General features: G+C 44.8%; 1 protein-coding gene across 1 annotated transcript; it reads left to right on the plus strand.

Annotated features, from left to right (window-relative positions):
• Window positions 1-21,774: 21,774 nt before the first annotated feature.
• On the plus strand, window positions 21,775-39,373 carry INSIG1 (insulin induced gene 1). Its single transcript, XM_066585596.1, has 6 exons — window positions 21,775-21,926; window positions 23,418-23,769; window positions 33,653-33,777; window positions 34,637-34,803; window positions 35,649-35,748; window positions 37,337-39,373. The coding sequence occupies exons 2-6, from the start codon at window positions 23,436-23,438 to the stop codon at window positions 37,364-37,366; spliced, it is 756 nt and encodes a 251-aa protein (XP_066441693.1). The 5' UTR covers window positions 21,775-21,926; window positions 23,418-23,435; the 3' UTR covers window positions 37,367-39,373.
• Window positions 39,374-71,801: the final 32,428 nt, after the last annotated feature.

Below are 71,801 nucleotides of genomic sequence, written 5' to 3' on the forward strand. Positions count from 1 at the left end.
AATGGCTGATTGCAGCTGTTGCCTGCGGGTGTCAGCTGTACTAAACAGCGGATACCCGTGCTGTATGCAGAGAGGTCGCCCCGCGACTTCTCTGCATACATACCCCGAAGCTCCAGGACGCAAATGTACGTCCTGGAGTGGGAAGGGGTTAACGATAACTATACTGTAGAGTCTATGCAGCGTTACAGATGATAGGGCAGGTCCCACAAGTTTCCATCACTGGACTTAGAAATGTTCCCATTACGAGTGGAAGTGAACTGCTAACAGAATTGCAGGGCTGAGGGTAATTTAATCAGCCCATCATAGCCTGATGAATCCATTAACAAAATACAGGTTGCCTGCAGTCTGTCTATGGAGCAGCTGGCTCAGGCTGCCACAAAACAATCAAAATAGCTCCAATGTGAACAAATCCTTCAGCTCCCTCATTGTAACCTCTTACCAGCTGGCTTTACCTTTATTCCATTGTCAATAAAGGCTTTATTGTTAGTTCACTTTGTATATCTGCTGTTTACCTCCACTGTACAGGTTTACAGGCTATGGAGATGCTACAGAATTAACGATTATTAACATAATTATGAAAATGAAAACCGCACAGAAGACAATTTACAACTTCTTTTGGGGAAAACTAAATGACTAGAGGAAAAAATAATGTTGTAATAAAAGTTCATATCTCAGTTTGCAAACGGTCATTAACAAGAGTAATGTTATGTACAGTTGCAAGATAAAGTGAACCCAGAGAAGTTACCTGGATTTCTGCACTGATTACTAACACAATGTGGTCTTGCTATTTCAGCCACTATTATAGACAAACACAATGTAACTATGGACAGTTGTGCCGCTCTTGCCTTTTATTGAGCACATTGAGTAATCACCCACAGTGCAGGGAGTAAAAGTAAGTGAGTCTCTGTGTTAGAGATGTCTCCAAGAACAAATTGGCAAAAGCTGTGAGATTGGAAGTGCAGGTTTCACAGGCGCTTTACACATTAAATAAAGGCACACAAAGTCTGGTTACTGACAAATCAGTTCTTCTCAAGAAGGACTGGTTAGTGTGAATCGTGCCTCAATGTAAGAAACTGTTGTAGGACCTCAGAAGACATAATAAAGAGACACATAAAGCTGAAAAATGCAATAATAGAGAAAGACCTAGGTGTACATCAACCCACAGTTATCTACAGTTGGAGAACATTCAGGACTGTTCTACACTCCTAGGAGTGGGCATCTGTTAGGAAAATACTAAATGTATGATTATTTAGATTTCATTCAGCCATTTTAATAAAAATTTTGAGCCTTTGACCAGAATATACTGAGTAGGTAGCTACTAGCTAACCCAGTTCTATGTGCAAATCAGAAGAGATGTCCCCTCTTTTGATGTGCAAATTCGATTGACTTGGACACAAGGGTGAACTCAACATGATGGACATTTAAGATTACATTCTGGTCTAAGAAGAGGTGTAATTAAGTTTGTATTCAGACAATGTGGAGTCAGTATTTATGACCATATGCAACGGTTTGATGTCCACTTCACAAAGGAATGTGCTGGTACCTTTTTGTTTAGAAGGCTTTGGTATGCAGCCATATGGTAACCTGTTGGAATGAGGACTTGGTCAGCTGTATAAGAATATAAAAAGATCCTATCTTCTCAAGTTAAGGGTGAAGTCACACGAACGTATATCGGCTCGGTTTTCACGCCGAGCCGATATACGTTGTCCTCGTGTGCAGGGGGGGGGGGGGGGGAGGATGGAAGAGCCAAATGCAGGAACTGAGCTCCCACCCCCCTCTCTGCCTCCTCTCCACCCCTCTGCGCTATTTGCAATGGAGAGAGGTTGGACGGGGCGGGGCTAATTCTCAGAACTTAGCCCCGCCTTTTCCCATTACAAGCAGTGTGGAGGGGCAGAGAGGGGGCCGGGAGCTCAGTTCCAGCTCCTGGCTCTTCCATCCTCCCCCCCCCCCGCCCACGAGGACAACGTATATCGGCTCGGCGTAAAAACCGAGCCGATATACGTTCGTGTGACTTCACCCTAAGGGGAGTAGTAGCTTTTGGAAGCTATGAGGAGAAGTCTTGGAATCTCTGATGGAAGGATGAGAAGCTCTGAGTAGTACGGACGCTTCAGAGACAGAATGAGGATGTCATCTGTTGAACCCCTAGAAGTGAGGGAACCTTTGGTGATGGTAATATGTAATCTGTAATGTGACTTTTGCTAATAAATTTAATCTGAAATTAAGATCCTTTGAAAGTGAAACACCTGATTAATAGGATCTCTATAAATAAATGGTTATTTAATAAATGGGAGGAATATAGATGGCCGTGAACTAATGTCGGTTTTCATAGCAAGTTGAAATTAGAAATGAAAATTCATCGTATTATAAATATCCAATGAGTATATAGTCATAAATTAATGTTTGCTGTAATAGTGATGTCAAACAAAATATAATTGATATTTTTGTGTATGGTTAATTAATGATATAATTATTGAAACTTTGGACTATAACATATGTAGTATGCCTTGAACATTGGGGCCTGCAGGAAGCAACGAAAGGAAGGGCATTTAATGTTGTATACTAATTAAGGCTGCATTCCCACAAACGTATATCGGCTCGGTTTTCACGCCGAGCCGATATACGTCGTCCTCATGTGCAGGGGGGGGGGAGGATGGAAGAGCCAGGAGCAGGAAGCAGGAACAAGGAGCAGGAACTGAGCTCCCGATGGCTGATTAAGTCTTGCAGAAAACGCCTGTTGAGAGGAACAGGGAGCAGAGAAGCAGCCAAGGTGGGACAAAACTATTTTTCTTGAACTTTACAGAATATAAAGACAGCGATCTATGACCTCAAGCTGAAGACATTCAATGATGCAATAAGACAATGACCCAACGCACACAAGTAAATCAATTAAAAGAATGATTGAAAAGAAAGATTCGTGTTTTGCAATGGCCAACCTAAAGTCCTCACTGTAACCTTATAGAGATGCTGTGGCATGATCTCACACAAGGCATCCCTGTGCACATAAGGCATGCCAGAAATATTGTTGACCTGAAAAATTTGTAAGGTAGAATGGTCCAAAATCCCTCCCCATTGTTATGTAGCTGTGTGAAGCATTTTATGGAGGCGATTGCTGCTAGTGGGATCTATATGTTATTGCATTCAAACGTTCACTTACTTTTTCCCCTGTGTAAGGATGTTACTCAATGTGCTCAATACAAGACATGAACTGTGTGTTAGTGTGTTAGTATGTTTTGTCTATAATTGTAACGGTACTGGTGTATCTTGTCTCCACCACTAGTATGGGTGGGGACCTAGTGATGGGCTGTATCCGCCCACTGTACGCCCACAAGCTGCTGATTGGCTGCCTGCAACAAGGTCCTAGCAGCATGGGGACTGAGGTTTGGCTTGGATGGAGGGTTAGTTTAAGTGTTAGTCGTACATTATTAGTGGTAAATGCTTCGATGTGACAGCGGGGCGGCATTCACATTGAATCATTATCAGCTAATAATGTAAGCCTAACAGTTAAACTAACCATAACCCTCCATCTAAGGCAATGCTCAGTCCTTGTTCCAGGCAGCCAAGTGGGGTCGTGTGCGGTGGAGCAGGCAGAAAAGTGAGAGCAGCAACATGGGAGTCATGCCCCGAAAGCTGCATCCGTGGATCCTTTGGTCTCAGTAAGCCTGGGGGGAGAAGTTGGTGTGAGTGGCGACATGCAGAGTCAGAGCGGTGTATTCGCATCTAAGTGAGTGGGCGGGGAGAAGGTGGTATGAGCGGCGAGATGCACAGTTCCAGCGATGTTAGCGCGTCTCACTGAGCCTGCGGCCAGAAGATGGTGTGAGCGGCCAGATGCAGGGTGAGAGCAGATTTTGCGCATGTCATTAAGCTGGTGCCCAGAAGGTGTGAGTGGCGACATGCAAGGTGAAAGCGGTGTTTAGCCCGGAGCCAGTACAGCAAGTGCGGTGAGTGTCGCGATGCAAGGTAAGACAGCTGTTTGCGCGGGCAGCACAGCAAGTAAAGTGACAGCGTCGGTGGGGGGAAATGAACAGACACTTGGGGGGGGCACAGGGAGTCCACTATGAACAGGTTTCAGCTGCCAGGGCCATTTCACAAGGATGCGGGAGGTGAGGGGGGACGTGCCCTGGAAGATCCCTATCAGTGACACCGGCCAACCCGCAAGGCTTGGGAGTTCCCTGTCACTGACAGCACCCAACCCTTATATCTGGTGGAGACAAGATACATCAGTACCAATTGTAATAGATAACAATTAGACCACATTTTACCAATAGTCAATGCAGAAATCCAGGGAATTCCAAAGAGTTGATTTACTTTTTCTTGCAACTGTATAACATACATTCAATTTTGAAATGCCTTTGCAAAAAATCAATTGCAATTCCTTGGCACTTCACCACGATCAATTATGAAAGAGCACTGAAATGTGCTGAGTGCTGCTTTCGTTTAGATTGTGCAACTGTTTGAGCTGATAAATACAGCAAAAGATAGCATTAAGTATTACAGGATACGGTCAAATAATTCAACAGAGGCCAATTCTCCCCCACCCCTCTTTTAGCTGGAGTTGGATGCTTATCATGGGTTTTGCTTTGAATCCTGGGAAATTGATTGTGAACTATAAGTACTGAATGAGTGACTTCCTAGTCCCTGAATGATCTTGCTTTAGCTCCAATTGCCTCCATTAAACACCTCCTGTAGCTGCAAAAGAGATTTCCACAACACTGAGAAAAAATTTTGGAACTGTCTCTGCAAATTTGTTTCTGTACATCAATATTTCTGGGATGCACAGCATGTTGTTAAAATTAAAGGGATTCTGTCATCAGATTCATGCTCCCTGATCCATGGGCAGCATAAACCTGAGAGAAAGAAGCCTATTGCCCCCATCAGTGTTTTATTCTGAAACGCTGTTGTGTTTCAGAATAGATGCACTTTAAAGTTTGACCAAAGCTGAGTTCCGAGTCACATAGTTGGCAGATCCGGTCTGTCCCCACCAGCTGCATGAAGACTAATAGCTCATCTTTGTGAATAGAGAGATGAGCGGTCAGTCTTTAAGCAGTGGGCGGGAGAGCCCGAGGCGGCCCACCCCCATGACTCAGAGCTCACTTCGGTCAAACTTCAAAAATTTTTTCACTTGGAAGTTCCTTAAAACATAACTTTTATTTCACAAACATATAAAATAATGGGCTAATACTGCCAAGTCAAAAGCACTGAAAAAGTCGTTTATCAAAAACTAGTATAGTATAGTTCAGTATCTTTAGGGCCATAGACCCAAAAATAATACAACTACCTCAGCAGGAGAATCGACATAGAAGCTCAAGTTAAGAAAGTGGTCAACAGATTTTTTTGACCTGGTAGATATATGAACTCTAGTTGATTTTTTCCAAAATGAGATTAGGCGTTTTAGGCGAGTCAAACTTCAAAGTGCATTTATTCTGAAACACAACAGCATTTCAGAATAAAGCACTCATGGGGGCAATAGGCTTCTCTGCCTCTGCTTCATACTGTCCGTGGTTCCGGCAGCATGAATCTGATGACAGTGTCCTTTCATTGTTCGGATTCTGACTTGGCCATTCCAAAGCATTGGTCTTCACCTTTTAAAACTACTCTTTAGTTGATTCACTCGTGTGCTTTGGGTTATTGTTAGAGATGAGCGAGCACCACAATGCTCGGGTGCTCGTTACTCGGGACGAAATTTTCGCGATGCTCGAGGGTTCGTTTCGAATAACGAACCCTATTGAAGTCAATGGGCAACCCGAGCATTTTTGTATATCACCGATGCTCGCTAAGGTTTCCATTTGTGAACATCTGGGCAATTCAAGAAAGTGATGGGAACAACACAGAAACGGATAGGGCAGGCGAGGGGCTACATGTTGGGCTGCATCTCAAGTTCACAGGTCCCACTATTAAGCCACAATAGCGGCAAGAGTGGGCCCCCCCTCCCAACAATTTTTACTTCTGAAAAGCCCTCATTAGCAATGCATACCTTAGCTAAGCACCACACTACCTCCAACAAAGCACAATCACTGCCTGCATGACACTCCGCTGCCACTTCTCCTGGGTTACATGCTGCCCAACCCCCCCCCCCCCCCTCACGACCCAGTGTCCACAGCGCACATCAAATTGTCCCTGTGCAGCCTTCAGCTGCCCTCATGCCACACCACCCTCATGTCTATTTATAAGTGCGTCTGCCATGAGGAGGAACTGCAGGCACACACTGCAGAGGGTTGGCACGGCTAGGCAGCGACCCTCTTTAAAAGGGGCGGGGCGATAGCCCACAATGCTGTACAGAAGCAATGAGAAATCCAATCCTGTGCCACCTCCATCTGGAGCTGCACACGTGGGCATAGCAATGGGGAACCTATGTGCCACACACTATTCATTCTGTCAAGGTGTCTGCATGCCCCAGTCAGACCGCGTTTTTTTATAAATAGTCACAGGCATGTACAACTCCGCAATGGGAATGCCGTGTGCACCCACAGCATGGGTGGCGCCCTGGAACCCACCGGCTATACATAAATGTATCCCATTGCAGTGCCCTGGACAGCAGAGCTAACGTCAGATTGAATGCAGGTGGGCTTCGGCCCACACTGCATGCCCCAACCTGACCGGGGTTTTAAATTCATAGACACAGGCAGGTACAACTCCCTATTGTGAAGACCCTGTGGACCCACAGCATGGGTGGCTCCCTGGAACCCACCGGCGGTACATAAATATATTCCATTGCAGTGCCCAGCACAGCTGAGGTAATGTCATGTTTAATGCAGGTGGGCTTCGGCCCACACTGCATGCCCCAGTCAGACTGGGGTTCTTTAGAAGTGGACACATGCAGTTACAACTCCGTGTGGACCGACAGCATGGGTGGGTGCCAGGAAGCCACCGGCGGTACATAAATATATTCCATTGCAGTGCCCAGCACAGCTGAGGTAATGTCATGTTTAATGCAGGTGGGCTTCGGCCCACACTGCATGCCCCAGTCAGACTGGGGTTCTTTAGAAGTGGACACATGCAGTTACAACTCCGTGTGGACCGACAGCATGGGTGGCTCCCTGGAACCCACCGGCGGTACATAAATATATCCCATTGCAGTGCCCAGCACAGCTGAAGTAACGTCAGCTTTAATGCAGGTGGGCAAAAAATTAATTGGATTAGACTGTAGGCGAGGGCCCCAAAAAATTGGTGTACCAACAGTACTAATGTACCTCAGAAAAATTGCCCATGCCCAACCAAGAGGGCAGGTGAAACCCATTAATCGCTTTGGTTAATGTGGCTTAATTCGTAACTAGGCCTGGAGGCAGCCCAGGTAAAATAAAAATTGGTTCAGGCGCAAGTTTCAACGCTTTAATGAGCATTGAAACATATAAAAAAAATTTACAAAAATTATATGACTGAGCCTTGTGGGCCTAAGAAAAATTGCCCGTTCAGCGTGATTACGTGAGGTTTCAGGAGGAGGAGGAGGATGAATATAATACACAGATTGATGAAGCTAAAAGGTCCCCGTTTTTCATGGTGATAGAGAACGATGCTTCCATCCGCGGGTGCAGCCTACATGTTGTTTAGGTATCGCTGCTGTCCGCTGGTGGAGAAGAAAAGTCTGGGAAAATCCAGGCTTTGTTCATCTTTATGAGTGTAAGCCTGTCGGCACTGTCGGTTGACAGGCGGGTACGCTTATCCATGATGATTCCCCCAGCCGCACTAAACACCCTCTCTGACAAGACGCTAGCTGCAGGACAAGCAAGCACCTCCAGGGCATACAGCGCAAGTTCAGGCCACGTGTCCAGCTTCGACACCCAGTAGTTGTAGGGGGCAGAGGCGTCACGGAGGACGGTCGAGCGATCGGCTACGTACTCCCTCACCATCCTTTTACAGTGCTCCCGCCGACTCAGCCTTGACTGGGGAGCGGTGACACAGTCTTGCTGGGGAGCCAGAAAGCTGTCAAAGGCCTTAGAGAGTGTTCCCCTGCCTGTGCTGTACATGCTGCCTGATCTCCGCGCCTCCCCTGCTACCTGGCCCTCGGAACTGCGCCTTCTGCCACTAGCGCTGTCGGATGGGAATTTTACCATCAGCTTGTCCGCCAGGGCCCTGTGGTATAGCATCACTCTCGAACCCCTTTCCTCTTCGGGTATGAGAGTGGAAAGGTTCTCCTTATACCATGGGTCGAGCAGTGTGTACACCCAGTAATCCATAGTGGCCAGAATGCGTGTAACGCGAGGGTCACGAGAAAGGCATCCTAACAGGAAGTCAGCCATGTGTGCCAGGGTACCTGTACGCAACACATGGCTGTCCTCACTAGGAAGATCACTTTCAGGATCCTCCTCCTCCTCAGGCCATACACGCTGAAAGGATGACAGGCAAGCAGCATGGGTACCCTCAGCAGTGGGCTAAGCTCTCTCTTCCCCCTCCTCCTCATGCTCCTCCCCCTCCTCAACGCGCTGAGATATAGACAGGAGGGTGCTCTGACTATCCAGCGACATACTGTCTTCCTCCGCTCCGTTTCCGAGCGCAAAGCGTCTGCCTTTATGCTTTGCAGGGAACTTCTCAAGAGGCATAGCAGAGGAATGGTGACGCTAATGATTGCAGCATCGCCGGTCACCATCTGGGTAGACTCCTCAAAGTTTCCAAGGACCTGGCAGATGTCTGCCAACCAGGCCCACTCTTCTGTAAAGAATTGAGGAGGCTGACTCCCACTGAGCTGCCCATGTTAGAGTTGGTATTCCACTATAGCTCTACGCTGCTCATAGAGCCTGGCCAACATGTGGAGCGTAGAGTTCCACCGTGTGGGCACGTCGCACAGCAGTCGGTGCACTGGCAGATTAAACCGATGTTGCAGGGTGCGCAGGGTGGCAGCGTCCGTGTGGGACTTGTGGAAATGTGCGCAGAGACGGCGCTCCTTTCCGATCAGGTCTGACAAGCGTGGGTAGCTTTTCAGAAAGGGCTGAACCACCAAATTAAAGACGTGGGCCAGGCATGGCACGTGCGTGAGGCTGCCGAGCTGCAGATCCGCCACCAGGTTACGGCCGTTGTCACACACGACCATGCCCGGTTGGAGGCTCAGCGGCGCAAGCCAGCGGTCGGTCTGCTCTGTCAGACCCTGCAGCAGTTCGTGGGCCGTGTGCCTCTTCTCTCCTAAGCTGAGTAGTTTCAGCACGGCCTGCTGACGCTTGCCCACCGCTGTGCTGCCACGCCGCGTGACACCGACTGCTGGCGACGTGCTGCTGCTGACACATCTTGATTACGAGACAGAGGTTGCGTAGGAGGAGGAGGAGGGTGGTTTAGTGGAGGAAGCATACACCGCCGCAGATATCACCACCGAGCTGGGGCCCGCAATTCTGGGGGTGGGTAGAATGTGAGCGGTCCCAGGCTCTGACTCTGTCCCAGCCTCCACTAAATTCACCCAATGTGCCGTCAGGGAGATATAGTGGCCCTGCCCGCCTGTGCTTGTCCACGTGTCCGTTGTTAAGTGGACCTTGGCAGTAACCGCGTTGGTGAGGGTGCGTACAATGTTGCGGGAGACGTGGTCGTGCAGGGCTGGGACGGCACATCGGGAAAAGTAGTGGCGACTGAGAACCGAGTAGCGCGGGCCCGCCGCCGCCATCATGCTTTTGAAAGCCTCCGTTTCCACAAGCTTATACGGCAGCATCTCCAGGTTGATCAATTTGGCTATGTGCACGTTTAACGCTTGAGCGTGCTGGTGCATGGCGGCGTACTTGCGCTTGTGCTCAAACACTTGCGCTAGCGGCGGCTGGACGGTGCGCTGAGAGACATTGGTGGATGGGGCCGAGGACAGCGGAGGTGAGGGTGTGAGTGCAGGCTAGGAGATGGTAGTGCCTGTGTCCTGAGAGGGGGGTTGTATGCACTTTCTGCCATCCACGACAGGACCTGCTCACACTGCTCGTTTTCTAATAAAGGTCTACCGTGTGGACCCATTAATTGCGAGATGAATGTGGGGACGCCAGAAACGTGCCTTTCTCCTAATCCCGTAGCAGTCGGCTGTGATACACCTGGATCAGGAGCTCGGCCTCTGCCCACACCCTGACTTGGGCCTCCGCGTCCACGTCCTCTAGGCCTACCCCTACCCCTCAGCATGGTGTATTACCAGTAGTGCAGAAACAAACGCTGTAATTAAATGTGCCGCTTATTGGCCTGTGGTTGGTGGCTGACTTCGCTTACGGAACGCACAGCAGAGCCAGAAAAGAATTTTGCGCAAGCCTGCTGTAACATTTAGCTGGCTGCGTATTAATTAGGACTACTACCCCTGAGACGCAGTACACTCAGGACGGTCACAGGCAGCCCAAATAGATTTTTTTTCCCAAATTTATTTGGAAAAGCCCACTGCCTATATAGACAGTATATGTCTCACCTTTTTCACTGTCCCTGCCTCAGCACTACTGGCCCTATACTATGTAAAATTACTGCAGACTGTTTCCCTCTGGACAGGATGACAGCGGTGATGTAACGGGCAACGCAGAGCCAGGAAAGAATTTTGCGCAAGCCTGCTGTAACACTTAGCTGGCTGCGTATTAATTAGGACTACTACCCCCAGCAGAGACGCAGTACACTCAGGACGGTCACAAGCAGCCCAAATAAATTTTTTTGTCCCAATTTTTTTGGAAAAACCCACTGCCTATATAGACAGTATATGTCTTTCACCTTTTTCACTGTCCATGCCTCAGCACTACTGGCCAAAAGCACTACTGGCAAAAAGCAGCCTCAACAGTACTGCACACGGTCAGATGTGCCCCTAAGAAGGACCGTTGGGGTTCTTGAAGCCTAAAATCACTCCTAACACTCTCCCTATAGCAGCTCCAGCATCAGCAGCACTTTCCCTGAGCTATGTCAGAATGCATCTGTGGCGAGCCGGCCACTCATCACAGGAGGAAGTTGTAATGCCTTCCCTGTCTTTCTATTGGCCAGAAAAGCGCGCTAACGTCTCAGAGATGAAAGTGAAAGTAACTCGAACATTGCGTGGTGCTCGCCTCTAGTAACGAGCATCTCGAACACGCTAATACTCGAACGAGTATCAAGCTCGGACGAGTACGTTTGCTCATCTCTAGTTATTGTTTTATTGCATTTCCCACACTCTTCCACTTGAGGTCATAGACAGCTGTCCAGAATGACTCTAGTCCCATGCTATGTGAGAGTCCGAGCGTGAAACTCAAATTTCTCCATTTCGTTCTACACTCTTTTTGCTAAATATATTGAAGCAGTTGAACTATCAAAGTCACAGTCAGCTGCTAATAGGGGTCAAACAGCTGAAGCCCTGGCGATAAGCTGTGAACATCAAGAAAAGCTAGGGAGCTTTGCACATACTACAGTGGCCACTGTCTAGGAAACCTTGTATTAAATGGAGTCCTGTCAAATAAATCAGCGACAGGATAACACATGGTCATAAATATGAGACTAAGTATAATTTGGACTTCATATCTCTCCTAGGACACGGAGAAGGGCTTTACCTTTCCATTAGTTGGCAGCAAAGCTATGAGGTCAGATTTGAGCGAGGATGCCAGGAGAATGGCACCTGACCGCTATGGACTCGGTTTGTCTACAGCAGTCAGCTGGTTTCCATTGCACAACAAAAACTGGGATGAATTACTGCAGTTCTGAAGGCCAAAGTAGGTCCCATCCTAGCCCAGTGGAGCACAATCAATACCTTGATCAGCTGTTCAAATTCCAGTAGTGGTGCTTTGCAGTCCAAACAGTCTTCATCAATATAATCTTCGGAGGAGACCACAGCATTTACCAACAGACATCATAGTTCTTTACTGTGAAGGACTATCAAAATAGTGACATAGTGGCCCTATTGCTATGCACTTTGCTAGTTTAGCCCTTAGTGACAGCCCAATTGCCTTTTTACGTTCTAGCTAAGTGGGCTTTAATCCTCGGGGACCTAAAAACATGCTTCCTCTGAGGATTAAAACCATGTGGGCTGCGGCCGTGACAGCTCCATGGATAGCGCCGATCTCATTAAAGTAAATAAAAATGAAAAAAGTTAGTTTCAGCTCCCCTGATGGATCGGATCCATGAGGGCAGCTGAAACTACTCACCCCCGTGCTACATGATGTCCCGAGACAATCTGGTCCAAAAAGGACCCTCGGGCGTCTGCTGCGCATACGCGCTAAAGGACAAATGGCAACGCATGCTCAGACGTCTGTATGCCCGCGGGACATTTAAAATCTCCCGGCTAGCATGTGTAGCAGGGAGTAGAGAGATATCACGGGAACTGCTGTATGCGGTTCCCAGTCACATAATCACTGTTATCCAATAAATAACAGTGATCATTTAAAGTTAAAAAAAAAAGTTTAAAAAGTTTAAGTTTCATCTTAAACTGGCTACTAATGGTAGCTGAGAGCCTGGAGCAGTGACCGAGGGCTGCAGTGAGTGGTCTCCGGTTATGTGATCGCTGGTATCCAATGGATAATGGCAACCACGTTAAAAACAGTTGAAGTGTAATGTTATGTTTGGTTTGGGCCCCGTTGTGATAGAGACAGAAGATTAGGGCCACAATGGGTATGTTCCTGAACACAGGACAAACAAGGGTATCTATTTTGGGGTGAGTCTTCATTCATATGTATGCTGCACAAAAAAAATGTTTTAAAAATGAGATAATTGCCAAAAAAATGAAAATCATAATTTTTTCCTTCTGCTTTGCTTAGATTCGTTCAAAAACTGGGTTCAAAATACACAGTAGACCTTTAGATGAATTCGTCAAGGGGTCTAGTTTTCAAAATGGGGTCATTTGTAGGGGTTCTCCATTGCTTTGGCCGGTCAAGGGCTCTACAAGTGGGCAATGGGGCCTAAGTCACCTTCAAGCAAAATGTCTGTTCTGAAAGCCACTTACTGCTCCTTTCGATTTGGCCTCAGTTGTGCATACGGACATAAGATTAGGGCCGCAATGGGTACGCTGCTGAACACAGGACAAAAAGGGGCTCCATTTTGGAGAGTAAATCTTCATTTTCTTGTGTACTATAGAAAAAAAAATATGTCTTTAAAATGACATATTTGCAAAATTATGAAATTTTATTTTTTCTTCTCTAAATTGCATTAACTCCTGAAAAACAAAATGTGGGGTCAAAATACTCCTGACTCCCTCCCTCAGTGAATATATTAAAGGGGTTGTCTCGCGAAAGCAAGTGAGGGTATACACTTCTGTATGGCCATATTAATGCACTTTGTAATATACATCGTGCATTAAATATGAGCCATACAGAAGTTATTCACTTACCTGCTCCGTTGCTAGCGTCCCCGTCTCCATGGTGCCGTCTAAATTCGCTGGCAGCTTGCTTTTTTAGACGCGCTTGCGCAGTCCGGTCTTCTCCTTTCAGCACGAGCCGCTTCAGTGTGCTCCCTGCTACAGGTCTTCTGCGCATGCGCAGACGAGCTGTCACTGCTCGGGAGCGCGCTGGAGCGGCCATTCTGTACCATCCTCTGTTAGGATGCGCCGGTTACCTGCTGCCTGGCGGTGGGTGACTGGTCGGCCGTGTTCACTCCAGGGGTCCGGTCGGCGGCTGCAGGGCGTCTGGTTGTCATGGAGACACAGCTGGTAGCGTCTCGGGAGCGCGCACGTCGGGCTGCAGCAAGCGAAGGGAAAAGAGCCGGCGGCCATCTTGGGAAAATTTTTATAAGTTGCTGAAACGCTGGAACGGTAAGTACAGACCAGCTAGAAACGTCATTTACAGGGTAATTAGTAATGTATGCTTAATTAGGGGGACTGGGCAAAAAAAAAATCCACTCCTGCCTCGAGACATCTCCTTTAATCTATTTTTTTTATGGGGTCATTTGTGTGGGGGGGGGGGGGGGGGGGATCTATCATTCTGATACCTATGAGCCTTTGCAATCTTGGCTTTGTGCAGGAAAACAAAGTGTTCCTCAAAATGTTCATAAGTAATGTTAAATTTGTACGTCTCCTAAATGGTTAAAAAAAACTAAAGTTTGGTAAATGTGCGCCCAGAATAAAGTAAACAGATGGAACTATATATCTCATCAAAAGTATGTTTGCACACATTAGAAATATATATATATATATATATATATATATATATATATATATATATAAAACATTTTTTTCAAAATGTTCCCAAATTTGGCACATTTAATAAATATACACAAATTCTATTGGTCTATTTTTACCACCAAAATGAAGTACAACTTGTGTTGAAAAAACACTGTCAGAATCACTTGGAGATGCAAAACCTTTACGGAGTTATTCTATGTTATCAAGTGACGCATGTCAGATTTCAAAAATGTGGCTCAGTCGCTAAGGTGCAAATGGGCTTGGTCACTAAGGGGTTAAAGGGGTTGTCCCGCGCCAAAACAGGTTTTTTTTTTTATTCAATAGGCCCCCCGTTCGGCACAAGACAAACCCAATGCATGTGTTAAAAAAAAAAAAACGTTTAGTACTTACCCGAATCCCCGCGCTGCGGCGACTTCTTCCTTACCTTAGCAAGATGGCCGCCGGGATCTTCACCCACGATGCACCGCGGGTCTTCTCCCATGGTGCACCGTGGGCTCTGTGCGGTCCATTGCCGATTCCAGCCTCCTGATTGGCTGGAATCGTAACACGTGACGAGGCGGAGCTACGCGATGACGCGTAGAAGGGGCGGAGCCAGAACTCCGCTCGTGCCGAGACCCAAGAGAAGGGAGAAGACCCTTCTGCGCAAGCGCGTCTAATCGGGAGATTAGACGCTGAAATTAGACGGCACCATGGAGACGGGGACGCCAGCAATGGAGCAGGTAAGTGAATAACTTCTGTATGGCTCATATTTAATGCACGATGTATATTACAAAGTGCATTAATATGGCCATACAGAAGTGCTTACCCCCACTTGCTTTCTCGGGACAACCCCTTTAAGATACACTGAATAGACACTTCATTAGAGACCCCCCACCTAGTAATGTGTTGGATCTTCTTTGGCCTTCAGAACCGCAGTAATTTGTCGGGGTATAGATTCCACTCGGTGTTTAATTCGTTCAAGAAGAATACTGGCCCCTGCGGACAGGAAGCTTCTTTCATTGCCGCAAATTCACTGAGGGTGCTGACAAGTTCTGACCAGCTGACAAGAAGGGGTTATTGAGTCATACTGCTTGCGCCAAATTTCGACCTGTTATCTACAGAAGTGTAATAAAAGTAATCAGCAATTAGCAAAACTGCATCGTTTGTTTTCTTGAAGCATTCCTGTACTTGGTGTGATTAAACCGTAGGACGAAAACGGCAAGAAGTATCTAGACTTTGTCCCTATGAGCACCTGATCTTGTAACTGTATGTTTAAACAGTAGCATTCCTCAGCCAATGCCACATCACCTGAGCAGACACACCCTCACGTCATAGCTTTCTACCTCGCTGTTGACTTAGTGTAACCTCATTGCTATTTGCTAAACGCGCGCTGCAGAACAGGATCTAGCAGATAGTCCATACATTAAAATACTCACGTGTGCTCAACTTTTTTGTGCACGTGAAAGGCTAAAACAGTATCAGCATGTTTGTGTACAGGTGAGCTGCATGCAGAACTCCCACGGACAACCAAAAATAGAAAAGATTATACTTCTGTAACACTAATTTGCAATTTATCGAGTAATAGATGAATAGTAACATGTTCAGGGCTTAAAGGGGTTGTGCCATGATTGAAAGTTATCCCCTGTTCACAGGATAGTAGGGTGGGGGTCCAACCACTGGGACACAACATGGATCCCGAGAACAAGCTTCCGCATGTCCTGAAGTGTGGGTTGCAGCAGTTGTACATGCACACCTCCAGTCCATTCATTTTAATGGGGGGTTTCGGGCAAAAACCTTTGAAAACTACTCCTCAGGTCATCAATAATCGCCTGGGACACGCAGCTCACGATCCTCAGAGATGCGCCGATCAGCTGTCAGTGCAGCTGGCTGGCTTCACTCCCATTGAAATCAATCACACTTCCGGCACCTCCAACAGCGGGGTAGGCTGCAGAAGTCTAATGGCTGGCTTTAAGCTCCCATTGATTTCAATGGCAGTGAAGCCAACTAGGCCACTTCCCCTCCCGACCTCTATGAGGCACTTCCGACCTGCTGCACTGTTTTGCCAATTGGAAAACAACAGGTTTGGAATTGGCTTTAAAGAAGGACAAGTGGGTTGATACAACATAATTAATACAAATGAATACATGATAAAGATAAAACAAAGTTACATAAGAATAGGTGATATTACATAAACATTTTGGTAAACAATACTTAAACAATGGTTAATACTCACATCACCAAGAGCCTTAGGTATACTTATCTGCATTGTACATCAACCGGAGAAGCAATGGTGAAAAGTCAGAAAACAGGAAGGCGTCTTGGGAACACTGTGAGAGGACGTGCCCCATCACAGGTCCAAAATGCTTCTTACTCCCCAAAACCCTCTCCTGACTTTTATGCTTTTTATGATTTATTGCTTGAATTTTTGTATTGCACATATCAATGTATGGAGTTGTGTGTTGGAACCAATAACCAGATCAGACAAAAACTGATTCTTAAAACAATGGCAGCTCATTCATTACCAATAGAACATGTATGGCACTATCTGGGACACCAACTTAGCGACAGCTTATGGCCACCTGCAGACGGCTGGGTCGGATCCGGCAGCGAGAATTCTTGCCGCGGAACCCAACCCGAGTGCCTGCAGAGAGCAGCGTGTACTCACCCGCGCCCCGCAGCTCCGGATCTTTCATGTGCCGGCTGCCGGGCAGCCGACGCATGCGCAGACCGGAGCCGGCGGCCGGTGAGTGACGTTTCTGTGCAGGGCTCTGCGAGCCCCGCACAGGAATAGAACATGCCGCGGTTTGTTTGCCGCGCGAGATTTCGCGCGGCCGGACCGCAGCCATCTGCCTAGGATTACATTTGGTAATGCAATCCTACGGCAGCTTCCAAGGGCGGAAATTCCGCGGAATTTCCGCCCGTCTGCAGGCGGCCTACGTCTTTGCACGATCTAGAGGATCAGTTAAAGCAAATGAGGACTGATATGCCGCAGGATACCATACAGAACCTGCATGCCTCTAAGCCCACCCGTATCATATCTTGTATCCAAGCTAGAGGCGGTACAATAGGGTACTAGAGCCTCCATGCCCACCCGTATCAGATCTTGTATCCAAGCTAGAGGCAGTACAACAGGGTACTAGAGCCTCCATGCTTACCCGGATCAAATCTTGTATCTAAGCTAGAGGCGGTACAACAGTGTACTAGAGCCTCCATGCCCACCCGTATCATATCTTGTATCCAAGATAGAGGAGGCCCAACAGGGTACTGGAGCCTCCATGCCCACCCGTATCACATCTTGTATCCAAGCTAGAGGCAGTACAACAGGGTACTAGAGCCTCCATGCCCACCTGTATCACACCTTGTATCCAAGCTAGGGGCAGTGCAATAGGGTATTAAAGCCTTCCTTCAAGGGGTCAGTTTTCCGCAATAAATTACCATTTTGCCCTGATATTTTAATCACTTATATCAACGTTACAATCCCAAAAAAGTTTTATTCCATTCCGACAACTTCTTCTAAGCTTCATATTTTTTGACAATGAGTGTAGATTATGACGAATATAGAATGTGAAGCGCTGAGTCAGAAGCCCACGATTCGGCGGTGAGCTCGGCCTATTCAAAAACTCTGCATGTGTGCTATATCTCCCTTAGCGGTGACGTCAGCACTCCTTCTGTCGATACGTTTATATGGGATCTGCCTAAGTAAGCGTGCTTTTACAGGGAACCATGATCGTTCAAAAAATTTTGGGATCGTTCGAATTTTTATGTAGACACAACAATCATCGTTGGCTCGTTCGCTAATTGCTTGGTTTAAATGACAATCGGTCAGTCATTCTCATTCACTAGTACAGAGAACTGGACGACTAAACGATACTGTTAGAAATAAAGTGACGATTTAACTCTGTATTTTAAATGAACGCCCGAGCGAACAAGCAAACTGGGTCATCATTTGCTCGGGCCAACGTGTTGAAAAGCACCCAAAGAAAAAAAAACTAGACTAATTGCGGAACAAAACTGCACCAACAAGAAACAAGGATGAACTAAGGAACAAGATTCTAGAAGCAAACAAGGTGACTGGATATAAATTCACATAACGGCACATTTAATATTGCTGTTGTACCAGGATTTTGGTGTAAATTTTGCCTCTTTTGGCACAAGTCAATTGAGACAAATTCCCAATTGATTTGCACACAAAAGCACAGATGTTACAACTCTCAGTCAACTTTCCAAAGCGGTTTTAAAAAGGGGGCGGGGTTAGAGAGGACTAAGAGTTTTAGACAGATTTAAGAATGGTGCCTTTAAAAAAAGTCTCTAAATTTGTTGCAATCTCACTCCAGTAGTCAGGCGGCCAACAAAGTGACTCCACACCTTTAGACATTTTTAACCCCTTCCCGCTCCAGGACGTACATTTACGTCCTGGAGCGTCGGGGTATGTATGCAGAGAGATTGCGGGGTGACCTCTCTGCATACAGCGCGGGCGTCAGCTGTTTACTACAGCTGACACCCGCAGGCAATAGCCGCGATCATCCATTCAGCTGATCGCGGCTATTAACCCTTCAAATGCCACTGTCAATTCTGACAGCGGCATTTAAAGCCCCCAAACGCTGTTCGGGGGTCAAGTACGGCCCCCCAGCAGTGAGATCGGGGGAGCCGTGCAGGTGTCATGGCTGCCCGGGGCCTTCTGAAAGGCCCCAGGGCTGCCTTGAGATACTGCCTATAGCATTACGTCATACTGCGGGAGCGATCAAAGTATCGCATATTGTATTCCCCCAGGAGGACTTAAAGGGGTTGTCCCGCGGCAGCAAGTGGGGTTATACACTTCTGTATGGCCATATTAATGCACTTTGTAATGTACATTGTGCATTAATTATGAGCCATACAGAAGTTATAAGAAGTTTTTCACTTACCTGCTCCGTTACTAGCGTCCTCGTTTCCATGGAGCCGCCTAATTTTCGGCGTCTAATAGCCAAATTAGACGCGCTTGCGCAGTCCGGGTCTTCTTCTTTTCTGAATGGGGCCGCTCGTGCAGGATGCCGGCTCCGTGTAGCTCCGCCCCGTCACGTGCCGATTCCAGCCAATCATGAGGCTGGAATCGGCAATGGACCGCACAGAAGCCCTGCGGTCCACCGAGGGAGAAGATCCCGGCGGCCATCTTCAACCGGTAAGTAAGAAGTCACCGGAGCGCGGGGATTCAGGTAAGCGCTGTGCGTTTTTTTTTTTTTTAAGTCCCTGCATCGGGGTTGTCTCGCGCCGAACGGGGGGGGTTGAAAAAAAAAAAACCCGTTTCGGCGCGGGACAACCCCTTTAAAAGTAAAGTTAAAAAAAGAGCAATAAAGTTTTTTTAATTTAAAAAAAAGTAATAAAAGTTTAAATCACCCCCCTTTTGCCATATCTATAATTAAAACATCTAAATAATAAAATAAAAATACATATTTGGTATCGCCTCGTCCGTAAAGGTCCGATCTAGCAAAGTAGCACATTATTTACCCCGCACGGTGAACGTTGTCCACAAAAAAAATTAAGGAACGCCAGAAATGCACTTTTTCAGTCACCCTGTCTCCCAGAAAAAACGCAATAAAAAGCGATCAAAAAGTCGTACATATTCCGAATTAGTACTAACGGAAACTACAGGACATCCCGCAAAAAATGAGCCCTCATTCAACTACGTCGACGGAAAAATAAAAAGTTATTGCGCGCACAAGATAACCGCAGAAAATAATTGAAAAAAATTAAATGTCTTCGAAAAAAAATATATAATATAGTAAAAAAAAAAAAAACACTATACAAGTTTGGTATCGTAGCAATCATACTGACCCATAGAATAAAGTTATCATGTCGTTTATGTTGCAGTTTGTGCGCCGTAGAAACAAGACGCACTGAAAGATGGCGGAATATCGTTTTTTTTTCCTTTTACTCCACTTAGAATTTTTTTAAAGTTTTTCAGTACATTAAATAGCACCATAGAATACTACAACTCGTCCCACAAAAAACAAGCCCTCATACAGTGACATCGATGGATAAATAAAAGGAGTTATGATTCTTTTAAGGGGGCAAGAGAAAACGAAAATGGGGAAAAAAGGGGCCGCGTCATGAAGGGGTTAAAGATGTAACAAACTAATCAACATTGTGCAACATTTGATACATTTGTCACATTTTAAACTGGAGAGTGAAAGCGGCCATTAAAGTGGGCTTAAAAATTCTCTCAAGATAAATTCTCTATGTAGCTTACGCTATAACCAGCAACAAACTGCAGAGGCAAGAAATGTTTAAGGAGAGGCTAACCAATCAGGCTGGGCTACAGTGTGGTCAGCTGACTCACTCTAATGGATCAGCAGTGGGACAGCTGAGCAGTTAACTATCCCAGCAGGCAGCTACAGTAGAACGATGGTAGAAGATGACAATAGAACAGAATTCGTGCTGATCGTAACATCTGCTCCGTGGAGGTTCTGCTCCCACAGTCAGAAAAAAACTTTTTCGTTTTAGTCACATGACATTAAGCTTCAGAAGTCGTACAATCAAAGCATTCGTGGCTACAATTTTGCCGTTAAAAACTACAAAATCAAAAGGGGTTCGCATACGACTTGCATTGCACTCTACGGCGGCAAATTTGCGCGACTCGTGACGTGCAACCAAATATCCAAGAGTTTAGGCTTTTTTTGCAACTTTCATGTTGCATTAGGTATCAGGTCGCAATGCAACCCCCACTGCGGTGTCACCGTACAACACTATCACATGACCCAAGTCACCATACAGCCCTAGCATTCATACGGGCGTATTTGCGTGTGCAAAACCACTTATTTAAATGGGGTCATCGCCTAGCGACGGCACGGGGAAAAAAAATTTAAGAAAAGACTGTATTGCGCGTGTCTGAAGGTGAATTGCCGGGTCCATCCACAATACAGGGTTGGATAGCGCTGCGGCCTCGCGTTGGTTGTGTGCAGGCTATCTTTACACGGGTGTGATCTCGGGCGGTGAAAGTCAATGCATGATGTTGTGGCGGATCGTGGCGTTTTTGTATCAAGACCGCCTCACATCTACTCATGGAGGTAGGGATCAGCCGCGGCAGAGCGTTTCCGCTTGTTTTAAATGGGAAACCTTGCATTGCACACGCCGGCACTCGGGACGCGACGCTGCGCCGGCAATGTGATGCGAGGGCAAGCACAAAGATGGGGCATGCTGCGATTCAAAGGAATCGGGTTCATAGTCGTAGAGATTTCTGCGTCTCGCAAACACAAATCTCGCCCGTGTATCTGCTGCATGGATTAAGCCGCCGTAGCCTATACTAGTGCGTAGTACGCGCCAAAGCGCGGGCGAGTGGGGGAATGGATGTGGGAGAGCGCCATCTTGGTCTCATTGGGTCAGACATTGCACAAATAGCTGCAGCCTCTCCACAACACCTACAGGGAGAAATACATGCAGAAATGCAGAGGACTGAGGTAAACCGTGTCTCCCACAGCACAAGGCTGAAGGGAGGGTCATCTCTACCGCCGCCTGAGGCTATGCTCGGTGTGGCGGCCGGCGGGTCAGCGCCCTGACTGGACATGGCGGGAACAGTCACGTCCGCCCAGGATGCACCGCGCGCTCCCGCCGCCTGGCGCGTCCTCGCGGCAGCTTGTTTAGCTTTCTGCCTCGCGCCGGGAAGGTGTGTAAATGTGGTGTGTGCTGACGTCATATGGGCCGCCCGACGCTGATTGGCTGCCGGCGCCTCACCAGACACGCATGTTGTTTTGGGTGAGGATGGCTGCAGCCTCTTCCCGCCTCCCCTGACTGCCTGTGGGAGGAGGGAGCGGAGGACGGCGGCGCTACCTGCAGGGGCGGGGACAGCTGCACCGACACTCGGCCTCCAGTATAAAGCACAGGCGGAGGGAGAAGACCCAGGAAAGGGTGAAAGTTTATCCCAGCGTCTGGTGGAGACCGGCTGCTGCCTGACAACCGGAGTGTAGCCTGCTATCAGGTGAGGCTGCAGGGCAGTAATGGTGGGCACTGACCCTGGTGACAGCAGTGGTGCTGGTGAGTTGGGGTACTAGCTGTGGTGGGCACCGACCTGTGTAGGTATGATGGTGCCAGCTGTGGAGGTCACTGATCTGTATAATGATGATGGTGCCAGCTATGGAGGGCACTGACTTGTTTAATAGTGATGCCAGTTCAGGCACTGACCATAGTAAAGGTGATTGGGAAAGTCTGGTACCACTAGTGGTGGGCACTGACCCTGGTAATAGCAGGGATGCTGGCACATCAGGATACCAGCTGTGGTGGGCACTGACCTATTTAGTGGTGATGATGCCAGTAGTGTAGGGTACAAGTCCAAGTAGTTGTGGCAAGTAATGATGCCAATTTAGACTGGCACTGGTAGTGTTGGTCATTGGCCCTAGTAGTAGTGGTGGGCACTGGCCATAACAATGGTGCTGGCAAGTTGTGGTACCAGCTGTGGCAGGCACTGACCCCTGTGGTGGTGGTACCAGCTGTGGCAGGCACTGACCCCTGTGGTGGTGGTACCAGCTGTGGCAGGCACTGACCCCTGTGGTGGTGGTACCAGCTGTGGCAGGCACTGACCCCTGTGGTGGTGGTACCAGCTGTGGCAGGCACTGACCCCAACAAAGATGATGGCAAGTTTTAATACCATTAGTGGTGGTATCAAGTAATGATGCCAATATGTGGAGGGCACTGGCCTTCCTAGTAGTAGTGCCAGGTAATGATGCCAGTAGTTGTTGACTGTCACTAATAGTGATTTCTGGCAAGCTGTAATGGGCACTGACCCTTGTGGTGATGTTGGCAATTGATGATACTAGCTGTAATGGGAAGAGACCCTAGTTTTATACCAGTAGTGGTGGGCACTGACTCGTAGTGGTGGTGGCAAACAATGCTGCTGGTGGAAGTTAGCACACTTAAGAACCATATTAGCCAGTGATTGTGGGCACCAGTGCGGTGGCACAGGACACGTACGCACTTTTAGTGGCTTAGCCGTTAAATAGAACTTTGCTGGCTTTAACTGGGCAAAGTGTCTGCCAAATTCTGATGGGCACCATATGGTAGCGACACAATGGGTCTGTCCTACGTGGCATAAAGTGTTAGGCCATTTTTGCCTGTTCTAATGACTGTCACAATATGGGAAAACTGTTATTGATGCTGGATGTGAGTGAAAGGGCGTCAGATGGCATTGCTGGTGGCATCCTGTGATGGCCTCATGGAGTGGCGGGTACGGATCCGGATGTGTCTTTTTGTTAATGGTCCTCAGGCTTTTATTGACTTCTGTCGAAGTGAATGGCCTGATAGTAATGGGCATCATTGACGAGGCCATTAAGCCTCCTCCTCCTCTGTCGTGTCTAGCTCCAGCTGATGAGCTATGACGTCCTTTATGGGGCTGACGTGGTATAAGTAATGCATTGCTCATACAATAATAATCTATTTACTAATCTGTGATTATTTGTATTGCTCTTCTCTGCAGATAACTATTAGCAAACAAATGCCCAGACTCGAGGAGCCCTGCTGGAGTTGCTCTTGCGCCAGAAGTATAGACCAGGAAAGTAAAAAGTTGAGCACTTGCTTAACTCGAAGAGCCGGAGAAGCCATGTCCTCCCTCAACTCCCTCCTCAGTCTCGCCTACAGCACCTTAGCCAGCAGCCAGGGCCGCAGCCTGATCCGGAGGAGCCTTGTCCTCTTTGCTGTCGGCGCGTTTCTTGCCTTGGTGCTCAATCTTCTCCAGATACAAAGGAATGTGACGTTGTTTCCTGAAGAAGTCATCGCTACCATCTTCTCTTCAGCATGGTGGGTCCCGCCGTGTTGTGGTACGGCAGCTGGTAAGTGGCACGGCCGGTCAGTGACTAGATTGTGCTGGTTATTTGTCTGAATATAGTGGTTGGGGGACTACAAGCCCCGGTGCGACCAGTCCTGCCTTAGTGTCATTTTTGGACCATATTGTTTAGTTTGATGGTATTATGTAATGTTTTGGGGCCACGATGCCAGTTCATGGGTTCCCTACATCTAGATTCCTTCCTTCTGCTCATATAGACTGTTTGATGTATGTATACTTCATTTCCTATGTTGCTTACCACCCAGATATTGGATATAACCCGGTCCTCTGTAAGCTCAGAAGACTATGTAAGATTGTACGAGACGGTATATGGGGCTTCCAAGCTGATAGTCGATGCCACCATAAAGCTATCCTTGCACTTTGGTAGGGTGGGTGACCAACAGGCACAGTCCTTTAGTTTCTTGGTTGACCAGCTCCTACTGGAGTCCAGCAGCGTCTCTTCTCTCTACACGCTCAACCAGTTCTTTTATCTGTATGGTTGTGCAAAGTTATCCCCTATTCTGTCTCTATGATCGGTGCTGATGGCTGGGACCCCCACCGATCCCGAGCATGGGGGGTTCAGTTGGTCTGTGAGTGACTGGATTGGAAGGCACACTGTTACACCGTTCACTTCAATGAAAGTGCTGGAGAATAGACTTCAAGCACTTCAGCAAACTCTGGAGCTGTCATTGACAGGAATGGCGCAACAGCTTCTCTGCACAGCCTCTACGGTATTGCCTTGGGGGCTGACCGGATCCCTGTCCTTGGGACCATTGTGGGGGTCCCAGCAGTCAAACCTCTACCAATCAGTTAAACCCTATCTTGTGGATAACTTTATATCTTGATACAACCCCTTTAGAGGGGTTACCCAGATGGAAAAAAAGCAGTGCAGCATAATTGACTCTCCCAATTGCCTGCTGCTCACATTTTGGCAGTATCCAGTTCCCCACTGGGCACATGTGACCAATGTTGCTAGTCACCTGCTGAAGCGAGCTGCTGATTGGCTGCATCGGTCACATGTTGCTGTTGTCAGTGACGCCATTGCTGAAGCTAAAAGTAGAGCTGAATGGAGGCCTGGGAACCATTGGAACAGGAGTTGTGGGGGAACAAGTGAGTGTGCTCCCTTTTTGTCTTTCCACCATGCTGAGCAGCTTTCAAAAACATTTTTTTCCCCATGACATCATGACAGCATACGCTGGAGGTTGCTCACCTGCTGACCTGAAGGGACAGGAAGAGGCAGAATATAAAAAGCACCTCCCCTCCACCAACACCAGTGTTTTTCCTGTCCCTTCAGGACAGCAGCGGCAGAACTCCAGCAACGCTGTCCCATGCCGGAGGAGGACTTACCGGCGAAGCGGCGGCGTGGATCTTTCGGGCAGCCCCGGCAAACCCAGTGGGAAGGACCCCATCTGGGAGCTTTCCGGGGACTGCGTGGGCCGGGGCCCAAGTACGGGTTGCCGGCACCACTGCGGCCGTCATTTCGGGCGGCGGCCGCCATCTCCGGTGGGCCGGGGTCCAAGTACGGGCTGCCGGCACCACTGCGGCCGTCATTGCGGCGGCGGCCGCCATCTCCGGGTCCAGGGCCGACAGGAGCGCTCCAGGGGCGTGGCTTCGGATACAGCGCGGTGACGTCGGACGCTCCGCAAAGGGGGCGTGGCCTGGCGCGGCCGGCGCCAAATTCAAAAATCCGCTGCCCCTGCATCAGCTGGTGGTGTTTCTCCACGCTAAGGAACGATCCTAAGCACAGGAAGCGTTCCTGCAAGGCGCAAGATGTCGACCAGAGAGGACCCAGAGACCCTCCTAACTGTAAGTGGTCCAGTGGACCAACCTACACCTGCACTACATACACTTCCCCACTAACAGAGTTTCCCTTGTCTTACAGGACAGGGATACTCAAAAACCAAGGGAGGCTAGACGCAGGAGTAAAAAATGTCCAGTATGTCTAACCAAACTTGACGACTCCTGCACCAAAACGCTATGCGCTACCTGCTCCGCGAAAATTATGCAGGAGGAAAAAACTTCCCTTATGGCCGAAATTCGGTCAGTCGTCCGAGAAGAAGTGCAGTCCTCCCTCTCGGACCTCCAACCTGGGCCTTCCGGGGTTACACGCAGGTCGGTTCCGGCGGTGTCTGAGTCTGACTCCGACATAGCGGAAAATGTGGATTTTGACGGGGAAGTGACGCAGGAGGACAAGAAATATCTTTTCTCTACCGCGGACATGGATCAACTGCTGAAAGCAGTACGCAGGACCATGCAGGTGGAGGAAGACGTGCAGCAACCCCGCACAGTCCAGGAGGATATGTTCGCGGGGTTACTCCCGCAACAAAAATCTTCATTCCCCGTAAACGCCACACTCAAGCAGCTGATCCTAAATGAGTGGGAGAGCGTGGATCAGGCTCCGCTAATCCCCAGGGAATTTAAAGAACGCCTGTTATTTCCGGGAGATGAAGTGTCCTTTTTGGACGAGATACCTAAAGTCGATACTGCAATTGCCATGGTATCCAGAAAGTCCGGGTTGCCCTTTGAGGATACATCCCACTTAAAGGACCCGTTGGACCATAAGGTGGACACATCCATGCGTAAAGCCTGGTCCACCTCCGGTCTCATCATGAAAGCGAACATCGCGGCCACTTCCGTGGCTCGTTCCATGGCAATCTGGTTGGACCAATTCGCAGCCCTAGTCGACCAAAAAGCCCCTAGGGAGGAGTTCGCAAGCGGCATCCCTCTGCTGCGAATGGCAACAGGGTTCCTGGCAGATGCTTCGATGGAAACAGTCCGCCTCGGAGCCCGCATGGCAGCCCTATCGAACACCGCCAGAAGGGCAGTGTGGGTGAAAGAGTGGTCAGGGGACGCTGCGTCCAAAAATAGGCTATGTACCCTACCGTTCCGGGGCGGGCGTATATTCGGACCAGACCTGGATCGTCTGCTGGAGAAAGCAGCTGACAAGAGTCACGGACTGCCTGCCACCAGACCACCCAAGAGACCCTTCACCCCTCATCCCTCGTCTACGTACGCCGGGAAGGGAAAGACCGGAAGATGGTCTTATCCAAAGGGCGGAAGGGGTAAGACTTTAACTTTTGTCCCTCAGCCCATACTTTCGGGCCCGGTAGGGGGTAGACTGGCTCGCTATTCCAATAGCTGGCGTAGTATTACAACTAATGAGTGGGTACTGCACCTAGTGGCGGAGGGGTACAGGATCGAGCTACTATCCCGCCCCCCGGACAGGTTTATGATAACCCCAACCCAGTCTCCAGGCCTAGAACAGGCTCTGTTGGAGGGCATACGGAACCTACAGGGTCTCGGCGCAATTATCCCAGTCCCTAAGAAGGAACAGGGAAAAGGCTTCTATTCCCCCCTCTTTCTGGTTCCCAAACCAGACGGCTCCCACCGCACCATTATCAATTTAAAACAACTGAATAAATTCATTGAATATAGGAGATTCAAAATGGAAACCATTAGAACTGCAACTCCTTTAATTGCCAGGGATAACGTAATGGCTACAATAGACCTTAAGGATGCCTATTTTCATATCCCTATTTACGCCAACTCACAAAAATTCCTGAGGTTTGCGCTGAGGGTGGAGGGGGAAATCCGCCACTTCCAGTTCGTCTGCCTACCATTTGGAATCTCCTCGGCTCCGCGAATTTTTTCCAAGGTCGTGATGGAAATGGTGGCCTTCTTACGAAACCAGGGTGTCATGATCATCCCCTACTTAGACGACTTCCTGTTGGTGGCAGATTCCCCATCTACTCTGAGATCACACTTGGAGTCCACATTGCAGTTATTTAAGGAGCTTGGCTGGATTGTTAACGAGTCAAAATCCAACATGGAGCCAGAAACCAGGAAGAAATTCCTGGGTGTCATTCTGGATTCCAGTCTACAAAATTCGTCCCTTCCTCCCCTAAGAAAACATCTTATCATAGAAGAATGTTCCAACCTATATAAAAAACATAGGGTAACGATAAGAGACGCAATGCGGATCCTGGGACTAATGACTTCGTGCATCGGCGTGGTCCCCTGGGCCCAATTCCACAGTCGCGGACTCCAGTCACTAATTCTCCGGAATTGGGACAAGTTGCAGGCTTCGCTTGATCAGACAATCCCTATTTCTGCGGAAGCCAGAGCTTCTCTCCGGTGGTGGGTGTCGTCGGACAACCTGTCTCAGGCATCCGATTGGAATTTGGACCCGGCCGTAATAATCACGACCGATGCCAGCGCCAAAGGGTGGGGGGCCCACTTTGAAGGCGGTTATGTACAGGGGGCCTGGGACGTTCACGAGAAAGCTAGCTCATCGAACTTTAGGGAGCTTAAAGCTGTATGGAAATCCCTGCGTAGCCTGCAAACACGATTAGTGGCGAAACATGTGAGGATCTTCTCAGACAATATGACAACAGTATCACTCATTCGCCACCAGGGTACCACCAGGAATCCTCCACTACAACGACTGGCGGGGCGGATCCTTCAATGGGCGGAAGGCACAACAAAGTCCCTATCGGCCTTTCATATAAGAGGAGCCGAGAACTCAGCCGCGGACTTTTTAAGCAGAAGGAAAGTGGACCCAGGAGAGTGGGAACTCCATCCAGAGGTGTTCAGCCTTCTTGTGGAGAAGTGGGGGGTACCAGAAGTAGACCTCTTTGCGTCAAGCGCAAACACCAAATGCCGGCTTTTCTTTTCCAGAGGCGCAGAGAAACAGGCCCTGGGCACGGACGCTCTCTCTCACCCCTGGGATTGGGACCTAGCGTATGCCTTTCCCCCTCTACCACTAATCCCGCTTCTGCTAAGGAAATTACTGCAGTCAACCCTAACAGTAATTTTTGTAGCACCATATTGGCCCAAAAGACCGTGGTTCCCCCTCCTGAGATCCCTGTCAGTGGGAGAGCCCTTCCACCTTCCAACAAGACCGGACCTACTGTCGCAGGGCCCTCTTCTTTACCCGGAAGTTCACAAGTTCAGGCTTACGGCCTGGAGCTTGAGCGGGTAAAGTTCCTAGGAAAGGGTCTTTCCCCTAAGGTTATTTCCACCATTAGCGAGAGCCTTAAACCCTCGACACACAAAATCTACTCCAAAGTCTGGAAAAAATTTTCGGAGTGGTTAGGCCAGGACATCCAGCAGCTGGATCAGCCAGACGTCCGGAAAATCTTAGATTTTCTCCAGGCGGGCCTGGATAAAGGTTTGAGTCCGAATACACTCAAAGTCCAAATTGCGGCCTTGGGGGCATTCTTCGATCTCGCGCTGGCGGAGCACAGGTGGATTAGGAGATTTCTTAGAGGGGCGAGCAGATTACATCCATTCACACGGCCCACGGCACCACCCTGGGATCTAACCATAGTCCTTCAGGCCTTATGCGACCCCCCATTTGAACCGATTACGGATCTATCCATCGCCTGGCTGACATACAAGGTAGCCCTGCTTGTGGCAGTTACGTCAGCCAGACGCGTGGGGGAAATCCAGGCCCTCTCACGAAGGGCCCCATATATGACTATCCACCCGGATAAAATAGTTTTTTCTTTAGACCCATCCTTCCAGCCTAAAGTATTGTCAGATTTCCACAGGGGCCAACCAATAGTTATTCCAGCCTTTTGCCAAAATTTCAAAAATGCAAAAGAACAAAAGCTCCATAATATAGACGTCAAAAGAGCGGTACTAGCGTACCTCGAGGCAACAGAAAGTTTCAGGAAGTCTGACAAACTTTTCGTTCAATTTCAGGGGCAGGCCAAAGGAAAGGCCGCTTCTAAAGATGCGATCGCCAGGTGGCTCAGGAGAGCCATCCAGGAGGCTTACAAGGCCAAGGGCATCCCCCCTCCAGAAGGATTGAAGGCCCACTCAACGAGAGCGGTGGCATCCTCTTGGGCGGAGAGAGCGCACGCATCGATTGAGCAAATCTGTAACGCAGCCACATGGACTTCAGGCCATACTTTCATTAAACATTATAGGCTGGACTTTAAGTATAGCCAGGACGCATCCTTCGGTAGGAAGGTGCTCCAAGCCGTAATCCCTCCCTAAAAAGCCCATGCCACTTATTTGGTATTCCTCCAGCGTATGCTGTCATGATGTCATGGGGAAAAGGGGAATTTTTTCTTACCGATAATTCCCTTTCTGGAAGACATCATGACAGCATACGGGCTTTTTTCCCCCCCTTACCAACATGGTTACCCTAGTTTGTTCAACACATGAGGTAATGTGTATGCTTTAACTTTGTTTTCTGAGGTGTGTGATGTCAATAAAAACACACCTTCTGGTTAAGTAACTGGTCACTGTGGTCATTTGGAACGCACTGGTGTTGGTGGAGGGGAGGTGCTTTTTATATTCTGCCTCTTCCTGTCCCTTCAGGTCAGCAGGTGAGCAACCTCCAGCGTATGCTGTCATGATGTCTTCCAGAAAGGGAATTATCGGTAAGAAAAAATTCCCCTTTTTTTTTTTGCCTGGATAACTTCTTTTAAGGGGAGCCTGTCACACCAGCACAAGAGCCTCTGACGTGGATCCGGCATAATATCCAGCAAACCGGCGCAGTAGGCTGTTCTATTTCATCCTGGATAATGCAGCGTAGCGCGCTGGAGGCCGGACGGACCACATTATAGTTTGCAGGGGCAAGTAACACTTCTGACACCTCTGGTATTTTCACTGTTTAGGATGGAGCAGAAAAGGGGTTAATGAAAGTAGCAATATGAAGGGTGCCTCTGCCTGCGGCCAGGGAACGCACTTGGGTCCCTCTCTGATACATCCATAGGCAAATCTCCACTCTATTACCTATGAAGGGGGAGACCAATCTGTCTTCAGTTACCCCCTTTCTGCATGTTTGTAGCATTAAAGGGGTTTCGCCTGTTTATACGATCGCCCCGTCTGAGGATAGGCCATCAGTCCTATGTAGTGTCATCGGCTATGTACCTTTATAGTTCTGTCGCTGGTGATCTGGCGCGTTGCTACCTTCTCCATGCATCGCCCTGGCTGCTCGTTACATTGTGTCCCTCTAGAGTCTTTCTGTTACAATTATGTAACATGCCAGAAAATGAACGTCTTGTTCTTTTTGTGCAAATAGTGTCAGAAATCCTATCTGCGGGTTAGAGCAGCGTCTTCCTCCACTGCCCAGGAAATGTTGTAAGCTGCTCGGCCTGCTATTGGCTGCCTCCTAAACTGGTGAGCTGCCGGCCTCGGCCCTCATTGGCGCCGACAGCTAACATGCCACTGTGAAAATAAGGAAGTGATCACCAGCCCGTCATAAATCATCCCAGATGGCCGAGGCAATAAACGGAGAGTTTTATGCTGCTGCAGCCAAATGTGCAACTTCTATCCCTTTACTGAACATTTCAGTGCAGTCCTCTATAGGAAAACGAATAGCATGAGGGCTCTGGATTATGTACACTGCAAGGGCAACGTCACATGCAGTGACAAGACAAATCTAGAATTTGCTGCAGCTAGATACAATGACTGGGCACAAGAGCTTACAATCTAGATTTTAAAAAGTGAGAAATCTATAATCAAACTACTCAAATTTATTTTTTTCTTTAAAGAAATGCTTTGTTCAGACGGCGGTCATGCTGGATGATGCTACCGCCAACGTAGCGTTCACCATGGCGCCTCCAGACTCTTTCGCGTTTGTCATATGCTTGGTGCGAACATGCTCTCATCTGAGCACAATGACTGACCTGAGAATTCTGGTTTTCTCTAGTGAATGCCAATCGTGCTGACTGAGCACAGGTCTCGCTACAGGACATCAGGCCTTCATGCCACCCTCATGGAATCTTGCAGTTTGGTCAAAAACCTGCAGACCAGTAGTCACTGGAAATCCTTTTGTAGACCTCTACAGTGCTGATGCCCTTCTACGGCCCTGTCCAGCTTTCCCCATATAATGGCCCATGTCCTGGCATCTGCACCATGCTCTTGAAACTTGACACAGCAAACCTTGTGGCGGCAAGTATGGCTGTGCCATCACGGAGGAGCAGGACTATCTGTACAAGCTGATTGGGCTGCAGTTAGTGCCTCATGTACCAGTAGGTGGCAAGGATGCCAGCAAAACCCAGAACTGGAGAGGAATCTGTTAGAAAGGAATTGTCTCCAGTCCTTTCTGGGGTGTAGTGGTGGTCTTCTTCGACGTTCCTGATGTCACTTTCATTTGCACAGCAGCCGGTGACTTGGATTCCCGATCACTTCTGCTTCCTAACTGGACAGATTGATATTCCTGCAGTGTTTGGCTGCTATTACACGAGCGCATACAGCAGCCACTAACGCTTGTGATTTCTTAACAATTGCCAGGCTGAACCTGCAAGTGTAGGTGCAGCTCAGCAATTGGCGCTATTACATAAGCATTACCGGCGCTCGTGTAAAAGGGACTTGGGGTAATACTGCGTTACTTGAGTATTCCCATCTCTGGAATCCTGTTTCAATGTGTTCAAAATTGCAAAACGATGCACTCGCCCATAAGATGTGCGTTTCCAAAATGCTCCGTTCACCAGATATTGCATATATTGATTCCTCTGCCCTCTGGTTGTTTACTGCTTGCTGCCGGGGAAACTGACCACCTACTCCATGAAAAAGAAACGGCAGTAGCTGCTGGTAGTTGGGCCAAAAGCTTGTGCCCATGCCCTCCTGAGATCCTGACTATCAGATTAGATGAAAATGGTAACCAGCATTAAACAACAAGAGGACGGGGGAATCAACAGCTGCGATACCTGGAGAACGGAGCATTTTGGAAATAAACATCTTATGGGTGAATGCATTGTTTTGCATTTTTGAAAACCTTGACATGGGATTCCCAAGATGGCTATACCCCTTAAGTGTTCCAAGGATTTTTTATTGGTGACATCAACCCAATATAGAATGCATACTAAAGAACTCCATGGACATGGGAAACCCTATAGCATAACGGCTCCTGTTAGCGCCATGAAGTACTACATGTATATTCTTGCTGTTCCAAATCAAGATTTAAAATCCGAGCTGCTGGAGGAATGGCAGGTCACACAGCAGGGGTGTAATCCACTGACCTCCTTCATTCAGATAGCAGCCATGAGGATTTATAGTTTTCAAACTAAGAACAAACTTGTGACACCTTTACTCATTAATATGCAATCCTTACAATCCTATTATTAGTATTGGTCATTCAACCAGTAGTGCCATCAATCTCTTGGGTAGGAATTCCTTCCTCCCAGGTCACACCCGGCCTAATATCCATTAGTTAACATGATGAAAGGGAAGCTTAATTAAACTACCTCAAATCTCAAATCACAGATTTTAGATTATTTGCAATTAAATACATATCTATCTCGGTAGAATGTGTGTGTGTGTGTGTTCGTTCTCACTCTCTCTTTGTGAGAAGTTCAGTCCACTCGCTCACCATTTACCTCCTACTTGGGGGTCAGCTGCCATTCACACTTAAACAGAAGAGGGTTGAGGCCCATTTACACACAATTATTGCTCAAGATTCATTCAAACAATGTATTTTGAGCGATAATTGTTGTGTGTAGATGCTACCATCGTTAGCCCTTCCCCTCTAGATAGGTCATCAGTAGTTAATCACTGGGGATCCCTGTCCATCAGCTGATCATCCAGCCTGCTGTCGGTGCAGCAGGGCTGGCCATTGTTATCGGTGGTCAGGGCAGGCAGTGGAAGTGCTGCCTTCATTCCCATCAAAACAAATCCTGTTCCAATCCCAACCATAAGTGGACTAGAAAGAGTAATAGAAGCCTTCCTGCCTTGACCACTAATGCCGACACCTGACCCTGCCGCTCTAACAGCAGGCCGGATGGTCAGCCTACCTTGAGCCTTTTTCTGACCAGTCAGTAATGCCAGGACGGGTCATGTGACAAGCTACTTGCTCCTTTATACCTTTCTGACCTGCATCGCTAAGTGATCTTTGAGTTACCGTAAACTAATCTACATGTGCTCTTTTCTTCCAGCTGTCGTTGGCCTTCTTTATCCTTGCATTGACAGCCACCTTGGAGAACCCCACAAGTTCAAGAGAGAATGGGCCAGCGTTATGCGATGTATAGCCGTTTTTGTGGGCATCAACCACGCCAGTGCTGTATCCTTCCATCGAAGTGTAACTTTTAGTTGGTGAACTATATCTTGACTTGTGTATTAAGAGAACATCTTGCAGCAACTGATCAGCTTTGGGTTCAATTTTTTTTTTTTAACATCTATAGATTAAATGGGTAGTACCGGAATATCCCTTATCCACAGAATCGCTGAGACTCCTGCTGATATGGAGAGCAGGGGTCCCATGTACCCCCTCAGCCTGTCGCTGCAGGGTTCACTTCTCACCCCACAGGGATGTCCGAATGAAAGGAGCGCCGACTGAGTACGCATGGTCGGCGCACCATTCATTTCAATGTGGCTGATGGAAATACCTGAGCGCTTGCTGCTCAGCTGTCTCTGCTGTTCCATTGAAAGTAAATGGAGTGTCGGTGCACCTGTGCATCCTGCACTTCCCTCGGTGCAGTAAGCCGACAGTGAGAACTGGGGACATGGGACCCTTTTAGGGATCGGTGGGGATCTCTGTGGTGAGACCCTTACTGATCAGGATGGGAGACACCATGTGATATGCTATGTGAAGTATATTGCCCTCTACGGTAATTTGTGTGTAACATATTATAAAGTCTCATGCAGATGGTCATACTAGGGCTCCCTTCCCTTTTTTTTTTTTTTTCTTACACTTCTATAGGTGCCCTATAGTTCAATGTGCCTACCGGCTCATATAGTATAGCTGATTACTGGCCATTTATAGCCTTCATCAGATTGCATATATAAGAACAGCTTTTTACATATGTCACCAAACAGAGCATTGTAGAGAGTCCCTGACCATAAATAACCAATTTCTGCTATTATCACCTAAACATGATAGCCAACTGTACATTGTGCTTTACTTAACTCAACCTCATCAGAAACTGGATTTTGCTAATAATGTTCAGCTGTCATTGACGCTCGCAGCCTTGTCACTGGGTCTTTGGTGGACCTTTGACCGTTCCCGGAGCGGCCTGGGGCTTGGAATTACAATTGCCTTTCTTGCAACGCTCATAACGCAGTTCCTCGTCTACAACGGAGTGTACCAGTAAGTTGCAGTTTGGATTTTTGCATTTTGTTGTATATTACAAATTTAAAGGGCCACTCTAGCGAAAACACCCTCTTCCATCCCTGCTCCCCTCACCTGATTGACACACTCTGGACATGTCCTGCGGGCAGAAAAGTATGCTGATGTGCATACAAAAAGCATTGTTCATAGCGTTAAACTATTCTACAGAGGACACAAGGCAGTTGCAAGAGGATCTGGATAAGTTGAGGATTTGGGCAAGGAAGCGGCAAATGGGATTTGACACTGATAAATGTTAAGCTATCCACATGGGCAGAGGAAATCCATGTCACCATTACACACTAAATGGGAAACCACTGGGCAAAACTGACATGGAAAAGGACTTGGATTCTTGTTACTTGTAAGCTTAACTGGAGCAACCAGTGTCAGGCAGCTGCTGCCAAGGCAGACAGGATCAGGGGGTGCATCAAAAGAGGTCTTGGGGCACATGATGAGAACCTTGATCTTCCTCTTTACAAGTCACTGGTCAAACCACACATGGAATATTGTGAACAGCTTTGGGCCCCGGTACTTAAGAAGGACATATCCAAGCTTGAGCTGGTTCAAAGGTGGACAACTAAAGTAATGAGTGGAATGGGTGGACTACAATACCCAGAGGTTAGCAAAAAATTGGGATTATTTAGTTTGCAGGGGGAAAAGACAGCGGAGGAGCAACCCCCCCGCCCCCTGCTGAACAAGCATTTACATGGTGGGATCAGGGGAACATTTGTGCTCAATCAGGCATTATAAGACATGTACTTGCTTGAAGTGAATCGGTTTTAGTTTTCGCTAATCTCCTCACTACTTCTTTCTTCTCCCCTTTTTAGGTACACTTCCCCAGACTTCCTATATATTCGCTCCTGGCTGCCTTGCATATTCTTTTCTGGTGGAGTGACTGTTGGAAATATAGGGAGGCAGCTAGCGATGGTAAGTTATTCTACATATTTAACAAAAGAAAAAATTGAAGTAGGGCTGAGCAATTAATTTTTAACTTTGATTCACCATCTTGACACCTCAATATTCAGATTTCTCCATGAATCGCAAGGGGTCCTTAGAGATTTTCCTTCAGGTCTAACTGCTTCTAAGCCACTCCAGATTCTATCGTCATCAGGCCAGTGTACTCGTGCATGGAGCAGACAGCTCTTTCCACTGCAGTGGTCAGGTTTGGTATTGCAGGCCAAATTTCCATTCATTTCAATGTAACTCCACACTCGGCTACTGCTGAGGGGACCGCTTTCTGTTTACTGCAGAAATTGGCTAAGTGAACAGCTCATCAGCCAGGGGTCTGGGCTGTAGACCCCTGCCAAACTGCTTATCCTCACGATAGGTCATCAAGAATTTACAATTGGATATTCCTTTTAAACACATGCTACAATCACAGTAAACCTTGTTTTGGGACTGTAAGTAAAGTTAGGGCTCTACACTGACTTTCCTGTAGCTCGGCCCAAAACTTTAACCCATTAGAGACAAGCTTATTTTTTTGCCTTAAAGGGGTCATGAACAGCTTCTTCCCCATGCACTAACTTAAACTATCGTAGAGTTGCTGCTCCTGCTATGACCTGTAAGTATTTTCTTGACCACCTGATCATCCTCTCCAGTAGTGACCTGCAGAATAACACATGCAAATATAACTAGCCGTAGACCAACAGCTATCTTAATATGGGATAACCTAGTCCATGTGGATGGTAATAAACCACAATATATTTATATATCTGCAGCCTATACTGGGCTTTTAAATACTTATTTCGATTAGCAATCTTTGTATAATTCGATAATAGTTGCATTTTAAAGGGATCAAATTCCTAGTTAACGCTTATGGCAAAAGCATTTTTAAATAAGATTGGATTCTGAGCCTCTTTCCCCTTTTTTTTTTTTTTGTCTATTCTGAGGAAAAGTCATCAATGCTATTTGCCCAGAATACCCCTTTAATGCCCTGCCAATGACTATGGATTGTTCTGTAACTTTGTGAAGTAAAGCACTGTGTACATTGTCTCACACTGAAGTTACATTGTCCCAGTGCACCGCAACTTCTAAGTAGTTGGCAATTGGCTTTCCTTACTGTAAGGCCGCCTGCACACGGGCGGAAATCCCGCGGCGGGATTTCCGCCGCTCAAAGCCTGCATAGGAGTGCATTACACTACGCACTCCTATGCAGACGGCCGCGGTTTGGCGGTGCGAAATCCTGTGCGGCAAACCGCGGCATGTCCTATTTTTGTGCGGGGCTCGTAGAGCCTCGCACAGAAACGTCACTCACCCGGCCGCCGGCTTCAGTCTGTGCATGCGCCGGCAGCCGGCACATGAAAGAGCCGGGGCCACCGGGCGCAGGTGAGTACGCGCTCGTCTCTGCAGGCGCTCGGGTCAGGTCTCGCAGCAAAAATTCTCGCCGCCGGATCCGACCCGCTCGTCTGTAGGCGGCCTAAATCAAATGTGCATATCTAGAAACTACCATCGTTGTGTATTTGGGTGTGCAAAAACTCCTGATTTTCACTTTTATTTATTTTTTGTCTTGTTGCAGGGGCCTACAGAAAAAACGCACACAGACTAGATGCCTCAACATGCCTACCAAGATGTGCTGCGAGGAGAATGACCCTCACTTCAGGGGAAGGTTTGCACTGTTACCAAGTAACATGCAAACTTTTCATCTACAAACGCATTAAACTGTGAAGGCTGTGACTTCTTGGTTAGTACATTACACCGTGTGCAGACTCTTGTTCTCGCTCTATGGATTATTATCGCATCAGAACTACTCCTGTTTTTCAGCGGAACTGAGATGAGAGAAGTAACCGCCCAGCAACGCATCTGTTCTTGCGTGACTGCTGCAGATTTTGCGTATCTGTCTCTACAGCGGTAGGATTTCAGATGTCTTCTGCATGGTGTAACAGGCCAGGCACCAGCCTCAAGTTACCAGTATTATGGTTTCATCGTAAGAGGACATCTGTTATGGAGTTTTTTTATTTTGTTTTTTTCATGCTGAAACGTCTGGAAAGCAAGACTGGTGCAAGGAGAAAGGACAAAAAATTAAGCTAAAGTGAATAGGAGTGTTTTATTTATCTACAATGGAAAATAAGGCTGCGGGCAAAAAAGTAGCTTAAAGGGAGGACGTAGTCTGAGGCCATCCAATGTGAGCTGAGGAGGAGTACATTGGCTCTTACGTCTTAATTATTCTATATTTGCATTGGCCAAAGAAATGAAGGAGTTTCCAATGTGCTAAGCTTGCACTTCTTGGTCATTCCCTACCCAGAAATGGTGCGTCTTTGGCCAATATCAGCTGGAAAATCTTCCAATTTGGCTGAATGTGAATGATTGCTGACCCAAGTGATTGGATCATCAGCTTTCTTGCAGTTGAAATTGGCCATAGAAGTTGGGTTAAGTAGCTGCCATTTTTCTGTCAGCCGGTCCAAGTGGGGCAGACGTGTGGTCAGATGCTAATCTTGAGGGGCCAACTTTGCCACTGTTAAAGGGTTTCTATAATATTAAAGGTCTATAGTAAAGAGAAGCCAGTAATATCAGATTAGTGGGAGTTCCGATTCCTGACATGACAGCAATTGTCGTATCCCCTTCATTAGTTAGCCACACCACTACTTAGCCCCTCAGTCTGTTGATCTGTGAGCTGCCAATAGTCATCCCACCCCAACAATCTGATATTGTCTAAAGGAAGACCCCTTAAAACTGATATTTCTGTATTAATGGCCTCCTATTCCACCAGCATTGGACATGTTACTAAAGATGGAGCAGGAGTTGTGAACGAATCGAAGAATATTTAACGTGACCCTTCTGTTTGAGAACAAAATTCTATCCCAGTATATGGTCTGCAGTTCTGTCATCCCTCTTATCGCCTGATTCCAGGTCCTGTTTTTTTGGCCATCCAAGATGTCTGACAGTCTTCAGACTAACACTACTAATGCACTGTTTGCTGTCTCATTGGCTGTAGCTGCTCTTGTGATCAGCACTGGCCAATCTGAGAGCAGTGTAGTATACAGTAGGTGGTTAGAAAATTGCTGCAGCCATCTGACTGCCGAAAATGAGGTCTGGAACTAGTGGATTAGAGGGGCAGCAGAGAAGCACTGCAAGTAATATACCTCTTGCCCCCTGTGTCCTGGGATGGAACTTTTGTCCAGGAACCAGAGGGTCACTTTAAGGGGGTTTTCCACCTTCTAGCAGCTGTTGACCTACTGGTGATCAGCTGTTGCCCTAGGCTGGTTTCTCAGTGTTGGAAATGGACCACTTCATACTGTGTGGTACTGAAGGCTGAGTCCTAGTCACATCATTAGGACTTGGCCTACAGTACCAACTCAGGTCACTAAGCAATATATGGAGCTGTCTGCTCTTAAAAAAAAAAAAAAAAACATACACCTTGTCTGCTATTGATGACTTATCCTTTAGCTAAAAGGGGAACGACCCCACTAGATACTACCGTGTTTCGCCGAAAATAGGTCTTACTATCTGGGTAGGACCAGGACCTATCGGGTTTTTGGGGGAGGCTTGAAATATAAGGCCTCCCCCGAAAATAAGGCCTCCCCCGAAAATAGGACCTATCTCGGGTGCCCCACAAGCACAAAAAAAACCTCACATGGTCCGCGGCAGCTCTGTCAGCGGCGGGAGCGGCAGCGGTGTCTGGCATCCTCCTCCGTCTCGCAGCTGCCTTCTGCTGGCAATGGGGCTTTGAATACCCCGCCTCCAGCAAAGAAAGTGCTGTGATTGGCTAATTGAGCACCAGCATCATTCACAGCCGGAACGCGATGAGCCAATCACAGCCATTCAGTGAATTACATCACTGGCTGTGATTGGCTCATCGAGCGCCGGCTGTGATTGGCTGCTCGAGTGCTCAATCAGCCAATCACAGCGCTCTTTGCTGGAGGCGGGGTATTCAAAGCCCCATCACCAGCATAAGGCATCTGTAAAATGAGTATGCCGCACCGCCGGATATCATTGGGAGACATCGGGACGCAGCGGACCAGGTAAGTAAGAGGCCCCTAAACACAACCCTTCCCTCCTCGCCCCTGAAAATAAGACACCGTGCCCTTTTGGGGGGGGGGGCGGCAAAAAATATAAGACAGTCTTATTTTTGGGGAAACACAGTAAAGTGTAATGTGTTTTTTTGTTTTTTTTAGAGATGACTTTTTTTTTGTCTCGCAGCCTTATTAATATTTGCAGTCTGTGATTGCCTTGTAAAGAGAAAAGTGCATTTGTCACTTCATTAAACACATGTTGAATCTTTAGTATTTGAGCGCAGAGTATTCATTGTTTGCATTTAATGCCACGCATTTCAATCTGATTACAGTCAAAATAAGTGCAATGTGTTCAAAAGAACTGAAGGGGAAGCTATTGCTCCACCGACACCTTTCTCAGTATGGTCGTGTTATAGCTTATCCTCACAACTTTTAAAGTCTTAGGTGCCCTTTAAAATTTCAGTTTATGCTCCAGAAAGCCTTAAAGGAAGTCTGTCCACCACATTTTCAGTGATACCCGATGGTAGTGTTAGATGGGGGGGGGGGTCTCGATGAAGATTACAATGCATAGATAAATGGGGTGTGTGTTGGTGCAATGCAGAACTCCACAAATGGGAATCTAGAGTACCCAAGTTCTCTAAAATATTCCTGAGTCTTTCATGTCTATGTTCTTATTTTTAGGTAGTCTAAACCCCTTCCCACTGTAGGACGTACAGTTACATCCTGCGGGTCGGGGTATGTATGAAGAGAGATCGCAGGGTAGCCTCTCTTTATACAGCACGGGTGCCACCTCCCCCTCAGAGATTGCAGGGAGCCGCTGTGGGTGTCAAGGCAGCCAGGGCTGTTTTATCAGACTGCTAATTGTAACAAACGTTTAAATCCCCCACCCCCCACCCCCCCTTTGCCATATCTATAGTAAAGAATCTAAATCCTAAGGCAAAAAATACATACTTGGTATTGCCATGTCCGTAAAAGTCCAATCTATCAGTTACCCCCAGAGGCTGCATCCTTAAGGGGTTAACCATTTTTCTGTTCTCCTGTTTACTATCCACTATCAGGGAGGGGGCATCTAGCAAGTCAAGCATTCTGCCAGAAGTTCACTGTCCTGACTTCTTTGCCCTTACTTCCCATGCTGCATTTCACTCTCTGGTCCAATCAGCAAGGAGGCTGTATTTGAATGGGCATCCCTCGGCTGACATTACCATTTGTTACTGGAAAAAAAGTGGTAGAAATCTTTTTTTTTTTTTTTTTGTTGAAGGGACGAGCGATATCTTTCATATCTGTCAACAAAAGAAGGTACAACGCAATCGCTCACTTTAGCGGAGCGGTAAATCGGGAGAAACTGGGATTAAGCAAACATGTAATAAGATGTTCCTGTTGACGGCACAACTGAACTCGGCGTGCAATAGCTCTCAATACTTGACTGTTGGGCGCCTTCACCGCAACCTTTCAGAAGGAACTGGAAATGTTCTTCCGTTTTCAGCCGTTTGAGGTTTATTGAAGGTTTTTGGGCCTTGAACCATAATTATATAAAACTTTAGTCTCTCAAGGAATTCTGCTCGTTTAAGCAACTTGGTCACCAAATAGTCACGTGACTTATCTCGTCAAGAAGACCTCTTTCATCATAGTGTGAATTTACTATACAAAGGGTATAATTATAGGGGAGGAAGAAAACTAATGTTGAAGTCCCAGAACCCCTCCTGGTAGGAATCTGGCTTTCCTTCAGCATCTGTGTATATACCGAATATGATAGCTCCCCTTTACATGGTAAGCCTTATATAATGTCATTGCGGATTGTATACTGTTGGGCCCTTGTGGGCCACATCACTAAAGAATTACTCTGCAATTTGCTACACTATTGTATAACTCTGCCCCTCGTACGTGGGAGCGGCTTCATTCACATGGCTGGACTATGGCTGCACGAGAGTCTTGTATGAAGTGCTGAACACTGATAGGACTGGTCTTGTCTGAATGGTTTTCCATAACTGGCTCCACTTCTGGTTTTGGCACTAAATAAACAACTCTATAGCTGTATTAATGAGGCTTAAAAAGCCCCTCCGGGGAAACGTTCTTTCCCTAGGGTGCAATTGCCATACAGTTATCTGCTATTTAATTGTTGAGCAGCTCCAGTCCAGTCTGCCACGTGCTCTGCAGACACAATCCTACAGTCTCTGGTCTTTCTGATGAATCACATTTTGGCTGTTTTAGGATGAAAGGAGAACGACTTCCGGTCCGCACGATAGAGACTGCCAGACTCTTCTGGTCAGTTTGTGTCATGTGGAACAACGGGCCCGGAGCCGGCGCACCCACTAGGGCAATTATCCTCCAATCTGATCCCCTGTCATCCTGTGTGACACCTGCTGGGACCACTGGAAACTTACTACATCTGTGTGGACCTGAAGTCGCCGTCTCTAGTTTCACCCTAAGGGCGAGCACCCACTGGCGTTTTTTTACCTGCGTTTTGAGTTTTGCGTTTTTCCTGCACAGGCATAGAGATAACATGTGTTCCTGTCCACTGGCGTTTTTTTTTGCGTTGCGTTTGCGTTTTTAACATAGGAACTGTCAGTTGCATATGTGTCCCTATTTTTCTCCTAATGCACCCATGAATGTCAATGGAAATTAACGGAAAACGCCGCGGAAAACGCGCGGAAAAACCGCGAGAAACGCGGCGAAAACGCTGCGTTTTTTTCCCGCGGAGAACGCAAACGCCAGTGGGTGCTCGCCCTAAGACAGCTGCAATGTAAGCAGTCTAGGAAGGAATAGACTGATTTCTGGTCTGTAGAAGTCTGCTCGGCAGAGGTGGTGCAATGGCAGACTGGACCATCAATGAATTAGATGATGAACTGCTCCTCAGGAAAATTGAGTTTGTTTCTGCGGAGTAGTTCTTTAAGGGCTCATTCACACGGGGACCTACACACGCAAAAGTCACTCGTAGAAAAACTTGCGGATATTAGAGCCAATAGGAACCTTCAGATGAAGGGATTTTAGATGCACAAGGACCATTAACCACTCCCATAGGAAACCATTGGTTCTAATAGCAGCAAACGTTTTTGTTTTTTTTCTCATGCGTGACTCTTGTGCATGTAGGGCCCTAAGCCTTTCTTGCTATACACTGGATTGGTGGTAAATAGCTGGGAAACTTTATTTTTTTTCTCTTCGACTGTTCTGATCCTGTTTTTGGCAAGGAGTATACAGTTTTTATATAGAAGTGTCAATGAAGCGTAAAGCCTTGGAGTCCCTATGGCTTCATTCTGTGGCCTTGTAGCCCCCTGTGCTGCTGTATTGTGCCTTTTACACTATTACTTGTAACTGGCATCTGATGTCTCAAAAGCCTTTATCTGAAATCTGCAGCATGGGGAGGTACAGAATGGCCCCATAGACTTCTGTCCGTACTCCATACAACTGTTAACCATAATACAGCTGGGTGCAGGAGACCTTAAATGCCATCGAATGGATAGAAAATGTGACTTACCTATAGAAATGGCACCACTTTCATACTTTGCATCGTGCCACAGCTCCATTGAAGTATGGGGATAGGCTACAATACCACACATAGCCTATGTATAAAGGTGGCGCTGTTTCGGGGTTATAGCAGATAGAAGGGCTGCTTACTTCCAGTTTAAGCATTTTGCCATGTTAACGGCCAAACCTTGCACCCCAGCTAACTGCTCTTATGGTGCATTTTGTTTGGTGAAACCAATTGACTGCGGTCAGAATGATCTCCCACGACCGACCGCCGTCTGACAGGTTCACCACGAGGGCTTCTAAAGGTACAAATCGGCAATTTCTTGGTATGCATTTGTTTGTATTGATTAGGTTCCATTTACAAATACTCCAGTTGTAATCTTCATTCTAAAGTTTGTTGTTTTTTTTTGTGAAGTTGCCTTTCTTTTTTTTTTTGTAGTTAAAAAAAAAAACGATGTAACCCAGAACTTTCACACGAGAACGAAATCACGCGGGGATCTCCTAGAATGACTGCACGGAAATACCGGGAAATTTCTGCAGACGTGCAGCTTCAGAACCCGCAGCCTTTCGCCATAGAGAGAGGCCCCTGTGGGAACAGGGAAAGAATTGACATGTCTCGTCTTTGATTTCCGCACGGCGTGTCAATTTGGCTTGACCGCAGCGTGTAGAGGAGATTTTTGTGAGGTCTGCGTGGAAATTCTGCGGTACTTATGGCCTGTGTAAGCCCAGCCTTAAAAGGCAGCTTTTACACGGGATGGAATATCCTGCAACAATGTTGCGAAATATCCTCTTGTGGAATATTCAGCGCCACACTTGTGCTATTGACACGGCCATTTATCAGATTGTAACTACCTAATTGCAGGCTACTGTATGTAGGAAATATTTGGGGTAACTTCTCATATTTGGTGTGATCTGGGTTTCCCATCCTGTAATGCATTTGTGTGAACACTTCACAAATGTAACCCTTGTAGCTTAGGTCCTACAGATCTGGTGAGGTCTTCTGACGAGCTGGTGGTCCCCCGATGGCTTATTTGTACCTCTCACTTCTCCAGTAGACATCCACGTTCAGCCAATTCAAGCAATGCTTATAAGGGAGTGGTGATATGAGAGCGACTGTATAGATCGGTCTCCTAGTTTCAGCGTAGCGGATGACTGGCCTTGCTTTGGCTTGTTTCATAGTGGGCTCTTTTCATATTGTATATCTTTGGGCATACGGCTTGGGTTTCCATGGGGAGGTTGTGATGGGTACCCAGGACATGTACTTGGTGGCATTTATCACCCATAGACTGCCATTTTTTACAGAAAATAACCCAAGGTATAAGTTTAGTTTTACTGGATGCCTCCATATGAAATGGCAGAAAACTCTGCACTACTAAAAAAAAAAACACCCAAGTTGCTTAGACCACTCGGCGGAGGCCAAATGGGTGGGGTTAGGAATCGGTTTGCTCTATGGGCCCGGAGCTTTCCCGATGCATACAGTAAATGTACACAGCAGATGCAATGCGAGAGAAGCCTTAGCTGTTTAGTAAGAATTTCTGACCATGTCTGTTCACATCTGTCATGGTTTATAGTGAAAACCACCACCGACATGGAATACCTTGTACAGATGTAGCAAATGTTAGCTTGACATTTAACACATTATAGTGGACTAACTCTATTTGAAAAGGGTTATTCCTGTCAATGATGGGTCGGTGATCACTGGATCGTACGAACCTGAATAATTGTCATTCGCAGTAAATGCTGCCAATGACTGAACAACAAACGATAATTTGTTTGCTTTTTTTCTTTTTCTTTTTTTTTTTTTTTATCCTTCAGTCTAGGCAGGCATAAAAATCATGCCCATGTAAACAGGTCCTCTATGAACGACTGCCTGTTTACTGTGAATGGAAGCAGGCGGCCAGAAGCTATCTCCACCTCCATTCACTGAGCGATTATCGCTGGGACAGCTGGTGGACACAAGCGCTCAGCAGTCATCACATGTAAACTTGTCTGTGCCAATCAAGTTCTCTTCTAACCACCTACTATTGATCTGGTCCTTCCATTGACCATATTTCAGCACAGGCTTGTTCTAGTTTTGTGATATTTTCTTGCTCTATCTTTATTTTCGGTTAGCGACAAGTACCTTCCATTGCCAATACTTGCAGCAGGTTTTTGAACCAAAGTTGGCCAAGTTAGTGCAATCACTTGCATCATGCTGGACTGCGGCTCGACACACTATCTCCAGTAATGATCTTCATGTGTAGGATTTCTGTGAATGCTTTATATTTGTGTCATTCTTTTTTTAAATTAAAGCTATGGATCATTTGACACTTTTTGTCTTGTGTTTTTGGGCTGTAGTGAAGGGGTTCTTAAATCTTTTGCCAGAGCTTCTCCCGACAAACCCTGGGCCGATCATCAAAGGAAGTTGCTAAAATGTAGTACTATGTGGCAGCCACTGGACAGGAACAGTGTGGTTTCTTTTTGGGGAGGGGGGGAGAAGCACCTAGGTAGATGTAGAAGCCAATGCTCCCCTGGGAAACCCATGCAAATGGAAGATGGAACGATGTCTCTACAGCGCCACCTATGGGAATGCTGCCTTTCAACAAGTCAATGCCAGCCCTTTGGCTTTGACTTTTATCCCCAGTGATTGTTACAAGGAAGAGTCTCCTGAAGGAAAAGCTAACCATGTACAAACCATGTATGGTTTCAGGGTCTTTGCCCCTCAGTGTGCAGCAGTTTTGCTGGCTTAGAGGTGGGATGCCAGTGGTGTAGGTTACCTGCTGCCTGGCGGTGGGTGACAGGTCGGCCATGTTCATTCCTGGGGTCCAGTCGGCGGCGGGGCGTCTGGTTGCCATGGAGAGACAGCTGGTAGCGTCTCGGGAGCGCACACGTCGGGCTACAGCAAGCGAAGGGAAAAGAGCTGGCGGCCATCTTGGGGAAAAGTTTTATAAGTTGCTGAAACGCTGGAACGGTAAGTAGAAACCAGCTAGGAAAGTAATTTACAGGGGTAATTAGTAATGTATGTTTAATTAGGGGGACTGGGCAAAAAAAAAAATTCACTGCTTCCTCGAGACATCTCCTTTAATTGTAAGTGTCCTCTTCAGTTATTATAGTGCCTCCTTAAAGGGGTTTATCAGGACTTTTTTTTTTCTGTAGGCTTAACCTAGTATTCTAAAAGAATATATACTCTTCTGCTCCTTTTTTTACCAATTTAAGTTAATAATTTTATATGACGGTCTCTGGAAACATCTGTTTTCATAGTGTTGACATGACCACTGGGAAAGGGTTTTTGTTTTGTGCTTTTCTTGTTTTTTTCTATTAAAAAAAAAAATAAAAAAAATAAAAAAAAACACCTTTTACTTTATATCTTGCATTTCTTTTTAGTCCCCACAGGGGTCTTGAACTTGCGATCGTTTGATTGCTCATATAGTATAAGGAAATTGTATTATGACCAGCAATTGTTCATGGAAGCCCTAAGGGCCTTCAGAAGGCCTCTGGCTGCCATGACACCGAGGCAGCTTTCCATGATCATATGCTGAGCAGGGCATGTAAAGGGAACCTGTCATTAGTTTTTTTTTTTCTTTTTACATAGTAAGCGCCCCACATTGCTGTAACAATCCGGTTATAGGTAGTCACAAAGCTACTTTGTTGAAAATGGTGTTTCAAGCATACCAGTAAACTTTAGGGTCTTATTTATTCTGTACCGCATTCAAATTAAGATCATTTGGTCCAATAGGTGGGCCGGACTGAACGTGATGCTTAAGTATCTGCACAAACGCACCTCTTTGTGCCCAGGATTCCTGCTGGTCGCCAGGCCAGTGCATCTGTACTCTTAGCTAATTTCTACAAGAAGCAGACGGCTCTGTTCCCACTGCAGTGGCCAGGCTTGGTATTACAAGCGAGGCTGTCATTGCAATGAATGGGAATATTAGCTGTAATACCATATGTGGCCACCGAGCTGTTTGCTTCCTCTATAAATTAACTCAGTGTACGAATACACCAGCGTGGCAAACAGCTCGTCAACAGGGGTCCTGGTTAGCAAACCCTGCCCGATCTATTGATGCCCTATGCTAAGGACAGGCCATAAAGGGGTTGTCGAGTTGTAAACTACTTAACGCACAAAAAAGGACATGTAAGCACATTGATTGTCTCTCTGGTCATTCATTGTGGTGTATTGTAAGGTTAGGATCGTTAGCTATATGTTGCTCCTGAAGGTGAATTGGCCGGCCGCTGCAACACCTCCTGGGGTTCTGCAAGGTGGGCGCACATCCCTAGAGCAAGTGGAGGGTGGGTTTACGCTGCACACACCTGATAAAGCTGCAGGCTTCTTGAACCGCTGGTGTCTGCAGACAGACAAACATGCCGTTACCTGCACCCAGAGAAGACAATCAGATCAGTGTTGTCAGCGGTTTCCCTGCGGGGTTTGTGTACGCCGGGGGGATCCTGACAGGAGGGCTGGATGGACCTGCAGGCCTGAGCCATGTTTGCATTGTTTCCCTTGTCTGTTCCGCTGCTCTCCTCAACCGCGAACTCCCACGAGACAACCTGAGTAAATGCAAAGCACTGGTGGAAACTGCCATGTTATAGATGGAAGAACGGACTGCACCGTGTGTAACGCGGCCGAATACCGGGAACTATGGGAAGACGCGTACACGCAGGCTCGTGCGGCCGCACTACTGTGATTCCATCCCCTCCCCAATACTGGCAAACAAAGCAAATATTAGTGTTTACTTAATCGCCTTTATCTTAGGGCGGATTTGCACGTGCAAAATTTGCGTACTCAATGCGTGAAGAATGGAACCCATTGACTTCAATGGATTCGGTCACATTTCCGTATTTTGCGCTCATATTCCAGTCGCGCAAAAAAAAAAAACGAACATGCTCTGTTTCTGCGTATTTGCGCACCTTGTAGAAATCAAGACAGAGTGCAAATGCATGTGCAACAGTGAAGTGCGTGAAACACTGCGTAGTTGCGCATGCCAAAACACATCCGGCACTCACTAGACTAATTAGCCATTCTGCGTTTTTGCAGCGTGCAAATAAACCTACCTCGTAGGCACAAAAAGTATAGTAAAATACACTGACACTCATGCAAAAAAAAAAGTAGTTTATTTTGCAAATGCGCAATACCAAGGCGCGCACCAATCCGCTTAAAGTCGTGTGAAGGCGAAATTATATTAAATTTTGTTTGAAACACATTTGACAAATATGGAGAAAATAGAAGAAATCGGATAAACGCTCTTTCACAGCACCGTATTCGTGATTCATTTAGCGCACCTGAAACGCAAGAACGCCGTCCATGGACACTAATTCTGTACGCACGGTGCAATATGTCTATTGAGGCACTGACGCCTGAAGGGAAGATGGGATCACAAGATCATTTCTCCTAAAGCGTGCTGCGAGAAGTCATTTGCAGATCTTTGTTCGCCATCTAGTGGCCAAAATAGAGATTTGACGTACAAAAAGAATTTTCTGGTAAGTTCTTAAAGGGGATGTCCAGTGTTTATTAAAAAAAAAAAAAAAAAAAGTGTAATGGCCAGAAATATGGTAAAAGAATAAAAACAATGAATACTCAGCTGTTAAATATTCTGCTGCTTCGGAGAGCCCGATCAGGTTTCACTTTGCTGCAGGAATGACCTGTACACCCATGTGACTGCTGCAGCCAATCAAGGGCTTCAGTGGCGTTGCCTCCATGTACAGTGTGAGGCCAGAGATCAGTCTGAAGTCACAAGAGCATATTTGTGTGCGCAATACCCAGAGAATAGAACCCATTAGGTTTGTTCACATATGCATGGTTTGCATGCGCATTTCGTCCGCGCCAAAATACCGTTTAACATTTCTGCTATGTATGAACTCGCCTTAAGGCCGGCTTCACACGGGAAAAAAAATAGCGTGAGATTTGTGCGCTGCGCTGTTATGCAAGAAACAAATCGCGGCATGTTCTATTACTCCCATACGGATCACGTATGGAAAATATGTGCATGCAATCTTGTACTTGCACACCTATACCGCTTCTGTAGGGTGCCAGTCAGATATGTGGAGTGTATGGCTTGGAATATCTGCAGCGATTCCACCCGTGGGAAGGCGGCCTTTGTCCCACGCCTTCTAGCGCGTAGTGCACACGTCTGTATTTTCAGTTCACGTGCCATGCGAGTCTGCAAATTACTAGACTGACGGCACACGGACTGGAGATGGTCAACATGCCAAGTCACACATCAGGTTTTCTACGCAGACACGTAAATTACATGGCAATAGAAAACCTATCCGAGCAGTTGATCATAAGACCAGCCGACCCGATCCGATGTGCAGATGAGACTCGCCCATTCATGACAACGGGGAGGCGAAAATACATTCAAATGATGCCTGCCTGTAGTCCATATGTCATGGGCGCACATCATCAGCTCCATCCCCACCGTTCGGCGATACATCATCACCAGGCGTCCAGTGCTGTGCAGCTGGGGATTGAGTTGATGATGTGAGCCCATCCCGATGACGGTAAGTGGGAACCCACACATCTGGGGGGTAAGATTCTGTTTAATGTGCTGGTATGCTATATATATGTGATGTCAGTGGATGGAATTCTGGCTTGACAAAGATCCCTGCCGAGATTGAAACGTCGCTGTTTCCTGTATGGACCCTGTGGAATAAAGTGGCGTTTTAACTAGGAACCTTTGCCGCGGATGCTGCCATTTTTTTATTTTTTTTCAACGCTTGGATGGCTTTTGGATCTGGATCCGATCCTAAGGTGTGCCCTGCGTCCGTCTTCTAGATGAAATCTGCTAGAGGTGGCTTTATAAGTGAGTGCTGCTGGACAACTGCTTTGTTATATCGCTCTTGTTCTGTCTGTCTATTGCTCTCTCTAGGTTTCTTTTTCTCTCTATCGTTCTCTCTGTCTGTCCCTCTATCGCTCACTCTGTCTCTTTATTGCTCTCTCTCTGTATGTCTCACTATCTCTCTTTCTGTCTATCGCTCTCTTTCTATGTCTCTATTGCTCTCTGTCTTTCTATTTCTCTTTCTCTCACTCTCACTCTATCGCTCTCTCTGTCTTTCTATTGCTGTTGCTCTCTATCACTGTCTCTCTACTGCTCTTTCTCGCACTGTCTCTGTCACTCTCACTCTGTCTATTGCACTCTTTATCGCTGTCTGTCTCGCTATCGCTCTTTCTCTCACTGTCTCTCTATTGCTGTCTCTGTCGCTCTCTATCACTGTCTCTATTGCTCTTTTTCTTACTGTCTCTCTATTGCTCTCTCTGTCTCTGTCACTCTCTGTTTATTGCACGCTCTCTATCATCTCTCTATCGCTGTCTCTGTGTCTCTCTATCACTCTTTCTCTCACTGTTTCTCTCTATCGCTCGCTCAGTCTGTCTATCTTTCTATCATTCTCTTTCTGTTTATCGCTCTTTCTGTCTCTTTATTGCTCTCTCTGCATGTCTCACTATCTCTTTCTTCTGTCTATCGCTCTTTCTATGTCTATTGCGTTCTCTGTGTGTTTCTATCGCTCTTTCTCTGTCTCTCTTTTGCTCTCTCTGTCTCTAGCCCTGTCGCTCTCTATCACTGTCCCTCTATTGCTCTCTCTGTGTCTGTCACTCTCACTCTGTCTATTGCACTCTCTCTCAATCCCTCTATCATTGTCTCTGTGTCTCTCTATCGCTGTCTCTGTGTCTCTCTATCGCTGTCTCTGTGTCTCTCTATTGCTCTCTCACTGCCACTCTGAAGCACAGCAGCGCCACCCATAGACTTAACATTGTAACTTCCAACCCGTCCCTGAATGTATTAGACTCACATTTGATGCTTTTCCGGCACCGGTGACCATGTCCGTCATCTAATGACTCCAACATCAGACACCAAAGGTACAGCAAATGGGTCCAAGTGTGGTGCAAGAAAAAGCATGGAGCCTTATTTATATTAGATGGTAATTAATTGGTTGCCTTGTGGTCATGTGACTGCCATACACTGCTGTATGGAAACAAAGAAAGAAAGGGTGGTTTATGTGTAGACCCCTGAGACGGGCATTTGTCAGGAAAATACCGAATGTACGATTACTTAGATTCAATTTCATTTTATTTCCTGCATACCGAAAGAGGAAAAGTCAACACGATGGAGTTTTGAAATATTTATCTTATCTTGAATAAAAAGTCATATTTATTTCCCTGAAGAGGTATTTTTCATGCTGGTACATATGGCCACCGGTATTAGAATAGTAGAAGAGGTCCCATATTCTCAAGTCAAATTGGAAGTTTTGGAGGCAGAATGAGGACCTGTTCTATCTGTCACACCTCCCTCTGGTGCCAGCACTGAAAGGCTGGCTGGGTTGTCTTTTATATAAACCCGCCCCTTAGTTCTAAGGAAATTGCTTACAGTATTTGTTAGCTGGCCACTTGGTAATAAAGTATCCAGTTATTCTAGGTTTCAACTATTAGGGTATAGTCAGTTTATTACTTCAGGTTAATTAGGTTCAGAGGTTTAAGGTTCAGTATAGTTGTTGCCAGTTAGTCTCAAACTGCTCTCTGTTCACTCTCCCATAGTAGGGTCATCCTTTTCAGGGCAGTTGCTCTGCTTGAGGGTCCAGTTTGGGCGAATAAGGGCATATTGGTCCATAAAGTTCTCTACGTTATCCTGGTATCTTTCACTGGTATGAAAAGATCCATATTATTGATTACTAGTTGAATTCTGTCTATTTCTCAGTAACTTTTCATCTATAGTTATGCAAATCCTTTGAACCAGATGTACAATTATCTTGGGAAGCGTCTGGTATGGACCTGATTGAGCTCTCTTCTATCCTACTGCATATGCTGCTGTAGGCAAATCCTGTTTACCCAGCAACAGGATCTGAGTCCCCATGTGTTCTCAACAAATATTCTATTTGTTATTTGCTTTGTCCCAGTTTGGTTTACCCCTCAGCAGCAAAGATTCAGACTCCAGCCTGCGCCCTGCTACAACATGCAAAACTGAAGGATAAGCCAGCGCACCGACAAATGGTTACTTGAATATAAGGTTAGTTGCGCCCCACTCAGACTCTGGTAACGGGGTGAAATCTCTTCTCTGCGTCGTAGAGGTGTCTAGTGGTCAACAAGCTTTACACAAGCGAAAGAAGAGGTCACTACACACAAGGAGCTTCCGAGAGCCTTTTATAGGCCAAGGCCTCATGTCCACGGGCGGATTTGATTTGCGGAATCCGTGCGGAGCACCCGCAAATCAAGCCGCTCATAAGGATGCATAGGTGTCCACAAATTAATTAAAGCATGCGGATTTGATTTGCGGACCTTCAGGTCCAGAAAACAAATCGCAGAATGCTCCATATCTGTGCGGATCCCGCGCAGACGGCTTCGATTTGAAGTCAATGGAAGCCTTTCGATCTGCGGCACACCCGCAGCTGACACTGCAGACGAGCCGCGGATCTGCGGGAAAGCAGGAGTTTAAAAAAAGTGTACTGCACGGCTTTCTGGCCGGCGCACCCGCACACATCCGCAGTGCAGAAAAAAGAAGATCCGGACAGCAGGGAGAAGAACCAGACAGGTGCAAAAATGTCCTTGGCCGCAGGCAGGGTCGGCTCCTGGGGGGCCGAATCCGACCTGCCCGTGGACATGAGGGCTTAGGGTGAGACCACTTTTAGAACCTCAGGTAACAAGACCGTTCATGTAATCACTCCACAACTCCAATCATTTCCATATCTGCCTGAGATGGGACTTCATACCAGGTTTTGTAGCAAAATGACAACTTCTTCTGGGGGCGGGATATTTGTTACAAAGCGTATATTTACACATAATACAGTTGGCTTCAGTATTGCTGTAAATGTAGCCACTTGTCAGCTTCCTACAATTAAAGGGAAAGTGTCCTCAGAAAATGACCTCTTGTATAACTTAGGGTTTTATGTATCAATAGGAAAAAAATGTCCTTGCACACGCATGAAAGTAATATGTAAATGCCAGTTTAATGCCAGGGTGATGCGGTTTTTAACCAATAGCAAATAATGGGCAAGATTTCAGTCATGTCACAGAAAAATGGAACATGCTGCAGTTTTTCCATCGTTGCGAGAGTATAAGCCCATGTGAATTAACCCCTTGGAAGCAATGGGTAAATACATTTCCCGAGTTCTGTACGGCACCCCCTTACATTACACACCAGCTCTTAAGGTATTGGTGAATGTCTTGTTCAGCTAATTTGGACCAAACTGAAGTTCAGCAAACCAGCCGAACCGAGTGTTTGAAAAGTTCACTCAACACTATTAGGGAAGTAAGCCACAGCCAGTCAGCTCTGGTGGGGGCTCATCTCCCGGGGAACAAAAGGATAGGGCATTAAAATATAACATCCTCAGTCGTTCTTTATCCCAACATCATCTGTCATGGGGAAAGTTGAGCCGTCCCCATATACGTTAGAGAGTCATCCGGCTCTGCTGTTACTGGCAGGTTCAGACAACTAAAGGTTAATGCGTTTAGGGGCACTAAGTGCACTTCTACTGGTAGTTTCCTACTGATGCTTGATCACTACACATAAAGTGAAGACCTTTCGGACTAATGAAACTTGGGTTGAATTTGACATTGAGTATAATTTGACCTGTCAAATACAGTATATAGGCAGCACAGTATATGTTTTATGGTGCCATCTTAAAGGGGTTGTATCAGAATTGTAAGTTACAGGATAGAAAATAACTCACTGATCGGTAGGGATCTCACAGCTGAGACCCCCACCCATCCTGTCCTTCTCATTGTGGGCTCGGTGCGCCCCCTGCAGAATGTAGTGCTGGTCATGCAAGCACGCTGATGCTTCATTCAATGCCGGAGATAGCCGAGCGGCTTGGGTATTTCCGTGAGACCCATTGAAATAATTAGATCGCCAATTGCGCATGCTCTGCCAGTGCTCCATTCATTCTAACATCACTCTAGGGGGAGAAGCAGTGACAGGTAGAGTAGGACACTCAGGACCCCCATTCTCATTATTGGTGGGGATCCCAGCAGAGAGCAAGTTATCCAGGGGATCATTTGCAATTCTGGTACAAAACTTTTACCCCCACTCCCACCTTATAAAGCTAATCTTAGAAAAACATTTCAACTACATGGGCTCTCCAGACACTGCTATACATCCCCCTACAGATAGTGCCCCTATAAGGGCTATTCCAATACATCATGTCCCACCCACTTACCATAATAAGCTTGAACTGCTGAAGTAAATGGAGATTAATTGCATTTATCAACCCCAAACTCTACAACCCTTTTGGTAAAGTGAAGGCTGCACAACCTGCAGGAGCCACATGCAGCCCGCAATGCCATTCTATGCGGCCTCTCAATGGTCTAAATACGGAAATGCTTGTCTGCATGTGGCTGCTCACATGTACTCTCCATATCATAGAGAAGAAGGTGCAAAGCTTAGAAGTGGGCACAGGTAAATATTAATGGTGCAATTTGTAGCCCTCTCTGGACAACCATACATCAGGAGAATGAGGACCCTGGACCCAGGGGCGTAACTATAAGGGATGCAAAGGATGCGGTTGCAGCCGGGCCCAGGAGCCTTAGGGGGCCCATAAGGCCTCTACTTTCCATATAGGGAACCCAGTACTATAAATAAAGCATTATAGTTGGGGTCCCTATTACAGATTTTGCACTGGGGCCCAGAAGCTTCACGTTACATCTCTGCCTAGACCCCTGGCACTCTAGAAAGGAACACGCGAGTTATTGGTTGTGTACATGCAGCTCTCTCCACTATACATTATCCTACTAAAAGTAAATGGACAGCTGAGCAAGAATCAGAAGTAGTATTTATTTCCATATGGTAATACTTAGTAGGGCTTCTTTGGCCCTAATGATATCAGATATAGAGATGAGCGAACGTACTCGGTAAGGGCGATTTCGCAATCGAGCACCGCGATTTTCGAGTACTTCACTACTCGGGTGAAAAGTACTCGGGTGCGCTGAGGGGCGGGGGGGGGGCGCGGCGGAGCGGGGGTAGCAGCGGGGAACAGGGGGAGCCCTCTCTCTCTCCCTCTCCCCCCCCCACTCCCCTCTGCAACCCCCGGCACACCCGAGTACTTTTCACCCGAGTAGTGAAGTACTCGAAAATCGCGGTGCTCGATTGCAAAATCGCCCTTACCGAGTACGTTCGCTCATCTCTAATCAGATACTCTCTGTGGCATACTTTCTACTTATGTCTGATACACTTCAACTGGTATTTCCCTCCATTCATCCTGTAAACATCTGACAGGTTCTCTCAAAGATAATGGACGCTGTTCATTTTTCCTGACCCGACTTTCCTGTTCATCCCAAAGATGTTCCATAGGGTTCAGGTTGTGCAGCCGGTCCAATCGTAGAACATCCATATCCTCAAACCAACCTAAAACAGCATTGGATTTGTGACGAGGCGCGTTGTCTTGTTGGAAGTATGGCCGACCATTCCCAGAGTATTGCCACATTGTCAGCAGCTCATCATTGACTAGAATTCAGGGTACACCCCTGTGTTCATGATTCTTGTCACTACAACCAACGGACCGAGAGCTTGCAATGTATAACATCCATAGACCATAATGGAACCTCCACCATACTTACCTGTTGGCACAACACACTCCGGCAGAAGATGTTCCCCATCATCCTCCACATCCAGGTACAGCCATCTGATGTGAAGATAGAGTAGTGGGATTTATCACTTTATATGCATATAAGGAAGATGGAACAATACCTCTGTAGCGCCACCTATTGGATGGCTGCATTCCTTCAAATCAATGTACGACTCTTTAAACAAAACTTTAAAACAATGATTGGGAATAGGAAACCAAGGCAGAAAACCATACACAGAGAGCTGTTTCGGGGAAGTGTGTGTGTGTGTGGGGGGGGGGGGGGGGAGTAGGTTTCTGGCTTAGCTAGTGAGAGGCCTTTAACGTAGGTCGAAAAGGGTGTCATCTCTCCTTAACCCCTTCCCGCTCCTGGACGTACCTGGTACGTCATGGCAGCCTGGTACTTCCCGCAACATGACGTACCTGGTACGTCCTGGAGATAGCGCGGGATCACATAAGATCCCGCGCTATCCCGCAGCGGGAGCCGGCTGTCAGTCACAGCCGGCGTCCCGCTCCAACAGCGGGGGGGCATCGGAGATGCGCCCGCCGCTGTTAACCCCTTCCCTGCCGCGATCTAAGTAGATCGCGGCAGGGAAAGAGTTCACAGAGGGATCACGATCCCTGTGTGTCTCCGGCCGGAACTCGCGATGTTATCGCGAGAGCCCGGCCTGTCACCATGGCAACAGGACGCCAGACACCGGCGTCCTGTATTGCCTGTGCCTATAATCGCTGTACAAGCGATAAGGCATGGCAGAGCAGTAGCTTTGCCATGCCTTATGACAGCGATCATAGGCATAGTGCTGCAAGTCCCTCAGAGGGACTCAAATAGTGTAAAAAAAAGAAAAGAAAAGTGTAAAAAAAAGAAAAATGTAAAAAAAAAATGTAAAAAACCCCTTTTTTTATGCTTTTTCTAATATTAGCATAAAAAAAGGGAAAAAAAAACTAAAACCCCACATATTTGGTATTGACGCGTCCGTAACGACGTGTACAAAAAGTTGAACACGCTTTCTATTTTGTACGACAAAAAGCGTAAAAAAAAACGCTAAAAAACAGAGGCAAAATGCTAATTTTTAGCATTTTGCCTCACAAAAAATGCAATAAAAGTGATCAAAAAAGCCGTACATTTCCCAAAATGGTACCAATAAAAACTACAGCTCGTCTCGCAAAAAATAAGCCCTCATAGAGCTCCGTACATAGAAAAATAAAAAAGTTACATGACTTTGAATGCAGCTATAGAGAAAAAAAAAAGATTTCCAAAAAAAGGGGGTTTTATTGCAAAAAAGTGTAAAAACCTAAAAAAAATATAACAATTTTGGTATCGTTGTTACCGTACCGACCCGCAGAAAAAATTTAGTGTGTCATTTATGCTGCATGATTAACGCTGTAAAAAAAAAAAAAAAAAATCTATGGCAGAATTGATGCGTTTTCTCTCCCTGTTATCATTAAAAAAAAAAATAAAAAATTTACGATATTGTCTATATACCCAAAAGTGGCACCGATAAAAACTACAGATCGCCACGCAAAAAACGAGCCCTTATACGGCCGCGTCGACGGAAAAATAAAAAAGTTATGGCTTTTGAAAAATGGAGATGGAAAAATACCAAAAAATCGCTTGGTCCTCAACGCCAAAATAGGCCATGTCATTAAGGGGTTAAGGAGAGCACCCAGAAGAGGTGTGGAGACACCTAGGAGGTGGGTGAGGAGACTTATAAGGCCTCTGGAGCATGCATAGCCTATAGCTGACACTTCCAAGGGTCTGTATCTTATGTAGCATGGTTTAATGGTTTAAATGAACCGTTCTACTGATAGGGGGTACAAATACTTTTGGTTGGATAGTGTAGTTTATAGGAATTGTGAAACACTAGACTATTACCACAACACCATCTACAATGGAGAGAGCCGCATGTATGGTCTCCTCTTCTCTGGAGTGATGATTCCGGTGCCCCCATTCTGCCAATGAACCTCCTGTAACTGGCATCGGTCAGACATTTATGGCTTATTCTTTGATATACCAGAAATATCTCACATAGTAATATGCCTTTTAAGCTTTATAGTTGCCATTGGTAGTGATTCACTATGAACGAACAAAATGTTGCCCATCTCTGGGATGATGAAACAAGGGAGAGCATTCTATATCTACTACTGGTATTGATATCTCATCGGTGACACTAAGTGGTGGTTTGGCTGTACTACACCTTTTTTTCTTAGTTTTGATACATTTTGTTATTGTATTTCACAGCTGATATTTTGGCATTTGCTCAATATTCTATCAGGTTTTCCGGCATCTCAATTTTCTTATTTTTAATGTTTTTTCTGCCTTCTCTTTATAAGTTTTATACTATAAATATGATTTATGTTTTCATTTTTATACCAGACGTTTTATGAATTTTCAAGTGTTCTCTGTTTCCATTCATTTACAATATCTGTGTTGTTTACACCCGCTGTACACTGCAGTGATTCCTGACCTTTTATCTTGCTGACTCTGCTGGCAGCTGCTCCTTTATGTCCAGTCTGAATATGAACGATTTGTGTTGTGTTTCCAATAAAGAGATTCTTCTGTAACATTTGTCTTACCTGTGAGCATTACCCCAGCGCTCCAGCAGCACTATTAAGCAATCCGTTTCGTTTCAATCCCTAAAGGATATGTACACCCTTGCACTCTTTTTTTTAATCAATTGTCTTTTGGAAATGAAGAGTTTATGTAATTGATTTTCATTAAAAATTTCTGAATATTTGATTTGTATGCTTCTGTTGTTCTCCAAGACATTGCAGACTGGAGGACTGAAATCTTAGTAATTCTGTCAAATGTAAACTGACAACTCCTCTCCTAGCTGCTTCCATGTTGTGAATGTACATTCATTGCCTTTCCACTGAGCTATTACGGAGGGCTGTATGACAGTTCCGGCGGAATGGTGGAGATCAGGAGGACAGAGAGCAGAGAAAGCTACTATTATAGAGGGCTGTAGGACAGTGCCAGGGACCAGTGGAGGAGATCTGGAGGACAGAGATCAGAGGAAGGTACTATTGCAAAGGGCTGTATGACAGTGCCGGGGGATAGTGGAGAGGAGCAGGAGGACAGACAGCAGAGGAAGGTACTATTACAGAGGGCTGTATGACAGTGCAGGGGATGGTGGAGGAGAGAAGAGCAGAGAAAGCTACTATTACAGAGGGCTGTTTGACTGTGCCAGGGAATGGTGGAGGAGATCTGGGGGACACACAGCAGAGGAAGGTACTATTACAGAGAGCTGTATGGGAGTGCTGGGAGATGGTGGAGGGGAGCAGAAGGACAGAGAGTAGAGGAAGGTACTATTACAGAGGGCTGTATGACAGTGCTGGGGGATGGTGGAGGAGATCAGAAGGACAGAACAGAGAAAGCTACTAGTACAGAGGGCTATATGACAGTGTTGGGGGATAATGGAGGAAAGCAGGAGGACAGGGAGTAGAGGAAGGTACTATTACAGAGAGCTGTATGGTAGTGCTGGGGGATGGGGGAAGAAAGCAAAGAAAGCTACTATTACAGAGGACAGTTATTTACTCTAGGTGTATTTTCTTCTCTTATCAGCAGTGAGGGGGGACCAGCAGCTACTCAGAGAATGGAAAGGTAGTATTGAGTGAGTGTGGTTATGTTACACAGGCTCTAAAAGAGGAAAGAATGTTTACTGTAGCAGAGCCTGCAAGACAATTGTGAGGCTTTTTAAATGTGTGAGAAGGAAAACTCAATGCAGAAAAGGTAGGTGTGTTATTTTTCATCTGCAGGGACTTAGTAAGATATGTGTGTATTGATTTTTCATGCACAACAATATCCATGGGCTTAAACCATTGGCGACATTCAATGTACATGTGTGTTGGATGTGCATAGATTTGTATGGAACTGGCTTGGAAACTCCATACATGGCAGATGTTATCTGTGTTGGACAGCTGACACCCAGTCACAACAACCAAGATTGGAGCTAACTCCAATCACAATTGTTAACCGTTTAGATGCTACTGTCAATTCTGACAGTGGCATTTAAATGGACCAATAGACGGAGGGGGCTCCCTCTGTCATTTAAACAGCTCACCCACAACGAGACCATGAGCAGCCATCATATGTCACAGCAGCCTGGGGTCCTGTGAAGGCCCCAGAGCTGCCTTGGCCGTTTGCCTATTAAACTCTGTCTGTTGCAGGGCTTGATAGAATGGTTGCTCAAATACAGTACAGATGTAGCAAAGTTTAACTTGCCTTTTTTTTAGCACATTGAGGCTGTCTTCACACGGGCAAGGAAATAGTACAAGATTTGTGCGTTGTGAGATGCACAAATCTCGCATAAATATAAACCCCATTCTTTGAAATGGGGTCATACACATGAGCGTTGTTTTCCAGCATCACACCCCTATATGATGCTATGTAGGAAACAAATCACGGCATGTTATACCTGTCTGGGTACTCTCACATCGCAGCAGCTGTTATTTTCAATGGGCCGAGCGGCAGCATTGCACCACGTGCTAGGTGCACACTATGTGATGCCAGGTCTCCTATTGAAAACAATGGGAAAAACACTGCGATCATCTTCATGGCTAACAACTGCAGCTTGAGAATTGCTGCTTCCCAAAGTGATGTGAGACTATTTTGGTATTAAAACGCCGCACATTATTGGGGAATTAACATGATAGGGAGCAGGATATGGGGCGGGAGTCACAGTGTGAACTTAGCCTAAAGGCCCATTTCCACGGAGCAATGATCGCTCAAAAATCGTTCAAACTACAGTTTGAGTGACAGTTTTGAGTGATCATCCTTGCATAAATCTAAGTAGCTAATTAGCTACTTAAGATTTATGCAGGCGGAGCGGGATACCACTGTGATAGCTCAAAGAACAATGCAGCTGTTTTGTACATACAAACAGCTGCTTTGTTCTCCGTGCTTTCAGCTGGTATCCAGCTGAGAACTGCCAGGGGGATACCAGCTGAAATAATACTATCAGTACCGAGATATCAGCCTGCGGCGCTGATAAGGCTTATCACTCATTTCTAGCTTGCTAGAAATGAGTGATGAACGAGCAGTGCACAAAAAGTGTACCACCGCCATGTGTTTATAAGATGGCTTTTGAGCGAATATTGTGTCTAAATGGGCCTTAAGGTAATTTTCTTTGCCACAGTTTATTTGCCATTTTAATTACAATGGGTTTTAACCCCTTTATGACGCAGCCCTTGTTTTTATTTTCTGTTTTTTCCTTTCCACTTTCAAAAAATCATTACTTTTTTAGTTATCCATTGACACAGCTGTCTGAGGGTTGTTTTTTGTGGGAGGTTTGTATTTTTTAATGGTACTATTTAGTGCACCATATAACGTATTGAGAAGGTTTTAAAAATTGCTGAGCGGAATTAAATGGAAGTAACTTTGTTCTATGGGTCAGTTATATATTTTTTTGCCATACTGCTTTTCAGTCCCCACAAGGGACTTGAACATGCAATCATTTGATCTGTCCTGCAGTATAATGTAATACCATAGTATCAAAAGGCTACAGGCTACCATGGCACCTTGTGATCTCATCATGAGGGGGGCTGTTCGGAATCCCGCAAAACAAATTGGGGGGATTTAAATGCCACTGTCAGTGGTATCTTCAGGGTTAACTGCTGCAATCAGCGTTCATGCTGATTGTCGATTTTGCAGGTGGGTGCCAGCTGTGAAAAACAGCGGCCATGGAATTGTGCAGCGTATTGCAGATTTGCATGCGCATTTACGCACCTCTCATAGATGTCTATGAGGAAATAGACAACTGCGCAAATAAGATGCAGAAAATACATGCAATAAAAAGGGTCATATTAAAGAACTCATTGACATCATTGGGTTCTATTCTCTGATATACAATGGAGGACAAGCGCAGCCCCTGTATCAGGAAATGCTGCGTTCTTGTATGTGAGCATGTATCACACGGAGGAGAGCGATTTGCCAAAAAACTGAAAATCATACTTTTGTAGTAGCGTGCCTGTTATGCAAATGTTAAGTCAAAGAGGCGGCACCATTATAGCTGCGAGTCAGGATAACGCTCCGTAGAGCCGGCCTCTTCAACCTCTCGCCGCCACCCCCTTTCAAGCTTGTAGCGCTGAAATCTCGCACACGCACAGTGTGCCTCTCCTGTCTTGTCTTCCGGTGCTTGTGCTGTGAAGCGAGATGTAGACACCTCAACTTCATCAGTGCACTGTGCATGTTCTCTCTCACTTGCCCTGTCGGGTTCTATGTTTATATGGCCCGACAATTACCATAATCGATCTTTTGAGCGATTACTCGGGTGACTGTTGACCCATTTTAAAAAACCCTAAGGCTGGGTTCCCAAACAATAGTCAGTAGTTCAATGCTGGAGCTGTCATAACTGATGTCATAGTGCTGCACCTTGTGGTGTGGTTCAGCATCCACAGCATGGAATGGTTCTTTGTCTGTCTGGCAAAGGGAAGCATCCAGTATCAAAGCGGATGTGCTGGATACCATGAACAGTCCCAGAGAAAAGTAGACTCAGTTTGCTATTATTAACCCTTTCCAATCCAATTTTGGATTCAGGATTTCCTAGGGGGGTTTCTCTTTCTGTCATTATATAATGGCACCATCTGCTGGCTAGAGCCGGTACTGCAGTATGTGACATGCTGGAGAGGCCCCCGACAACAGAGCAGCCAGTAATCTATAGTAAGAATACCCTGCCGGACGTCTTCCGACATTACAAGCTTCAATCAGAATGTCTTTAGACGTCAGACAGTGGATTGGAAAGGGTTAACACTAGAAAAAATGTCTACACTGAATGACCCCTTTATTAGAGACTCAGGTCATTTCACAATAGAGGCTTCCCTGTATGGAAATTACCCCCATGACCCCGGAGTGCAGATTAAAATGATAGAACACGTTTTCCGTAAATCAGTTTGCATGTGAATCCACATTACATGGAAAAATCAGGGATCTGAGTGATTCCAACACGGTCTGGTCATCGGTGCTAGACTACCCGGGGCCAGGATGTCACGGCCAACCGCGTGGGGTTTTCTCATGTAGCGCTGTGGAGAGCATACAGAGAATGGCGTGATCAAGAAAAGCATCCAGTGGAAGGGGATCCTGTGGACGGAAAAAACTTGTCATAAAGGGGTCAGAGGAGGATGTCAGGAATTGTTCTGCCCAACAGGCGCTGCAGAGTCAAGAGCAGCCAATTAAAATGCTGGAGATCCAACTAATGTGTCCAAATGCAGACCTCGCCATTTCCTAGCACGGATGGACTATAACAACAGAAGACCATTGCTAACAGAAACAGAAAAGTGATACTCCAGGGGGCAAAAGAGCACAAAAATTGTATCACTGAGTAGAAAAACATCATCTGCTCAGATGAATCCAGATTTCTGTTGCCCCGGACTGATGAGAGGTCAGAATTTAGTAAAAGCAGCACGAATTAATGACCCCTTCTTGTCAGCTGGTCAGAACATGTCAGCACCTCCATCTAATTTGCAGTACTACAAGAACGTTCCTGTCCGTGGGGGGTGATATTCCTGCAGAATGATTTCAACACCTAATGGAATCGACACCACAATGAACTGCTGCAGCTCTGAAGGCCAAAGAGGTCCGAAATGCTACTAGACAGGGGTCTGTAATAAAGGGGCCATTCAGTGGATGTTGCCTTTAAGTCCCGATCACTGATGAAATGTTGCACAGATATTTCTATACGTTTTCCCAGGACAATGTATGACCAGTTTTAGTATTGTGCGCTATGAGGCTGTCTATGTGATGGGCCCCTGTGATGTACACAGCATTGTTAGAGGGATTTTACACTAGGAGAAAAGATGCAAAATATGAAGAATCTGCTAAAATGTGGAATAAATGAGGTATTAATGTGATATAAGGGGAGAGGGCAGTGTACAGGCTCGTCAGATAATGTTCACACCACAATGATCTCTTTGTGTGCAGCAGCCGCCAGTGACTTTCCATGAATAACCAGTCATGCGTGCACTATATGGCAATCAGCGGCCAAGGTGAGCTGGTAATCATGGCCGCTGGAAATTGGACAGCTCTGCCTCCTGCTGGGTAAATGAGGTATAGACCTATCTAACCCAACCTGTCTCGCACCTCTTGCTGAGTACACAGCACCATCCAATTCAAATCCATTTCACCGTGGAAAATACCTTCTGGGCTCTTTAAATAGTCTGTAGATACTTATAAATCCTTCTATCTGCTTCTAAAATGTGCATAAACTGTGATTTATATGATCATTGTAATAAATTATTATTACTAACAGTAGTAGCTATATAGTATATATGGCATCAACATCTTGTGCAGCGCTGTACACAGATTTTCAGCATTTACTTCAGTCCCTTTCTCCTATGTGGCTGACAATCTAAAGTCCCTATCCCTAACGCTATATTTTCATGGGCTATTACAATATAGGTCCGAGAATATTGGACATATATCAGACATGTAAACGTACAATTTTCAGGCTTCTGTGATGCATTTCCTAGATAGATAGATATGAGATAGATAGATATGACATAGATAGATATGAGATAGATAGATAGATAGATAGATAGATAGATAGATAGATAGATAGATAGATAGATAGATAGATAGATAGATAGATATGAGATATATACTAGATAGATAGATAGATAGATAGATAGATAGATAGATAGATAGATAGATAGATAGATAGATAGATATGAGATAGATAGATAGATATGACATAGATATGAGATAGATAGATAGATAGATAGATAGATATGAGATAGATAGATAGATAGATAGATAGATAGATAGATAGATAGATATGAGATAGATAGATAGATAGATATGAGGTAGATAGATAGATAGATATGAGATAGATAGATATGAGATAGATAGATAGATAGATAGATAGATAGATAGATAGATAGATAGATAGATATGAGATAGATAGATAGATAGATAGATAGATAGATAGATAGATAGATAGATAGATAGATATGAGATAGATAGATATGACATAGATATGAGATAGATAGATAGATAGATAGATAGATAGATAGATAGATAGATAGATAGATAGATAGATATGAGATAGATAGATAGATATGAGATAGATAGATAGATAGATAGATAGATAGATAGATAGATATGAGATAGATAGATAGATAGATAGATAGATAGATAGATAGATAGATAGATAGATATGAGATAGATAGATATGAGATAGATATTAGATAGATAGATAGATAGATAGATAGATAGATAGATAGATAGATAGATAGATAGATAGATAGATAAGAGATAGATATGGGATAGATAGATAGGTATGAGATAGATAGATAGATAGATAGATAGGAGATAGATAGATAGATAGATAGATAGATAGATAGATAGATAGATAGATAGATAGATAGATAGGAGATAGATAGATAGATAGATAGATAGATAGATAGATAGATAGATAGATAGATAGATAGATAGGAGATAGATATGGGATAGATAGATAGATAGATAGATAGATAGATAGATAGATAGATAGGTATGAGATAGATAGATAGATAGATAGATAGATAGATAGATAGGAGATAGATAGGTATGAGATAGATAGATAGATAGATAGATATGAGATAGATAGATAGATAGATAGATAGATAGATAGATAGATATGAGATAGATAGATAGATAGATAGATAGATAGATAGATAGATAGATAGATAGATAGATAGATATGAGATAGATAGATAGATAGATAGATAGATAGATAGATAGATAGATAGATATGGGATAGATAGCTAGATAGATAGATATGAGATAGATAGATAGATAGATAGATAGATAGATAGATAGATAGATAGATAGATAGATAGATATGAGATAGATATGGGATAGATAGCTAGATAGATAGATATGAGATAGATAGATGTGTTGTTCACATAAGTAAATAAATTGAAAAATTGCATGTGTATTTAATATTTATTATGGAAAAAACATTGCACTAACATGAACATCACATTTATATGAAAGTATGATGCGTCTTTTATTTGTCTCCCATATAGAAAAATGTAATTACCTAAAGATGGGACATACTGTGATTTTTCGATCTTGTACTACCAGTGCTTGTGTCTGTGTGTATACATATTATAGATAGATAGATGTGAGATAGATAGAACGCTGCTTATATCCAGTAGTTCTATATATCTCCTTCCTCCTGACTACACACATTGGCAATTTTGTTATCAGGGGGAAAAATTTTGTTGCAAGCACTTAAGTTTATTCGTTTCACAGGGAAATGTCTTAAATCATCTATATGGAGTTTGAAGCAGATTTAATAAGGTAATTTTTTAATGAGCTCAGGGAACTGTCATTACATAGAAAATTAGGACTTATTTTATAATTATGCAAGAAGAAGCCATGACATAGAATCTGTTCAGAGAAAGCTGGGTGAAGTGTGTGATGTTTTAGGGAAGCATTAATGCTACAAATAGGAATTAACTACATTTATCCATCAATTTATCCAGGAAACATAGATAATATGGAATTAGAAAATTGCTCTATTTGTGCCAATAAAATTGAAAACACAAGAAGGAGATAAATCAGTACACAATCCTGAATAATAACAAGGAGATTCGATACCACAAACCATATCTACATAACACATAATGATAGATACATAGTATATACAATAAACTTTGAATTATAGATATGAATGCTACATAATATCATATTTGGAAATTGTTTTAATTGAATTTGTTGTGGAATTATTAGCATTATTATTACTTTTATTATGTGTAACGATCTCATTATTATTATTATTATTAGCATTATTAGCTGTAAATAATAATAGTAAAAATGATAACTATTATTAGATTTACTTGTATTAGTTTTATAGTTATTAAAAATGGAATGTTATTACTGTCCATTATTATTACATTTTGTTGTATGATGATTATATGTATTATGATTATTTATTTTTTATTTTAGGATGTTTTATATTGTAGGATGATTCGATATTTTATAACTATTTATATTGTCTTTTAGGATGTTTTATATTGTATGAGAATTAGATATTTTATCATTATTTATATTGTGTTCTATGAGGTTTTATAATGTATGATGATTGTATATTTTATGATCGTTCATATTGCATTTTATGCTTATTTATTTCCTGTGATTATATATTTTATGATTATTTCTATTGTTTTATGACTATATTGTATGATTATGTATATAATGATTATTTGCTTTACTGTATTTTATCATGATGATATATGATGATTATTTATCTTATCATTTATATTGCATGTTATGATGATGCATATTATGATGATTATATCTTTTATGACTATTTATATTGCATTTCATGATGATTTATATTGTTTAATGATTATAGATCTTGTTAATCCTATTCTAATAGAATAATGCCAGCTCACTACATTTTATTGAGTTCAACGGTTTAAATGCACAGGATCTATATACTACAGTTCAATAGTTTTATCATTATTAGCATACAAAAAAATGAACAATAAACAATTCAAAGCTTGAGATGGGCAGCTTCATCAAGAAATTACCAAGCTGAACAATTATAAAGTGTGATAATAGTAATGTTCATGGTAGAGAAGGAGGGTGAGAACTACACTGCAAGTTCACTTCTCTTGTACTTCAGTCAGTGGGGGGATGAGGCAATGATGTCCCTAGATAGGAGTCCTGGATCAGCAGACAAGTACATAGGAGGGGGCAAGTTAGATGTGCATCCTCCAGGGTGTACAACATGAAGGTCAAGTGTCACATCCTGTCTCAGTCAGCTCTCTATATCGCTTGTATGTCTGCAGAGAGATGGAGTCATTATCTATGGGAGGTGGTGACACTCATTACAGACTCGCAGCCTCTATCTATCTATCTATCTATCTATCTATCTATCTATCTATCTATCTATCTATCTATCTCCTATCTATTATCTTCTATCTATCTATCCATCTATCTAACAATCCATCTATCTAACAGATATCTATCTAACTATCCATCCAAGGTGCATACTACCACTAACATACAGAATTTCCTGACCCCCCAAAGGCAGATGCTCCACAGAATACAATGATGCTGCATTCAGTAGACTATTAGAAGTTTCTGCACATTTTTCCCAGCGCTGAGGAAGGAGTAAAGTCTTGTGTGTTCTAGATTGGTATCATATAATTAGCTGGAACAATACAGCCAAACTAACAATTGTTTCCCGGTAATAATCACAAGTGAGAACATCGCAGAGCACAATGCCGGCTCCTCCACCTGCACCGAGTGTACTGCAGCCCTGTGTCATTAGATTATCTCTAGGAGAACAGCTAGAAGCTCGTCAGCAGCTCCTCCAGCAGCTCCTCGTCTTCATCCTGCGGTATAATATACAGCCTGCTCTGTGCAATGTCACACGTGTACTGCTGGGGAGAATGTCATGTACAATATCTGGCCGTATTTACTGCCCTCGTTTACATATCACATACTAAGATTACCTTATCATTTAGAGGACAACTACAGATTATCAGCTCTCAAATGTGACAAATAGAATAGAAATAAACGTAAGGTAATCTATAGCTATGTAACTATAATATGAAAATCTATTATCCTCCTATCTATCCATCTATCTAGCGTCTGTCATATATATATATATATATATATATATATATATATATATATATATATATATATATCCTAACTATATGCAATTAATTATTTAACTGTTCAAGTATAGAGAATCCGTCTTATCTGCACGCTACTTAGTATATGAAATTTTATATATATGTATATATATATATATATATATATATATATATGTATATATATATGTATATATATATATAACTATCTGTTTATCTCTCAAAGATGGTTAGATAGATATGAAAGTGATAGAAAGATAGATAATAGAAACAGAACTATGTAGATAGATAATAGATATGTGATATATATAGTATAAATAGATAGATAAGAAGTAGATAGGAGATAGATAGATGATTGATATGAGATAGATAGACAGACAGACAGACAGACAGACAGACAGATAGATAGATAGATAGATAGATAGATAGATAGATAGATATGAGATAGATAGATAGATAGATAGATAGATAGATATGAGATAGATAGATAGATAGATAGATTAGATTCAAGTAGTAGAAAGAAAGAACACAGACGAGGCAGATAAGACGATGCAACTTCGGCTGAGTCTATAGAACTTTCTAGTGTATTATATGCCCCCATTTAGTGCAGAAGAAGATGAAATACAAATATTTATTGTGCTTCATTCCCCGGACGTGATGATCACATTTAATCCCTTCTCCCCGCATCGTTAATAATTAAGTGCTAATCGTGAGCAGGAAACTCTTATAATAATCCGCCGGGTGTCAATAGCAGAAGGAGGATTCCGCAGCACTTCCAGCACAAGATACTTACCACAGCTTCCCCCATAAAGTTAGTAATGGCTGAGGAAATGGTCACCCCAGACAGTGCCATATGTCACTGACAGCCAGTATATGTGCGAGCAGGGGTATATGTGCGGGCAAGAAAGCAGTGATGTGTAATAATTATCGTATGATAAAGACTTTTATTTCTAGATATTTTTTTAAACAAATATGGACAAATAGACAGATAGATATACAGATATGATATAGATAGATCGTTTAGAAAGGTGGGAAATAAATACGGTATGAGTGAAAATAGATGATTGATTAAAATTGATTGCTTCATGCAAAAAATAATGGATAAAAGATAATGATTTTACGAACAATTGCTGGAAATAATGAATAAACAAAGAATTGACTGAGTTTGTTATTTTGTCAAACCCCAGAAAGTATTTTTTACACCGCAGATAAAGGTCCTTATTATTCTGCTCAGTGTGCAGAAGAAACATCTACCTTATTAATAATAACAACAAATTCAGTTTTGCTGCATATGGTTATATATGTTAATCTATCTATCTAATATCTATCTATCTATCTATCTATCTATCTATCTATCTATCTATCTATCTATCTATCTCTGTCTCAGCTATCTCATATCTATCTATCTAATATCTATCTATCTATCTATCTATCTATCTATCTATCTATCTATCTATCTATCTATCTGTCTCATATCTATCTATCTATCTATCTAATATCTATCTATCTATCTATCTATCTATCTATCTATCTATCTATCTGTCTCATATCTATCTATCTCATATCTATCTATCTATCTATCTATCTATCTAATATCTATCTATCTGTCTCATATCTATCTATCTATCTATCTATCTATCTATCTATCTATCTATCTATCTATCTCTGTCTCAGCTATCTATCTATCTATCTCTGTCTCAGCTATCTATCTATCTATCTATCTATCTATCTATCTATCTATCTATCTATCTATCTATCTATCTATCTATCTATCTATCTAGTGTATAGGCTTTTAAAGGTTTCCAGGTCATCTCTCCATCTTGCACTACATAACAGACCCCTCTCCTGTGCATTGTGAGGGGAGATCTGTAGTTTTTGGCTTTCTCTCCGTGTCTCCCCCACACAGGGGGGATTACATCCAGGGCGGGTGTTTGTTATTGTGCTGTCTCCTAGACTTGTCAGGTAGTGAGGAATGTAATAACAGGTCAGGTAAGTGATAGAGACATGTGTCAATCACTGCAGTGACAGCCAGGACATGTCACCACCTGGCCTGCTCCTAAGCTATAGTGAACAGCCAAATCACTGGCAGAATTAAAATGTCACACATACTATTCAACTTACAGCCACATCAAAGGGCAGATGATAGGAGAGCTGCTGCTCTGACGGCTCCACACACATACAGGTATATCAGTGTATCTGATGCCTCATCCACTCCATATTATAGCGCGGCTATGGCGTTATACTAATATACCTTTACAGCAACAACTGGATGTATTATGTATTGACTATATTTCCATGCACTTTCCATGAAAAACGTGCAATTTATATATTACCATAAATCACTATACAGTATACAGAACCGTAATGGATATGGATTTGTACAATTGTACAGTATTTGCAATTTATTATATAGAAAATATATGTAATCTATCTACATGCAATGATTTAATCAGCCCATAGCCTTATCTATCTATCTATCTATCTATCTATCTATCTATCTATCTATCATTTATCTATCTCTCTATCAGCAATGCATTAATCAGTACATATTGTGCTGTATATACAATTCATGCAGTCTATCTCTCTGTGTAATGCAATAATGAGCCTATAGCCTTTATCTATCTATATGCAGCTATCTAAATTGCCACCTATAAGCATATTTTTTTAAATCACATATATCAAATCTTACCTTTCACTTTCCTGTCAAATTAGAGATAATTTAATCGTTTCTACTAATGAAACAATTTTATATATGGATGATGTTTAATATCTATCTATCTATCTATCTATCTATCTATCTATCTATCTATCTATCTATCTATCTATCTATCATCTATCTATCTATCATCTGATATAGGTAACCCTCGTCTGCAATATGTAAGCAGACAGCATTCTCTGATTTAGCACATACAACCACCCAGAATAACAATACATACAATTAAAACATAGTGCCAATCACTCCTACATTGTGTTATATTGCTTCCTGTTCCTAATCTTATTACATTTACAGTGTAGCCATAAAACTATAATTGCCTAATATACAAGTTGTTGCTACAATTAATATTATTTTTATTAATTAATATCCACATAATTAAAAACAAATAGTCAAATAAAACGTACTAATTATTTAGTCATGTATATTCCTAAAAGAAAATTACCTACATTGATCATTTCCTTGATTTCAATCTATTATTTTCCATGTTGTGTAGTATTATAAGATCTATTTCATTGTTCTCATCAAGCCTATCACCTCCAGTATACAGAACATATATTTAGATTTCCATATTCAATGGCTGTATTGGTAATTCATGAAAACATGTCTGTGATCAGCTCGTTGTATGCCATGTAATATATTGTAAGTAATGTTCAATACCCTTGAATAAAAACACAAAAGTATTATAGAGGCGATATCTTTATTGGCTAACTAGAAAAAAATATATATGCAAGCTATTGAGATTA

The sequence above is a fragment of the Eleutherodactylus coqui genome, chromosome 12 (genome assembly GCF_035609145.1).
Source record: "Eleutherodactylus coqui strain aEleCoq1 chromosome 12, aEleCoq1.hap1, whole genome shotgun sequence".
Classification (NCBI taxonomy): Eukaryota; Metazoa; Chordata; class Amphibia; order Anura; family Eleutherodactylidae; genus Eleutherodactylus; species Eleutherodactylus coqui.

Excerpts from the sequence above, each read along its gene's own strand:
- INSIG1 (XM_066585596.1), top strand. The coding sequence starts at position 23,436 with ATGCCCAGACTCGAGGAGCCCTGCTGGAGTTGCTCTTGCGCCAGAAGT. Across the intron at positions 23,770-33,652 it reads GTGTTGTGGTACGGCAGCTG|CTGTCGTTGGCCTTCTTTAT; the intron begins GTAAGTGGCACG and ends CTTTTCTTCCAG. Across the intron at positions 34,804-35,648 it reads GTCTACAACGGAGTGTACCA|GTACACTTCCCCAGACTTCC; the intron begins GTAAGTTGCAGT and ends TCCCCTTTTTAG.